Source organism: Pleuronectes platessa, chromosome 9 (assembly GCF_947347685.1).
Source record: "Pleuronectes platessa chromosome 9, fPlePla1.1, whole genome shotgun sequence".
In the NCBI taxonomy this organism is placed as follows: domain Eukaryota; kingdom Metazoa; phylum Chordata; class Actinopteri; order Pleuronectiformes; family Pleuronectidae; genus Pleuronectes; species Pleuronectes platessa.
The window spans coordinates 5,260,872-5,332,960 of record NC_070634.1 but is presented as its reverse complement, the minus strand read 5'-3'; the positions used below and the strand labels follow the sequence as shown (position 1 = coordinate 5,332,960).

At 40.6% G+C, this 72,089-nt stretch overlaps 3 protein-coding genes across 5 annotated transcripts; 2 read left to right on the top strand and 1 right to left on the bottom strand.

Moving 5' to 3' along the window:
• Positions 1-32,243: 32,243 nt before the first annotated feature.
• LOC128447792 (kynurenine--oxoglutarate transaminase 3) lies at positions 32,244-39,480 on the bottom strand. Of its 2 annotated transcripts, none has more exons than XM_053430135.1 (14): positions 39,346-39,480; positions 38,260-38,347; positions 37,818-37,879; positions 36,552-36,696; positions 35,812-35,961; positions 35,620-35,706; positions 35,359-35,481; positions 35,135-35,255; positions 34,358-34,434; positions 34,176-34,265; positions 33,907-34,093; positions 32,950-33,023; positions 32,772-32,858; positions 32,244-32,643 (listed from the first exon to the last, which is right to left on the bottom strand). In XM_053430135.1, exons 2-14 carry the CDS (start codon positions 38,344-38,346, stop codon positions 32,587-32,589), a joined length of 1,347 nt encoding a protein of 448 aa, XP_053286110.1. In that variant the 5' UTR covers position 38,347; positions 39,346-39,480; the 3' UTR covers positions 32,244-32,586. The 2 variants fall into 2 exon arrangements, with proteins under 2 accessions (XP_053286110.1, XP_053286111.1); XM_053430136.1 differs by having other exon boundaries at positions 39,294-39,436.
• Positions 39,481-42,642: 3,162 nt separating this feature from the next.
• lrrc8c (leucine rich repeat containing 8 VRAC subunit C) lies at positions 42,643-54,280 on the top strand. The gene is made up of 3 exons (XM_053430756.1): positions 42,643-42,798; positions 47,387-47,529; positions 51,050-54,280. The coding sequence occupies exons 2-3, from the start codon at positions 47,392-47,394 to the stop codon at positions 53,297-53,299; spliced, it is 2,388 nt and encodes a 795-aa protein (XP_053286731.1). The 5' UTR covers positions 42,643-42,798; positions 47,387-47,391; the 3' UTR covers positions 53,300-54,280.
• lrrc8db (leucine rich repeat containing 8 VRAC subunit Db) lies at positions 51,113-63,616 on the top strand. 2 transcript variants are annotated; one of them, XM_053430754.1, is made up of 2 exons: positions 51,113-51,252; positions 58,541-63,616. In XM_053430754.1, the coding sequence occupies exons 1-2, from the start codon at positions 51,234-51,236 to the stop codon at positions 61,096-61,098; spliced, it is 2,577 nt and encodes an 858-aa protein (XP_053286729.1). In that variant the 5' UTR covers positions 51,113-51,233; the 3' UTR covers positions 61,099-63,616. The 2 variants fall into 2 exon arrangements, with proteins under 2 accessions (XP_053286729.1, XP_053286730.1); XM_053430755.1 differs by lacking the exon at positions 51,113-51,252 and adding an exon at positions 56,367-56,456.
• The last annotated feature ends 8,473 nt before the right edge of the window (positions 63,617-72,089 follow it).

The window sequence follows — 72,089 nt, the reverse complement described above, 5'->3', positions numbered from 1 at the left end:
GTCCTCTGGAAACACTTCCGTTGTGTTTTCTCCTCTACTTGGTGCGCGTTTGTCTATTTGCTGCGCGTTTCTCTATTTGCAGCGCGTTTGTCTATTTGCAGGGCGTTTGTCTATTTGCTGTGCGTTTTTGTAATGTGTTGTGAAATTGATGACGATGTTTTCTTACTTTGCTTGTGTTTTGTCAACTTGCATGTGTTTTCTTAAATTGCTGTTCGTTGAGCTCTCAGGGCCACCGTACTGTACACCTAATCCAGGTATAATTTCAAATGTAAACTCCCAATTCTTGAAACTTCAAAGAAAGAAAGCAAAGATAGCTTAAGTTGGACCAGACATACAATAAATACACAAAAGGTTTTGTCAGGATATGACACAAAATATTAAGTGAAAAATCTAATATAGATTAACATTACAAAAGGAAACAACACAATCACAGTCCAAACCTGTTGCTGGTGATATCAGTTCAGAAGCATGTCTGGCTAGGACTAGAAATATAAAAATACTGAATACTTTAACTGTTTAACTAACGTTCTACTGTCTTCTGGATCATACACTGAAAGCTGTATTCAATGATTTCCTATGAAATCTGCTCATCTAATCGATACACTGCATAAGTTTATTTTGCTTTTTGTATTCATACACAGAAGCAAACACATTTATTTAAATCATTAGCACAGAATATGTATTTCAGTGCTGGTTTAGACTTATATTCAAAGTTAAGATATTTTGCTGGCTAGTTTTACCTGCATGTGTTCTGCAACGGGTGTAGGTGGCATTAAATCTCTCAGAATACATTTTTCAAATGGCTGTGAATAAAATGACCATGAGAACATCTGAAATAATGGACATTTTCATCCACTACCGACATAATAGGTTAGAATGTTAATATAGGAGAAGAAGAGGATGGACTGAGATTACATACTTAAAATAATTAAAGAACAAACCATAACAACCTAGTGGAAAACTTTAAAGGTACAACATGTAAATTAAGTCTCTAGGAGTCTCTTAATCAAAACAACAGAAGACACAGTAAAATGACGTGGGATCATAGTTGTGTGGTCAATAGCCTGACGTGACTCAGGTGTATATAATGGTAATAAGATGAAGTATTAAAGTTTTTTGACGTTACATAGATCCGGGTTACCAAAGATAAGCAACCAACATTCAGCCAATCACATTACACTGCCTTTGTCACGTCGAGCTGATGCTTGAAATTACAGGAAGCGGTCCATGAAACAATTGTATTGCTACATATTAAATATTTAAAGGAACTAAGGCACACGGTTATGTTTTTTCTTTCACTTCGATTTGTTGCTATTCCGTTTTTTATTGATACACAAAATATACCTCTTCACCCAAAAGTCTTCCAGTTGATAACCCTCACAGTTGATGGATTTATTTTTCATTTCAGATCATTTCATATTTCCTAATGACAGGTATTGATTAAACCCATTTTCGCTGCTGTGCTGACGTCCAAAGGATTCAGATCATAACAGTAAAAATGATAAAATAAGAGCTTCTTCCATTTGAATTATAAATCAGTACACTGATTTACACGGTGGTACACTACTTTCTATCTGAGCCAGGATGAAACCCATTTATAAACACACATTTCACCTCTCTTCACAATAAGAGATAACATAATGTACTTATAACAGTAAGCTCCTCTGTATACCCACTCAGTGACCTGAACAGACAGTCATTGGGTCCACTTGTTTTTTTGTAAACTGAGACTCATAAAAGCCTGTGTCATTTGACCTATGCTATAGAGATCAAACTGTTTAAGTGGCTGAGGAAGCAGAAAATGGATAGGACTGGGGTATTGGTCTATGTCTTGGCAAAGATTCCTAGGTAACTGGAAACATCTTTCTTCTCAAATCCTTCAAGTAGTATATTTCCATTTCTTAAGCTAAGGCTGGGCAGTGAAACAATATCAATGATTATCAATAGCAACATAACAAAGATCCAATATCTTTATAATGTTTATGCATTGTACAAGCACAGTGAGGAGGTATAACACATCATTTATTCTGTCTCGGATTAGTAAAATTTTGACATATTTTTTTCAAAAATTCGTTGTAAACCCTTTGATTGGTAGACTGTATTTCCTCAGTCAAAAGTAACTGATCTATTCTGAGGAAAAAAACTTTCTTTAAATCCCCATATTTAGCATTAACTTGAAATAGACATTTAAACTCGTGCAGAAATACAAATATATTTATACATTTATACAGTGTACATAAATTTCTTTTGTTACTGCTTGTAAATAGCAGGAGTTAGTGTCACCCCATGTTGTGTGTCTTTGAGTTGGAGAAGCAATTTAAAGCAGTTTGTTTTCAGTGATTTACATTTTCACAACATCAAATTTATATTCCTTGGATTCATAAACAGCACAGCAGCCTGTAATAGCCGAGCTCGCTCCTTCATTCTTTCAAGGGTCATTAAGTGACCTTTCAGCCGCTGCTTCTCACTGTTCCAGTGTTTGGACTCAGAAGAACTGTTTGGACCCAGAAGCAGACATTTAGGGACACATGGAGGGGCTCGGATTGTTGCACTAGTAGAGGTCTTTCATATTTGTGAAGGTCATGTCTGAAATAGGCCGTCCTTTAGTCCTTTGTTTAAATATTTGTTGAATGTCAAGGTGAGAAGAGATTAGTGTTTCTGTGGGTGGGTGATTAAAATCCCTCTAATAAAAATAAAAGACCTTTCAGAGGGGAGCTTTACCCAAGCCCTCTCATTTGGATTTATATTGTATTTGATATTTCGATATTTTAAATTACCTACTTTTATTTTCTGACAACCTGGACAGAGTGTGGCCATCACTTTCTCATGTATGCTAATACTATATAACCTGTACTATAGATTTGTGTATGTATGTATTTAATCCCTTTTTTTTATTTGGGTGTGGTTTTCATATGATCGATATCTATAGTTTTTGTTTTACCATTTCATTTATGTATTTTTGTATTTATGTTGTGTGCAATAAAATAAACTAAACAAAACACATCATTTGAGGTAAATATAAGGGAAACCCACGAGCATTGCAGGGACTTTAGTAGAAGCCTGGTTTGACCATGTCTAGTATCACCACAGTGAATATCATTACTCTATTATTTACATAGAGAGTCACCCCCCACCCCACCCACTCTTAAATCTTACATCTGATCTTGAAACATGCACACACATCTTACAAAGTTCATGACTGTCTGCGTGTCTGAAAATTCGCTGGAGTCCATTTGAAAACCAGATGATCAGAGGCGTCTGTGCCAGCTGGCAGTTTGTTACATTCTGTGAAGAATCAAATATTCTCTTGCCACTTCGAAACTGCTGATGTCCTATTGATGTTGTGAAATTAGGTTCAATATTTCCTTGAAAGTTGCAATTCAAACAAGCACAGATCAAACTGTATAATTTAAAAGACGGGGTCAGTCAGTCAGTCACTGGCAAGTCACAACGATTCTCTTTCAAATGGAAGAGGTGGGGGTGCCATTTAAAATTACACACAGCATTCATTTTAAAAAGACACACTTGCTTGATTGGTAACCATTATGCAAAGCCCCAGAGATGACAGGGCCCCCTTGATCAAAAGAGGAGTGAAATTACAACAATCCTTCTGGGCTGTGCCTGTGTCCATGTAGGTATCATAATGTAGAATGCGTGTTTTAGTCTCAAGGTCTTTGCTCACCAAGTCCATATTTTCCATATGAGTCCGCTTAACCCATGATCCAATAAATGGTAAATGGTTTTGTATTTATATAGAGCTTTTCTAGTATTGATGACCACTCAAAGAGCTTTACAGTACAGTTTTACATTCACCAATTCACACACACATTCATACAGTGCATCTAATCGCAGCACTTTGTTAATCTATGGGGGGCCATTCAGGGTTCAGCATCTTGCCCAAGGACACTTCGGCATGCAGATGGGTCAGACTGGGGATCGAACCGCCGCCCTTCAGGTTAGAGGAGGACCACTCTACCCCTCAGCCACAGCCGGCAATAAAAATTGCTAGGCACAGAAATCTTGCACACAAATGAGGATGTATGTTCTATTTGTTCCAAAAATTCAAACAAGATAAAATGGAGTCGAGCAGTGGGGATACTTTTATTGTCCTCTCCCTCGTTGAAAGATTCCAAAAGAAATCATTGAGTCTTTTCAATCCTGAGATGCAATCAGGGACAAGGAGAATTTCATGTTCTGACCAAGGAGCTGTTAAATTATGCTAGTCGCAAGTCTATAGCTTCTTTCAGACATGCACTGAACTCCGGATAGTCTCCTGAAATTTTTGGGAAGGTCTGCATGTAAGACTACAAATGTTCAAATGAGAACCTACGGATTTTATCAAGAATTTCTCGGGCCAGCCGGCTTGTAAGTTAAAGCTCTGGAGAATGTCTGAATGAGCCAATGTAAGATCACAGCAGGAGATCCTCTGCAGGCTTGACCACGAGGAAGTGGGTGTGATGACAACATTTTGCGGAGGAAAGAAAGAGACGGAAAATCAAAAACAAATAGAAAACCCAATGAGAATACATATATGTCAGGATGAGAAAGCGGGGCCGCACAGATAGAAGACACTGACAAAGATGTCAAGAGAGCTTTTAGTGATAAGGACCGATGGCGGTGTCGATGTGCTGTCAACAAAAACATGTGATTTCCACAGCCCAATTCGACATCACGTCCCGCCTCTGCTTGCTGCAACACCCCTCGCCTGAACACTCCTGAGATTTCTGTGTTGTTGTGAACATGACTGAGAATTCTCCGGAGGAAATGTCTTAAAACGTCTTGTTTCAGGATTTGAGCTTAACATGCAACCAGCATCACATGATCCACCTCATCCTGAACAGTAACAGCCGGTATTGTGTCTAGGGTAGGTACGTCACAGTAGGGGAGAGCGGGGTAATGTGGGACATTTTTTATGTTTGCTCCCCTCTAGGCGAGCTCAAATGATATATCAGTCAAATTTACACATTTCCCATTAATTCAGGACGTTTTCTAGCAATGGAAATGATCAGAATGTCTTCAGGACAAAGGGCAGTGAAAATATGATTGTTTTAACCCTTAGATGCACGAGTGACAGGACCCTACACTCTTCCATAAGTGGGTCAAAAATGACCCATATTCGAATCAATGGGTTTTTATGCCATTTTCGTCATTTTGGTTAAGTATAATCACTTGTATAATATTTAGTATTACATTTAGGACCACACAATAATGATTTCATGTTTGAAATATCTTTATTTTTCACTTTTTAACATTTTTGATTAAGAAAATTACCCAGAACAGCAATAGAAAAATGTGAACATCCATTGTGTGTGTGTGTTCGTGTGTGTGTGTGCGTGTGTGTGTGTGTTACTGTCCAGTCATTGAAAGTTCCTCTCTCTTTTCCCTGTTTTGCCTTCTTGTCTCATCACTGTATGCAGTTCAGACAAACTACCTGTTTCTGGCTGTGATCATTACACACTGGTACATTGCATTTCCCACACCTATTGTTGACTTTGCGATCTTTGTTACTTGGGCAGATCTGACACCTCTTTCTCTTTGGTTTGCCCTGTCTGCTTCTTTCCTGTGGCTGGGTTGTGGCACCTTTCCATTGCCTCAATAATCGTGGTTTGCAGTTGGGGGCAGCCTTCCAGTCCACTCATCATGTGTGGTGTGACAAGCTCCTTTGACAGCTCTTTGAGGAAGAGCATGCACTGTAGAAACTTGCACCTACCCCTGAATGGCACAAGCGCAAGGTACGGCGAATGTCTTCAAATCTTCCAACAGCCATAGTGGCCTTGTACATGGGATTATGTAGAGGACTCCCAAACAGCTCACGGACTGATACATCCCAGTTCTTCTCACTTCCTGCAAGCAGGGTCAATCCAATGAAGGCCATGAATTAATCTTTGGTGAAATTTTTCCACTCTTTTCCTCTAGCTGTTGCTACTCTCCGTCCTTCCAAGTTTGTGCACTTCAACACCTCTTGTATTATATCATCAGTGATAAAGAGCTCCCATGCATCTTTTGGTGAGACAGTGGTGCTAAGCCCTTGTGCAGGCCCTGACCGACTTCTGAGGATATTGTGGCTCTGTGTTCTGCCCTGGGTGGGAGGTAACTCGCTCCAGTAAGACCCCTTCCAACTCATTCTGTTGGACATGATTTGGACACTTTCTTCTTCAGAGGACACAGAAGAGGACTCTTCTGAGTCAGATTTATCCTGTTCAGTTGGATTTCCAGGTGGACGACTGCCACTGCCACCTGGACAATAGTCTGGGTCCTCATCATCAGAAATGTCAGACTCGGAGTCCAACCCCATTACTGCCTCTCCATCATACAGCATCTGTCGGACCATTTCAGCTGTGTATCTAGCAGCCATGACACCTTGGATGAGGAAACATAAGAGTAATGTTTTCAATAGATCAATATGTAGCTATATAAATAAATACCCTCAAACACACACACACACACACACACTACATATAGTAATGTTAGCTAACTAGGTTAGCTAGCTAGTGTTAGCTAGTTATAAAGTAGGCTAATTTGTTGATAAATAATAATAAAATACTCTTTCACACAACAATCATGAATGACACGCACACACACACACGCACACACACAATACATATAGTAATGTTAGCTATCTTAGTTAGCTAGTTATAAAGTAGGCTAATTTGTTGATAAATAATAATAACAACAGTCATGAAAGACACACACACAATATTATATGAAGATAATACTTACACGTATCCGCTCTTGCTGTGTAAAATAATCTTCTTGAGGGGTGAAACTTCTGATATAGTCTGTGTGGTCCACAGTTAATTTATTCCTGACAGCCAGAGTTGATAAGAATCAGTGGTTCCCATTGGATTCCATAGAAAATGCATGCGGGTCATTTTTGACCCACTTATGGAAGCTTGTAGCCTGGATGCCAGACGAACTTAGCCCCGCCCACAACAATTTGGTCGGGCAGTTCGGTCTGGAGTCGCTCCGTTGGGAAAAAATTATGCCGGACCGGGCCAATCAGATTGTCAGGGCGGGCTTTATACGATGATTGACAGATGATCAACGGTAACGTAATCAACCACGTCATCAAAGTGCCCTTGGGTTGAATTCGTTTTCAACAAACATGCCTGCCGCTGGCGAGCTGAGATGTGTAGATGCTGCCATTGAGTCTGTTTTAGAAGACATCGACAGCGCATTCATTTTGAAAGAGGAACACAGAACGTGGAGGCGACGCCAGAGCACCGCGCTAATCCCTATCGCCCCGGCGCTTGGCTGTTCACAACGGACACTGAAGCGACGCTGAACCGCCGGGCAGCGCTAATAATATCACCCGTTGATCCAGTAGATCGCTGCACGGCTTTGTGCCAGTCACACCGGAGGCTGAAGCACCACGCTGCGCCAAGGCTGCCTCGCGGTGCTTCAGCCTCCGGTGTGACCGGCACAAAGTTTTAACATGGGAGTGGATGGGAGCCAGCTGTTATTTAAGGCTTGGCGCTGCGCTGAAGCGTCCGGTGTGAACCCGGCGTTAGTAAATAACTCACAATGCGTTGCTTAGCATACGTCACATACTACGTTGCTCTGATTGGTTGTAGGTCTATCCAATTGAGCGAAGAAGAATTTTACTTCCTGGTCAGTTGAAACACGCCCCATAATCACAGCCCAATGGAGCGGTCTCAGACTCACATTCTGACTAGAATTGTGAGTCTGACAACATCAGGTTAACTTTCCACAGCACCAGCACCAACTTCTCCTTCATGGCAAGGGGGGGATGGGAGGGGCTTGAAAACATAATGGTCACATGACCACAAATGTGTTCCGTTGCCTAGATACAGGGGGTGTTTCACATCACCCGATGTCCCACATTACCCAAACACACACACCCAAGCTCAAACAACTCTATGGAGAGCCTTTAACAAATGGAAAAACTGCAGCAAATTAAACCTGTTACCAAATCTTTACTAGACTGACAAATGTTACGGAGTCTGTGTTTAAACATGACCGACACAGCGTGCAACACTTTCAGAGGTAAAATACGGACTCAGCTTGCAAAGACCTCGAGCCACGGATTCTAAATTTGACGTTAGGTCCCCAAGTCAACAACCAATCTGTGGTGTAGGCTGTATGTAATTTAGGCAGCGTCTACAGCATGATCAGTCTGTCAGTTCGACTTCTGTTGATAAAGTCTGACTTACATCACAACTACAGATCTCTCACTTGATGCCAGCAACGTGGATCGTGTTGTTTAGATTCTGTATGTTGTGTAGAGAAGCTTATTTTGCCCTTCATGTGGAGCCCCCCCAGAGGCACGAGCTGTGGGCTCCACCCCTCCATCCCCATGTGCCAACACGTCAATCAGCCGTAATTGCCATCCTGGAGGAACAATATCAGGCTGTGGAGCGCTAACCACACAGATTCATTGCAACACCTAATCTGCTAATGAGCTCAGCATGGCTATTTTCAGCATTGCCGCAGACATCATAGCCTTTTGCTGAGGAAGCCTGGCGTGGCTTCCAGTGACAGCAGAGGACAGTTGGCCTGTTGTACGAGGTACAAAGCAGACCCCGGTCTTCACGCTTCAGGACAGTACAGTCGCTCCAGATCCTGTTCAGAGGGATGTGTGTGATCCCAGCAAATCACACATGCTGCTTAATATTCTGATTCACACAGCCACTTTTTCATTCCCTCACATGCCGCATGGTGATATGATCAAGTATATCCAAGTAGTCTAGAACCGCAGATAAGTCTGTGCTCCATCGAGCTGGTAAAATCATCTGAGATCTCACTATCACATTGGATAAATAATGCATTAATCAACTGACCAAAAAGACACAAGTTTGTTTTCCAGCAGCTCTCTGGAGCACTAGGTTTTGCTGTTCAGGAACAAAAGCAACACAAACAATCCTTAATGGAACTGATACAAGAGGCTTTTTAATTATCTAACTCAATCAGCTAAAGACCAGTGGATCAATGAATCCCCATTACACTCCCCAGCTCTGTGCCCAGACAGCAGCCGTTTACATCAGTTCAAACAGCAAGGCATGATGCAGCTAAGTGACAGATTACAGGTTGTGGCTAATCTAATGCAGCCACAGCATTTGTACAGAGTACATCTTTAATTCAGACTGCGAGCTTATCTCATTGTGACCATGTCACTTAACTAATACAACCTCTCTGAAATATTTATTGGGCCTGTGCAGGAGATGTTACATTTCGAGGGCTTTGTGAGCAAAAACAACAATTTGTGGCTATGAATTACTTTAAGAGCAAAAAAAAAAACGTATTTTCATCAGATTTCCATGTGAATTAATAATAAAATAAGATACCACAAAGAAGTAAATGCCATATTACAGTAGGAATCTGCAAATCAAACCACTAAAAGGAGCATTAATCACAATTTGTGACTTTTCAAGGTTGCAAATAGAGTTGGTGACTAATCAGTTTGACTTTGATAAACATTTGCCAGCTGGCAAAATACCTGAATATACAGTGTGCTTTGACAGCAGTTACCAAATCCATAATCTGTCTTCACTTTCAGATTTGTCATGAGCGATGTATTAAACATTATAGTGACAGGGTTCTCCCTGTTAGGCAGCACTGACTGTCTCTTTCGCCAGTTAAAATAACAAACAGTACAGGTCAGATGGGCTGTTAGTCATGTGTGCTGATTCCTTAACGGCTAAAATGAATCTTTTATTTGTTTTCTTGTAAGCCGGTGTATTCCTGCACTCAGCCCAAGATTGGGAGTGAAACAAAGCACCATTCTGTAACACTCCTCTTCAACACGAGTGGGCCGAGCAGCTACATAGTTTAATTAAGAAAACTGGAGAAGGGGTCAACTTTAAATTGAGCAGATAAGTAGGCTTTTCAAAATGTCAGATCCAGGAACTATATTTCCTATTTTATGCTTCTTATCTCATTTTGACCTTTCCAGGATGAACCCCGCCTCTAACCCAATGTCAGCTGGGATTGGGTCCTGCTCCCTGGTGGATGCAATGAACTAATTTTCAGGTTGTAGTTAAAGCAGGTGCTTGGGAGGTGCCTCTTTCATTCCCTGTCTGTGCTCTGAAAGCTTGTCATTGCACTATGAAAGTTGGTTGAACAGGTCCAATCTACCGCCAAGTGATAGTCAGTATCAAGCCAAGCAAGTCTAAGATAAATGTCAAACCATAGATCAGTTAAAAATGCGATGTTAAGCATTTTTTTCAGTTCAGTTAGTGGGAGTATGCAGGGCTTGTGCAAGTAAAGACATTTATAGGCTTTGTTTTATATACATGAAAATCACTCAACTGCTCAGAGTCTGTGCAACATCAAATATCTCTTCTAGCTGCAGGGGGCACTGTGGCTCAGTTAAAAGTTACATAGTGTTGCTTTAAGTAATGTTAAATTAGGCTTTTCCTAAAAGTGTGTCCCACTTCAAAGCCAAAGGTGATTATGGATCGAAATTGAATCTTTAGTTTTAATTACTGAACGCTTCAGTTGCTTGCAAATGTTACAAGCTAAACTTAATTAGTTTGTGTTGAGGGACTTTGGATTCAGTTAGGTGGAATCAATATTGGATTCAGTTTCAATAGAAACCTCCAAGACCAGTTAAAAACCTATTGGAAATTATTTCAAAGTACTTAATTTGGCAATTGCAGCTTACTTAAACTGCCTCTATAAAGATATACAAAGGTACTGTTGGAGTTGTTCAAATTCTTCAGGTTAGATGCATCTGGATCAGACTTCCACTTTCCTCTATAGGAAGGTTTTTCCAGTGAAGGGTGTATCCCAGGTTTAACATTTCAGCTTGTCGATTTTGAGTGCAGAGTATTTTCATCTGAGGATTGCTTAGGCCCAACATGTCGATCATGTTTGGATTGCTGAGAATTCAATATTTCTCCGGGAAGTCATCATGATGGAGAACATTCATAACACGACACACGCTGGCATGCAAAAGCGTTTTCTCAAAGCCAAACGCTATGTTGTTAAAAGCCAGTGGATTTAAATGGTTGTGTGACAAAAATATTAAAATGAAAAGATAAAATCAGATCAGTGGACTGCTCGGACGGTTTTATGACAATGACAAAGCAGTGTGTGATGTTGCATGGGCATTGTTGGTCGTGTCCTCCCTCAGTGTCGGTGCAGAATTTGCTCCCCATTTGTCGACATCCACACAATTATTTTGGGTAGTGTCAATTGAATATCTGATTGGGGTTATGAATTCAGGGATTTAATTTCACTGCAACAATGCATCAATTGTTTCCAGTAAGAGATGCAGGGACGGTGTTGTTGTTCAGTAAACTGATCATACACAGAGTGTACTAATGCCTCTGTGGTGGAGTCCATTGATCTGCTGTCCCCATGCATAGTACTTTCCTAACGATATCTGAGATGCCACTGTTACAGAATCGGAGAGCAGCATTTCCCCAGCTCTCTGGAGCAATTTATTGTGGGAAGGTAATAATAAGTCTATATTTGAAAAAATGGGAGTGGATGAGCCTATGTCTGGATGTGGGCTCGCAGCCTGAAACCACAGCGGCTCATGGTGGCACTGGGAGTCATTTTCAATCTTAGTTTAGAGGGAAACATCGCTGACTGCAAGAGAGCGGTTTGACAGAGGAGCTACATTTGTGTCTTTTTCACAGCTTTTTATTCAGTCTGTTAGGTACTGTAGAAAGTTAATTGGGGTCAGGAGGCAGGTTAAATCTACCCTCCCCTGCATTATTCGTTTTTCAGAACAGTGCGCTTGGCTTCTCTCTGCCTGATATTTTAAATTATATATTTATAACAAATACAACACGTCACAGATCACACACAATGATAAAATATATGAATTACATCTGATGACGGTATAGCCTCACATGTATGAGATCATTTGTCTGACTGTCCCTCAAATCAATTACATAATGCATGACTTGCTGGGTTGGATGCACAAGGAGATGCTTCTTCAACCGTCACCTGTTTAAACAACACACTGGGAAGGCAATATCATAATTTGCTTTGTGATTTCACACCCCAATCACTATGTTTTTCAAATATAATTGAAATGATAAGAAACTAGAAATGACAATATAATACTGGTTGTACTATTTGTTGTATTATCTTTTTCCCCAAGATTCATTTATATGTTGTTTTGTTGATACAGTTAAAAAAAATGATATCATCTGACTTTGGTAGTGGCCAATGATAAAAATGACAATGCCAAGTGACATGCTGGGGAATTTCATTTGGTATTTGTTTAGCTGAAAGACTCTGGGAATCAGGGATTTGTCATGTAGTTGGAAATCTAATAAGCAACTAAAACCACTTTCAGCAAATGTATTTCCAGAGCCTGTTTTCTCTCCCAGGGGTGAAGTGTGTCAGTGGTGCAGCTGCAGCCACTGTATAGTAAACATAACACTGAAACAAACCACAGTGAAGTTTCTGGCCATCGATCTTCGGTCATTAGCTATGAGCTCATGGCGCCACTCAATGACCAGCAAGACTTTCAGAGTAATATAAGTACGCAACACCACTATTGATCCTCGTGTGCCCCTTTCTGTGTCAAGCCCTCTTAATAAGGGGGTGTCAAAAAAACAACCACAGTCAAGCCAGAAAAAGTTGTTTTACCAAACCTGACTTTTAGCACCACAATAATTAACCTATTATACGTTTACTACAACCCAGATTCAATAAAAAAAATATCATCCATTAACTTTGTTATCCTGACAAAACGATATTTTGTCCCAGAAAATATTGCAATAAATGATATTGTCATCTTTGAGAGAACATTTTAATACGTTGTATGTTATAGCATATAGTGAACCTAATTTAAAAAAAATATTCAGTTTGACATTTGAATTAGAATTTAAAATACTAAAATATCCTAAATGAATAAAACAAACCACACACAACCAAAACAATAAATAAATGGCTGTGTTAAAAAAAATTATCTTGAATAAATCTCAGATATTTGGCGCAGGATACATGTAACCAGCTCAGTAAACAGGACTTGGTTGAACTTTTACCTTTGTATTGTATTAGGTTAGTATGGGCTGTGTGTGTCTGTGTGTTTGTGTGTGTGTGTCAGATTTTATATGTGTTAACATATGTGTCTCATAAACACTGGAGTGAATCAAAGAAACACAAAGTAAACTTCAGAACTGTTCAGATAATCACCTGTGATCAGTGTTGATGTTTATTGTTAAAGTGTAAAGTGAGCCAGGTCAGCAGGAGTGTGCAGGAGTAAGCTCAGACAGAGACTCTGACATGGTAAAACCAAAGTGTTGCTTCTGCTCTGATCAGGAAGCAGCGGCGCTGATTGTTTAGCAGCCCTGTATTGTGGAAACCCTGTGTTCACACTTTCTGTTGCCACTGTTCGACATTAACTGCCCTCGCTCACCGCCTCTCATCTCTCATGTGTGAGTGAGTGAGGGCGGGGCCAGCCAGGTGTAAACTCCGCAGAGGACAAGAGATGAGGAAGCGACACAACTCGATCAAACACAGAGACACCAGATTAATGTTTGGCGCACCGGTGCGACCAAGGAACATTTTAGTCGCACTTCACATATTCTTGGTCGCACTCGGGAGGCCTGACAGGGCTGCTGAGGGTCAGTTAACGATTAAATGTTAATCATAAATAAATGTCAACCAAGTAGTTTTGTTACCAATACTGGGGCTGAAAACTTAAAAGGGCAAAAGCTAAAGATAATAGGGCTAGTCTAATGAAGAACTTTTGTCTTTTCATGCAGGTCAAACACCGGTCTACTGGACGGTGGCCGAAGTTGACACACTTGAAAAACACATATCGAGTGACCATTCTCTTACAATGGCCATACTGTATGTGTGCTGGTGTTGGAAACAGATTGTCTAATCTGCAGTTGATCACTTTGTTAGAGAAAATACTACAAAGGAGAAACAACAATGGTGAGAAAAGAGATTTTTTTTCTTGGGCCATTTCTTCTGAACTACCTAACAGTGAGTACTGCCAGGTGTAAAGTTGTGTTGATGCAGCCGAAGACACTTGATGAAAAGCAGATTATAAGGAATGAGAGAGATGATAGTAATTAAGGCCAACATTTTACCACCAAGAGATAAGAATGGGAAGATTAGAAAAAAATGTTTCCCCTGAAGAATTGAATTGTTGAGTAAGGCTGCAGTAAAACTTTTATGAAACCAATTGTTCATATGAATGTTAGCATTTGCTTTTATTTCTTGGGAAAAATGTAATATTTCATGTCATAGTTTGTTTTCAAAGGTTATGCCATATTTAGTTTATGTTTTCTTCATTGGAAAAAAAACATTGGCAAAAAGATCACAAAAAGAACGACAGACTCTAATAATCCATGATGAATACCAGTAGAAAATTATACGAGTGTAATTTAATTTGAAAAGAACTGCCGTTCTAAACCTATGCAATAAACATCAAGACAAACCAACTCTGAGCATCAGACTTTCCAGTTCAATTTTGCTTTCAGCGAAAAGATAATTGCATTATTTCCTGAATTCCTGAAATCTTCTATAGAAAAAAACACTCACATTCATTACACCAGACTTTGACATCACTTCAAGTTCTCATTTTACAAAAAAGTGAAACTGGAACGGAGTGCAGTTCAACCCCTGGGCTAATCGTGGGGCCTTTTATCTGTAGCAGGAAGAGTGTCTTTTGTCAGAAACAGCACCCTGAGTCTGGAGCAGGGTCTGGAGTGAGGGGGGGGGGGGGGGGGGGGGGTTCTGGGCATTGTCTCCTGACACTAATGGGTTTTGGTGTCATGTGTTTTTCACTCAACACTTGACACATGGAGCCGCTCTCCTTCAATCACTCCACTTTAATGTCCATTACGATGAGGTATGCCAAAGCAACAGGCTGACTTTTGGTCACTTAGATTGTCCAAAAAATGAGAGTCTATTTTAAAGACATCCCTCCTTTTAAAGCTATCAGCCTTTCTTTGCCTCCCCGCACACCAAGTTGTCTTGGTAACACACAACCTTCGCCGTATCTGGTTTGTGTGCGACACCGTTTCAAGTGTGTAAAAGTCAATGTTTTTGTCTGGCCATGTATGCAAGTAACAAAAAACGACTGGTTGTAATTCTCTGTTCGAGGCCCTGGACTGTCTAATGAACCCCTGCATTCCAATGAGGGTGGGACGGGAGGCTTCACAGGATTTGGGGCAATAAAATATGTATTCCATCCAAAGGAGGAAAAAGAAATGTATTCTCCTGACTTACAACTTCCCTTTGTCCTCACCTGGCACTATTTAAATTATTGCTCCATCCAATTAGAGTAGGACACTCCATACCTCCTAATCCATTAGGCAATTAATATGGGAACTTAAAACATTGCTGCAGATTTTTGCCGCGCTGTCGTCGTAGTTCTGCGAGACAGAGAGCACTCGGGGGCAGTCCCTGAAACTTGAGTAGATGATTAAGTGCATTTCTGCTCTCGAGAAGAGATTATGTCTTGCGCCAGTGCCCGAGTCAGAGGATGGAGGATGGCTGTGGAACTTGGCAATTGTCGAGGTACATTGAGATAATGATGTACCTGTCCTCAACAATAACGCTAATCATATCTCACCTCTAGGGTATCGCTTTAAGGTCAGAACAAATTCACTACCATACATTAAGTCCTTGTATTGTTTTAATGAAGGTGCACAGACTCCTGCCGATGCGGATTGCACTTACACCTCAAATACCCTGTGTGTCTGAATGCCTCCGATTCTTAATTCGCTTCTCACTTAACAGAGGAAAAAATCCACTGGAACACTGTTCACCTCTGAGCTCCAAACATTATGAGTAAGAAGATTGTGACACATAAGACTGCAGGCTCATTTTTAATGAATGTGAAACCTGGCCCGAGTTTACACTGGACCGCAGTCTGGTGCCCTAAAATGATAGCCATGCAACACCTTTCCACTCTGCACACTCATGAGGGCAGCGGCAGTGCTCCAAATGTACGGGGCCGCTGAAACGAGCATCTGTGTAGACGCCAGCGCCTGATGGGAGTTTCTCATAGAGGCAGCCACAGAGATATATTTATGTTTCTCCCCCCATTACCAGAGCTTTAAATAATAAAGTAAAATAAATAGCATCCATTAAACTGATCACATTGTACTAACTCAAATTGTGTTTATTATGCTAATGGTACATGAAATTAAGAAAAAGACCTTGATGCCAGTGGATTTAATTAATGGGCTTTGCGAAAGGCACCGAGACATAATTCATTTCTGAGTAAGTAAGTCTCATTTGCAGTTCCATGGGTCCTCATGCCACTGATTGCCTGAGTTATTCTTGCAGATGTGCTGCTCACAGCATGTCCCTCCATTAGAAATGAACACCTCATTATATAAACTACCTAATTAAACATAATACAGCGCCACATTGACTCATTAATGCGTAGCCCTCTTTCGTCTGAAGGAAAGAATGCGAGGGGGGGAAAGGGAGAGTGAGGCAGAGATAACGCAAATGAGAGATAGAGGAGGAAGAAAAGGGGCTGTGAGCCGTACGGGCCAGTCCACTGTTCTCCCACCGCACTAAAAGGACCTGCACCTTTTCACAGATTCAAGTCATTGTTGCAAACACAAGAAAAACTGTGATTACATTGTGGGTGTGACACAATAGCTGGAGAGTTTTTTTTACTCTCTATTTATAGTGTCTAATATTTTGTGTTAAAAATATAACACCAAAAAGCCAAGCAGGACAGTGCACCGAAGTCCGTGATGAGCTGAAACAAAATCAAACAAATGCATGTTGAGTAACAGGAAGATCAATGAGTGAAATGGAGGCCACCCCCCTCTGTGGCTCAATCACCCCCAAACCCTAAAGCAAACACTGCCGGGATAAGCCTCAATAATTCAACACTAATTAAAAAGACACCAGGATATACAACCACTTTGAGAGCTGCAGAGGCGTCAGTCACTGACATGCCCACACAGTGCTCCATTCATCGCTTTGCTTGTGTGTGTGGGTGTTAGAAATTATGTGTGTTTTGCAACTTCAAGGCATTTTTGCGAAGGGATGACATCATGCCTGGTGTTCATTTCTTCATGAAGTTTCGTCTGGTTGCAGGGTCAAGTTTGGATTTAAGATTAGACACGTTGAGGTTTGGGATGTAGTGTTGGCGGCTTTAACGTGAGAGTTAGAGGCTGGGAACTGCTCCGGTTGGCGAGGGTCCTCACACACAGCAGATGTGTGTGTCAGTGCACGTTCCTGAGTGTGAGTTAGCAGTGGGGTCCACAGACGTGTCAATGCGAAAATAAAACAATTGACTCAGGGTCGACTCAGGAGCATCATCTGGAGCTCTAAGTCATATCTCACAGTCTATATGAGCAGATGGAGTTATATTACAGTCTCTATGACAACGGAGTAAACTCAATTCAAGACTGTGAAATGTTGATAAAAGCTCAGAAAAAAAGCTAATAAGTGGCAGTGAGACTTAAAAACATGACATATTTCAACTTTGATTGTCTCTCAGAGTTGAAAATAGAAGGAGAAATATGCCACATTTTTTCCAATGTTTTCCTATAAATAAAGACTAACACATATGGGTTGGGAAATTTGGGTTACAACTTGAGGAGGTTAATGAGTAGCACTGTCATAGGTTATATATTTATTCTGATCATATCAATTAAAATTAATTTACTAAAATCGTTTTTTACACATAAAGAGTTTTGAACAAATACATCTCAGCATCGTTATACCAGAGAAAATCTACTTCTCTGTCCATAGAGTAATATGTCCTGATACCATCTTTAAACAGATTAAAAACCATTGTGTCATCCTGTGATTCCAAGCTCTTATATAATATTGAAAAATAGTTGTCAAATCATATAAACTTTGTTTTTGACTTTACATCTGATTATTGTAATCGTAGCTCAACTTCAGTCTCTGAACATATAATTTACTTCGGACGCTTCTCTTCCTCCACTCTGCCCTTTCTTTCTCTGTCAGACAACCAAGTCAACCATTGGTATGTCCAACAAGTGTTAATCTATATACCCCAGGTTGACCTAACAGCACTGCTAACCCCAGATAGCATTGGGAAACTGTATCACACCTTAATTGCTTTCAGACGTACACTGAGCTCTCGATAATCTCCTGGCATATTCCGGAGGGGGCTGTTTATGTAAGCGCAAATGTCCAGGTGAGATGCTGCACACTTTTTCGTAGTTTCTCCAGCCAGCCCCCTTGTAAGTACTCAGGATAATGTCTGAATTAGCTAAAGTAAGAACACAGCAGGAGATCGTCGGGAGGATTCACCACAAACGAGTTGTGTGTTGATGACGTTTTTGACACATAACAGACACAAAATGGAAAAAAACAAACAAACAGAATACAAATATCTTTAGCTGGGTCTAGATGCTAAAGTGGTGTCATAAACATGGTGATAAGGGCCGACGCCAGTGTCAATGTGCTGCAAAAACAAGTCAACTGCATAATTGATCCGTTACATCCTGGCTCTGCCTGCTGTGTGACCCCTCACCTGAACGCTCGGGAGATCTTTGTGTTGTTGTGAACGAGTCTGAGCGGAGACTGTCCTGCTGCATTGTTAATGTGGGAAAGACAAACTCCGGAGGATGTCCAGACCCAGGTGTTGCGTACATTTATAAACAGTCTTCCTCTCAGTGACGAGTAATCCACTAAACAACATTCGTTGTTACCTGAGGGAAATAGTGTAATTTAGCAATTTACTAATTTCTAAAACTAATCTGAAACACTGTTGTTAGATTACTAGCACATGAGGCCTCCAGGACAACTAGCGGTGATACTGAAACTAATCAGTATCAAAATGTAGATCTGAGAATAATGGCCAAAGAATGTGAGGGTCTCATTAAAAAGCCTGTGACGTAACTAATTTTGTGTTGCACACATAACCTACATTTACTACTATCCAGAGTTTAGGCGCAACAATTAGCGCACAACGCTAAGTTTTAGAGCTGGGTTTCAGGATGGCAAACAAAAAAAAGTGAATCTGGTGCCAGGTTTGAGGGATGTGCCACATTATTCTGGGGCAGTTCTGGGAAGAGTAGCATTTCTTTAGCTGCAAAGTAAAGGTTGATACAAGTACTGCACATGTAGCATACTTGTTTCAATGAAGTTTTACAAGGATCGCTGTCAGTCCGCTGCCATCCACATATGCTTTGGATCTGTAAACCTTGGTTCTTCTTTCTTTCTTCACAATGGTTATAATATTTTGACTGAAATACTCTCTCCCTCTCCATTTCAGTCAGCCTCTTTAACCTCTATCTCTTTATCCCAAAGGAATGTAATCACCTTCACCACCTTACTGGCTGATCCTGATGAAATGGACTCCACTGCAGTTTCATACCACTGGATTCAGGACGTTGTGAAGTTAAAGGAAATTAGGCCCCTCCAAGGCAGGGCCAGTGTATGTGTGCAGGTCAGGGGTCGCTTTCTCCGACATCATTTTCTTGATATTCCAAAACAACAATCGAAATGCAGAGGGACATAGTTAAGCAGTGTGAATGTTTTAATGAGTAGAGATCACATGCTTCTCAGTGCCATCATCATTATATGTTTTGGTTTTGTTGTGTTCTCTAATCTCCGTGTGTGTGTGTGTGTGTGTGTGTGTGTGTGTGTGTGTGTGTGTGTCTAGTCATACATGTCTGCATTCCTCTTTGGAGCATAATAAATGGCAGTCTTATTTGTAGAAGTAGTTGAGTGGTGAAAGCGTCGCCCATTCATAAACTTAGATGTTAATTCATAAAATAGTCAGTAGGACAGAGGTATATAAAGAACTGTGCCGTCATTTTCGCCTTGTCAGCAAACTCAGCATAGTGCTTCCATGTACAGTTACAGGCGGTGCACTGAAAAAACATTTTCCCCAGAGATATTTTACAAGTAGATTAAACAAATGTTTAAAACTGAGACAATTATGTATTCTCAGATCTCATTATATACAAATTAAGGATGTTTATCAATATATATTTTTCCTGTTTGTGGTGTGTTTCTTATAATATATATATTATATATATATTTTTTAAATATGATCAATTGAAATCAAGTAATCCTGAATCTGTCAGGCTCTACTACTAATTAGATGATAAATAAAAAAAATAAGGTGCAATGTTCAGATTGTTCACCCTTGCTTAAATTATACTCAGTTATAAAAACGTATAATTAAATGGGGAGTAAAAAACCCATTCCTTTTCAGATTTGCTGTGAAAAAGTAATTTATATATATACATCATAAGTTATTTCGGTCTGGAATTTTCATTTAAAAAGTAATGTGTGTGAATTTGTCTTTCATCCATACTGCACCCTCCCTGATGGTAAGGAGTGGATTAAAGCCTTGGCATGAAACAAGTGTTCTATTAAGAATTTACCTTTTTAATTATGCTCCACATATGTCACAGTGTTATGGGGCCTCTATGCCCTGGGGTGGTTTTCAAGACATATAACACAACAACTCATCCCTGGACCATAAACTCTATATTAAAAGTTCCTGTATTGTTACAAAGAGAATTCACAACAACTGCAAACGCAGATAATTAGTCTGCGATTGCCAGAAATTAGGCCATTATGAAAACTACAGCCACCCCTGCTGACAACTTCACTCTATAATTAACCGTTAATAATGTTGCGTCTATGCAAAAACTCTGTAGCAACTAGATGTGCAGCATCCGGAGCCCAAGGAACAGTGCACGGACACAAACACAGATACGAAGGTGGAGACAAATACATTCGCGTACATTTACCTTAATCCATTATCATCCCAGATCAACGGAGACAACAAACCAAACAAGTGCATCAGAGGTAATCATCACACCTAACAGTCACAGCCATTTAAAGCAAATCTGTCAAAATATACATCAAAGCTCTCAAGAGTCTCAACGCAACAAGAGCATCGAAACGTTCTCAAATCAAACTCTCAGTACAATCCACTTCTCCTCAGTGGATCCATATGATCAGTGTACACAGTAACTCCACAGGCAGACATTCATACATTCTTTACTTTAGTGCCAACATTGCCAACGATGGCTATTGTTAAGCGTGTTCGTTTATCCTAAATATGAGAAGATGAGCCAAACTCGGTTTGTTCAATCAAGTATTTATTTAGAAAGCAATGAAAGGTAACAATCAGCAAAGCAATGGGCATCCAACAAGTCGCATCAGAACACGAGACCCATCAGAACGCATCAAACAGCCAGCGCCTGTCTATTTTATAACAGTAGATCTTGGCTCTTCCTCCTCGAAAGTGCGCAGGCGTAGCCTCTCCTTCTTGGCTTTGGAATAAGGAAGTGACAAGTCTCAAAATGTTCATCTCTTGACCAGCCTTGACACAGCTGATGGCATGTGGGCCAACGGTGTTGACAATTGGAGAGAAGATTATTGTGTTCTTGCTATATCAAAACAATATTCTGTTTGTACAGACATTCAAAACAATTTAACCAAAACAACGAAACAGCATTGTGACGCAGACACATTCTAATTTTCAAGATTAAACACTTGGAAGGAAAGGGTTATTATTAATCATTTGCGTGAAGGCCTTATCTGGCTCAAACTACTTCTATCTTTATTCATTTAGAGTTGAGTTAGACACAGACTATAGCTAAAATATTGAAATCCTAACACTATCCAAGCTTCTAAAAACACAAACTCTTTATGGACAATGTTTGTTGTTGTTCATCTTGTTGTTAATCCCAGATCTCAACTATGAATCTGATCGTCCGAGACAGATTTTTTTCACACAAGCAGACTTGTTTTTTCATTTACCTTCATTCTGACCACTGTCTCCATTTGGAAGCTGTAAAACCACAAGGTATTTCATCCGAATAATGTCATGATCTGAATAGAGTTCATACACAGTCTGGTTTTGTGTGGGTGGAGTGTGATGAGCTTTACTTTTCACAAGCAGTGGAACCTCCCCTCGACACTGTCTGATCTCATAATTAGATTATATCTTCCAAAATAAAACTTGTACCAATACAGGACAAGATAGGGACATTCACCATCATGTCCTATATTCTGAAATGATACTCAGGATGCAAAACTTAAATGATTGCCTCGTGGTTGTTTGCCTCCACCAACCTGTTAACTTCCAGGAAATAAGGACACAATCTCCACTTCTTACTTAAGGTATTAAATAAAGGCTAGAAATGTTTTTTCCAGAACATTATGATGTCAGTGAGATTGACCTTTGACCTTTTGGATTATGGAGCTATTGCCAAAAATGTGTTTTGATGTCGGAAGGATCTCGACCTTTGACCGAAAGAATCTAATCAGTTCATCCTTGAGTCCAAGTGAACCTCTAAGCCGGGTCTGAAAAAATTCCTTCAAGCTTTTAAAAAGATTGCATTCACAATGGGACGGGCTGAGAATAGCTGGTACAGACGCATTAGAAAAGCCCTAACTCGTATGTTCATTTCTCACACCTTGTTTAATACTGTAAATGAGTCTGTAAAGGCCATTTGAGAAAAGGTATCCCTGTGTTTTCCATTCAGTTTCGCTCTCTGTGGTCAAATTAATCCTGAACAACGATAATCTGAAGAAAAAGAGCTGCAACAGTAAATCAGTAAATGGAAAATCTGCCAGTCAAGCTGAAATGATGTTATTAAACTGCACGCTGTGAGTGGCTGAGTAACCTTCAGATACCAACTGTGAGTGAGATGATTTATTTTAGAGGAGAAAAGGTAAACAAATCAAACTGAAATAGATTGAGATTTAATTAGAGATCATGACATAAAAGTTAAATATTCTGGATAATGAGATTTATGCTTGGTGTTTAAATTACAGATGGTAGATTGTATCTTTTTATCTGCTCTTTTATTGGGTGTGTTTACGCTCTCTGCATAGTGCTGTGAATGTTGCGGGGAGGGCCTCTGGTCATTGCATGCCAGCCTTTTCAATGTAATGCAAGACCTTCCTGAAACTCTTGAAAGCTGACAGTGCTTGACGTGAGCTGTGTTAATTACAGTAATGGCACGCATTCTCATTAAGTCATTGTTTACGTATCCCGGGGCCTTATGGAGCCTGAGTGGTGCTCCGGTCTGCTCCAGCACCGCCGCCTCGCTGGCCTGTGTGGCTATGGCCTCGTTAACACAGACAGCTGTTCCTCCCAGCCACCGCCGTGGCCGACATGACGAGTGGCGCCGGACACGCTGCCGAACACACCCACCGAGCGACTGTCAGGCACAGAAGTATCCCAAAAGGCAGGCAAATGTCAATGAGTAATCAGTGAGAAAGTGCTCCTCGGGTGATGTTTTTCAGGCCCAGCCCCCCCAACCCCCTGGTAGAACCAGCCACTCACCTTCACCAGACTGAGCGTGAGGCTGTCTCATGACCTCGTCCGATCCCTTTAAATTGGTGCCGTCAAAGGTGCAGGTGGTGTATAATTCCACCAGTGACCTGTGGTGGACACCATAAGCAGTGATACAGGAATCCTGTAAGACTCCTCTGTTAGGCCAAGCAGCCGAAAGCAGGAGGAAGATGAAGCAATGACGCTATTACAAATACATTTGTCACATATCTTTCCATTAAATACATAAAGTTATGGAATTTCCAGAAATCATTTTAGTTGGTTTAGAGGAGATGATGATTGAAGTACAGACAGAGGTGAGCACTTACCTTTTGAGATGTGTTAGAGATGAACTAAAAATCACTGTCATGTTAAAAATTGGTTATTTATAGAGGTGGGATGTAAGGAAGTACAATTCATTTGTAACTGTACTTAATTACTCTGTAATGTATTTGCGCTTCATTTAAGTATATTTAGTGTTGGTACTTTTAACTTTTACTCCACTACATATATCATCCTTTCAACAGCAAACAATATTTTTTACAAAGCACTGTGTTATATACTTTTCGTATATTTAAAAGTAATTAATAACGTTATAATATAGGTAAGTAAATCAGACCAGCCTCCTTCAATGAGAGCAAAGCAGCAGCAGCAGCACTGATGAAGAAACACCTGAAAGAGTCCCAGTTCCTCTACAATGTGGAGTGCCCAACGCCGGGAGGGCCCCCTCCAAACGGAGCCAACCGATATCAACCAACATTACACATAGTCACTCAGGGTGTTTACATTGGTTAATGGAATGTGACGTTTGTCCTGTACATAAAAAAACCACAGCCTCGCACTGAAAACGTTATAATATGAGCGGGGGACGTTTTTGTCAACATTCAGAAATGGGACCAGGGAGTAACGAACGTTCCCCGTTACTCTCACGCAGACTGTTTACATGCTTGTTTTGGCGCCCTGGGTAGTTTTCCTGAAGCGCTTGTCTTCGCATTTCCATTATATTTTCATTTGCTAATAAAATAAGATATTCAGTTGGATTTAAAGCATTTAATCCGCACCGGTCGTCATCTTGATTCGCTTCGTTTGTTCGTAAAGCGTCCGGACATTTTCGTCTGCCCCTTCTTTTTTAGGGGATCCTGAATACACGGCGGTTAATGGGTGTTTGAAGAATGGCCACTACCACTACATCACATAGAGAAATGGGGCAACACTACCCCTTCTAGCCAAGTGGTAGGACCAAGGGGCGAATTGAGACATGGCCATAATGATGTGGTTGAGGGAATAGGCGACACTCTGCAAGTACTTTGAGTATATCTAATAGTAAATACTCGCTTTTACTGAAGTAGAAACGCTAATATGGTGATATCACTTTTACTTGGGTTCGTTTTGGTGACTTTATTAGTACTTTTACAATGAGTACTTCCTCTACCACAGGTTATCAGCAATATACAGATATCTTACAAAAGATCAAAATGAAGTTGAAATTGATTTGGTTATAATAGAACCTCATATTTAATTTATGTTACTGTCCCTCAGGTCCAGTCAGATTCTCCAGTTTGGTTTCAACCAATCCCACTAATCATAAATGCATTTAAAAGGTGTTAAGGATTTTTGTTATTTTTGCAGATATTTTTTAATGTTTTGCTTTATAAATATTTCTTTGTTGGCTCTGGGACACATGGCTCTGAAGGTGTCATTGTTGGTCAGTTTTAACCACTTTGTCCATGAGGTGCAGTCAAAAGCAGAGACATGAGGAATTAAAAAAAAAAAAAAATCAAGCAGCATGATCGGGTCAGTTTATCTACACGTGACCTAAAAAATAATCAAGCATTATCAAATTAGCTTTCCAAAAATGTTATTGCAAAATTTCAATTTCTAACATATCACGTCAGAGTAAAGGTGCCAGCGATGGCTTCAAGAAACAGGGATTGAAATGTCTAATAAGGAAACAGTGTGTTTCCTCTGAACGTGGGAACTATCAAAGCTTTAATTTCCCTATCATCACTGGGATCTAATACCAATCTGTATCCTCTATTCAGACCGTCTGTGTTGCTGCCAGACAAAGCCTTTGAGAAGCCAATTCCTGGGAATTAAAGAAAAGAGATTAAAATGTCATTAGGTGCTACATAATTGAATGTCAATTTTGTATAAACTTGAATTCAATCCCTGGTCGTTAAACTGGATGTGGTCTACCTTTTTCCAATCATAGTTTTTGAGCGTGCAGATGAGAGTGAGGTGCTATAACTTCAGAATCATTAAACTGAGGAGAGTTTGTTTGGCCTCGGCGCCGCCAGCCTGCTTTGATTCTGGCTCAGAGTGGAGCGATGAGCAGCTGGAGGAGAGATCCAATTGAAACAAAGCTTCGGAAAAATGGAAGGGAAACGTGAGCGTAATAATATTTAATAATTAAATTCTCACAAACAATGGCAACGCGAATGAAGTAATCTGCAAAAGTGTGCGACATCATTTGCATAATTGACACAGTCCCCCCCCCTTCTCCCTCCTGTAAATGAATGATGAAGACAATAAAAGATGTTGCAAAAATTGGGAACAATAACAGCAAAATTTCATCAAGGCCCCCGTGCTCTGATTAATCTGCGCTTGCAAATCAGTGCAGGGGTAAGAGAGAGCGGGTGAAGGGAAGCAGGGGCGGGAGAGTGGGGGGGGGGGGTGTGAGATTGGGGGGGGGGGGGGGGGAGGCAGGTGATTAACAACAGCAGGGATTGCCACCGTGGACAACGTGCCCCGCTTTGCCGCGGCTCGAGGGGCACCAGACGAGCACCCCTTCCACGCAGCTGCTGCAGGCGCTGGCTCGCTGGATCATCCCCTCAAAGCCTGAGTGAGTGCAATCATTTGTGTTGTCATTAACCCCTCGTGCACCGTCTCCATGCCTCAGCACCTTTCGCCCGCCGGCCACACAAGAAAGCCCCCAACTCAGACGCTTTAAAAAAACAAATTCCATGACAAGACAAAGCAGCTGATACACATTGCGTAGATCAGTTCATGTGACGTTCCTGAATGTTTCTCATCTTTCTCTGCTAATTATTTGCTATCTGAGAACGCTGCCATTTTTAATTATTCAGTCTGAAGGAACCGTGCTAAATGGAAACATAGCACAATGGCGGGCCCATTTCACATTCAGGATTTCTAATTAACGGTTTCTCTTTTACACACATATCTCTCTGATCATTTAGATAACAACTTTCATCATCATCTTTTGATGTTTACAAAATACAAAAACCAGGCGGCAGCGTGGAGATTTATGCCGCATAGTCGGCTCCTAATAACATTTGCATTTATTAGTCAATTAACTTGATTAAATTCATATTCCGTGTCTGATTCAACTTTGCTTGCGAGCTTAGTGAATTAAATAGGAGCAGGGGCAAAAATGACGCAACAGGGGGACGGAGGAGGGGGGGGAAAGCTGCTATGTCAGGTTTCATTATGCTGTAAACAACACAGGACAACAGGAATTACACATTACAACAACGCAAGCCATGTGGAGCAGGTCTGTCATAGGAGAGGGGGCCTTCTACTACTTTTTGCTGCATTTTGGGGTTGTTGTTTCTTTTAATAGTAACTCACATGGTGTGTCTGTGATCATCAGTGACCGTCCTCTGCAGAGGACATGTGGCACAAGCCCTTCTGAGCACATTAGTAAAAACATATGATGTTTTTGCCGCATTCCTCCCCATGTTATCTCCCCCGGATTTCTGTATTCCCACAAGCAAGGGCGATCTTGTAAATTCCACGCAATTAGTGGCCTTAACAGATCCGGAGACATCCATTTGATTTTAACCTCCTCTGTCCAATTAACAAAATGTAGGTTGGAAAATAAATGGCAGACGCCTAAGCAAATTAATTATGTGTCCACCAAGCTGTTAGCCCGCGTGCACAGAGCAGGGGCTGGCAATACGGGCTGGGCACACACTGCCATATGGCCTGTGTGAGAGCGGACATTGTTGGAGGGTGGGGGTGGCACTGGTAGACCCCTTAAATTCTCACAGATATTTATGTCATTGTCATAATAGATATATAGCATATGCTGTAAAATGCTGTGGAATTAGACTAATATAAAACTCAGAGGATTAGGACATTATTTGATCCATCTGTGATCCCTTGGGCCATTTATACATTCTACTGTAAATTTAATGGCACTGTGACATGGTTTACAACAGATATTTGTATTTAAATGCTGCTTTTAAAATATTTTTGTTTTCCTGAACTTTGCAAAGTACTTTTCTCTCCCAGTCAAGTCAGAAATATTAAAGGGACACATTACTCATCTGGAGGACAACACGTCTTCTGCAGTCCTGGATGAGGCTTACCAAATTTAGAAAAAATGACCCCGGTGATGTCATCGGGGTTATCTAAGCTTGGGTCTGAGTCTGGGTTTAACGCCTATGTGCTTGTGCAGCACGTTCCGGCTGCGTCGGGGATCTCCTGTGTCCTGTTGTTCATTCAGGGAGCGTGTCTGCAACAGAGTTGTTTTGCGTGGGGTCCCTGGCACGACTACTGTAGTTCCTTCAATAAAAGTGGGGCTATGCACTCAATAAATACCAGGACTCTACATTATGAAGCCGTTTATTTTCCGGTTCCTGCAATAACAATCCAAACCTGGTTAAAACAATGGAATGGATTTTAGTCAATGGAAACGCAAGAGTGCTTTTCTTTTGAAACAGGTACAGGTATAAATAAGTGTTGCAAACATTTATGACATATTTGACAGAGACCAACTTTTTAGAAGAGCAGTTCAGATTCATAAGAAGTCCGTTCACTGAAATGAAGAGCAAGACGTTCTGTGACGCACACGAGCCGCTCATGCATCCAGAGTGGCCCGGGCGTAAGGTGCGAATCTGAAAGGCAACCAGGATCCAAAGAGGGTCCAGGTGAGAGACCATTCTGTAAACAGAAATGCAGCTGAACAAGTTGCAATAAGGGATATGCATATTTGGAACCTGACCCATAGACCAAAAGTCAAGATATCTCTGCCTCCGTTGATGATTATCTAGCATTTCAACTACAGTTAATACTGCTCCCATAAAAAAACTGATCATATCAAGTGTTTTATACAGTTGAAGCAGAAAGCTGCTGTATATAAAGTTCAGGATGAGGTGTCAAATGCTCGGTTAAGGCGGGCCTGTAACAACACCAAACCTCCCTCTGCACAAACCAAAGTTTGGTTTGAAAGCAGGAAGAAGGACAAACTGCTGTTTCTACAGAATATGATCAACGTCGCCACCTAGAGGCAACACAAAGCAACACCAACATCTGCTCTATTTTAAGGGCAACAATAACCTAATTCCTCCTCCATAGCAGGATCGTGACATTAGATTATTGGCACTATAATCACAATTAACATAAATTATGAAGGTATTATTCGCAGAAACATCTAATCCACAGGGATCTGTTGACTGCACATGAAATATGTGGACTACAGCTGCCTACAGGATAATAATGCTCTTCAGATATTTAACTGCAGATCCTGTGTACCCAGCATCACTTCTCACACTACATTACAACTAGGCGGCATTATACATTTATGGAGCTGGATATTCCTACACATGAAAAATTCAGCCAACATGGCACTCAGTGTTAATGCAGGACACTTCTATGTATAGGAGAACCCGAGCAAAAGCATCTACATGGTAATTTGAGGCAGCAAAAAATATCCTATGGTGAGAAATGAACACACGAGCAGAATAGGCACATACTATACATGCAAAAGATAAGAAAGCAGAGGCGACATATTCTGAAGTGAGTTGCTCCTCAAAGGCATTTATTGAAAATACTATTAATGAACATGATCTGTGCCATCGGCTGCAAAGGTTGAAACAGGCCCAGGTCAGTGTTTGAATGCACTTTAAGGTAAATCACAGTGAACCACATCCACAAGTTATTAGAAGAAGCCTTGTAGTTCTCTGGATGGACAGGGTACCACTGACTGGAGGATGAGGTTACTCAACGAGCTCCCTGCTGACGCTCTATAACCATGAGGCCGTGGACTCAAAGGAAGGAGAGACTAAGGACTCAATTGCAGAAATGTATATGTAAAGGTAATTGATCTTGCAGACAGGTGTGATTTCTCCTGCATAAACCTGGCCTCTGGTTTCCATGACATCATCGGCCTGCATGAATTCAAAGGTTCACCCAGTCATGGTGTGTAGATGTTAATCTAGGGTTTGGAGAGAGGGGGGTGAACATCAACGCCCCTCCTCACCTTTCCCTTTTCTTCCAGCAGCACAGCAAAATTTCAGTAGCTTGGAACGTTAACTATTAACTCTGAGGCTACAATTAAAAGCATTTCATCAGATAGTGTTTCCTATACCAGATGAAGTGCAGGCGTATATACCCGACCGAATGTGGCAGCTTGAAACACCTTCAGGTCGTATGTTTATTGTGCCAGAGCACACAAAGACCTGCCTCATGTATGGCTTCCTATCATCTGTTGATGGGACAATAAGGTTGTATGGACTGGCTATAGAGATCTGAATAATGCTCCAACTCTTTTATGTAAAGAAGCTGCCTCTGTCGTCATATCTTCATCAAGACAACATTTACAGCTCATATTTATATCTCAGTCACACAAAACAATCCTCACAAGTATTTTTATAATGAATGTGTACGAATTTCATGCTACTTTCATTTGTTGCACCAGAGTCTTAGGATATGATGCATCATATTATTAACTAGAAGGGCACTTAGAGAATGCATACAAAAGGCCCAACTGTCTAAATTTTTTTCATCAAGATCCATGAATTATTCTCTGAGAAATCCACTAAATTGTTAAATTTAGATAAAATTAATTGTTAAACACGTCTTTTCACGTTTCCTGGTCATCCTTTATGTAGTTTCTGCGTAATCCAGATGACGGAGCATCACAGACAAAACCATAACCTCCTCAGTGGAGGTAATAATAAAAGGCATGTATATGTGCGGCTTCTTAATATACTGGATACTACATGTTTGTGGTTTGGATATGGTCTAAATTAGAAGTCTCTGCATGTATTTTGATGTACTGTTTAATTTATTCTTTGGCAGTGGGACAAGCCCAATAAAGAGCAATCCTTTAAAAAATGTTTCACTAAGTTCCGAGTCCCTAAAATCCTGGCACATTCCTTCTCTGTAACATCCCAGCATGTCCCAGCACTGACGGCACAGACTGGCAACAAGTACAGGTACAGTTCATCTATATAATCTACTACGTATAAACTGACAAGTAATAATATCAAGTAATAAAATGTGAATCAAAAACTTTTAGCATCATTTTCATTTTTCTGTGTCAAAGCATCTCTTTGTTCTCTCTCTGTTAAAGTTATCATTCCTGATGTGTCAGTATTTCCACCCGATTGAGGCATCAAGTTTGAGTACAATGTCCTATGCAGTATAGCCTTTACAAATCATTGAAGTAGATTTAACACAAAATGAGTTGGCTTTGGTTTTTACTGCTGCATCACTGTAGAAAAATGGAAACGCGATATACTACAACACTGAAAGAAATGGGCCGTCTGATGTACTTTGTCTCCCTCAAGTGGCCAAAAGGATGAACTAAGATCATTGCTCACAGTGCAGAGTGTGTGGATTTGATGACAAACAGAACACATGGACCTTTTTTTTTTTACAGCAGACATACTGTAAAGACACATCAGGAAAACAGAAGGGTAACTCAATACGTTATTTATGGCTGCATTCCATTCAGGTGAGTCAGGCCATGCTGGTTCAATGAGGGGGCCCTTAAATCCTGTGGAGCCATCGTCACTGTTATTAAATACATATGTGCTTTTCCAAAATTGGTTTGAAATGTATGCTGCAAAAAAACTTAAGTAAATAAGTGTGAAGGGGTCGTTTTAAAAAATATAAAAATAAGGCCACAGATGCCAAATTCAAACAGCAACTACATATACTTGAAAAGTTGACTTTATTTTGTGGAAAATGCAGTGTTTAGTTTTTATCAAAAATGCATAAAAATAAGCTTTAATTTTATTATAAATGGCAAATGTTCTATTCACAAATATAAATTTTACAATGAAAAACCCTGCTTTGGTGTTTTTTTTTAAGGATATGGAGCAATGTCTGAAATTACTTTCTTTGCTACCGAAAAGGCTGTCAAAACAGTTAATGTCTTTATGTTTTATAATATTTTAATTAATGTAGTTTTCCCCCTTGCCTTTTTAATTTACTGTACTGCTCTATTTGTATACCTCCACCTGTATACTTATACATATGTTCCATTGCTAATAAAGTTATACAAAGAAAACTGCAAAGGAGGAAGTGATTCTGAGTGCCATGACAAAGATCAGCACCTATGAATGTTTGTAAGGGTCCTGAGGAGGGTGCAGCACCCCTACTGTGAGGAGGCCGTATCTGCAAGGGAAAACTGTTTATTTAACAGTTTTTTAAAGAAAATAATTTTCTTGAAGAACATTTAAAGGGTAACATAGTAGTAAACCTACTTTTTTTCTTTGTACAAAACTTTTTTGTAATTATTTAGAAAATTCAATGTATTTTCTGTGATTGAAAAACGTAGAAGATGACTCTTGTGAAATTGTTTTGCGCAAACTGACAGATTTTAGAGGAGATGACAGTGGGTAAGACGTGTCTCAAAAAAGAAACTGTGATTTCTCTAATTAGCCTAAAGCCAATTTTACAGTCTACAATGTTCTATAACTGATATAGAATATTGTTGCCTTTAATGCGACAGTATTATACAAACTCTCTCCCTCTGAAGAAGAAAATGTAAAGAGGCAATTTATTAGGGGGACCAGTCGTAGCCCGTTGTTGACCAGTAGTTTACAAGATCAAAATATCATTCAGCAATATCGTCCAGTACCATTTGTGAACCAATGCAGTACTAAGCTGACTAAACCAGTTCTAGGGTAAGGACTTCACTTTGACATACATTTAATTGGTGAGTCAAGCATCTAGCCGGTCCTGATTACAGGATTAAATTACATCAGAGGCCCAACGAAAACCTAACCATCAGCACATATTAGGTAACACTGCGTGAGAAAGGAACGGGTGGAGTGTGAGAAAAAAGCAGCAATGATTTTGACAACAAACTGAGTGCATTTATTGTGTGCACAGATTCTAACAGACTCTAAGCACAACAAACATCAAAGTTTGCCAAAGAGAAATTCCACCAAATGCTGGTCAAAACAGCTCGTAAAGGCTGCAAGTCGACACATCAAAACCACTAATTAAAACAATAAAATGTCCAGTGTCTGTTGCAGAATGCACTCGAAAGTGTGGACACACCACTATTAACATTTCGCTAAAAACAGTTCAACAGTTTCCTGTGTATGTGCAATGTTGACGTCAAAGCCAGAGCCTTCAGTTTGAGCGCAGGGTTGGTCCTCCTCCGACCCCTGAAGTCCAGACACGGCAGCCCACTAAACCTTAGTCCAGTTCTTCAGGATCTTCTCTGCTGCATCCAGAGTGCTGTCTTTCTGTTGATTGAAAGACAAGTGGATGTTATAATGCTTTTTCACTACAGAAAAGAGGAAAGTGGACGACTAGATGATTTTGGATGCTGTGTCTTTTTGGTTTGTAACCATTATACAGTCTTTGTATTTACCTTAATGAAGCAAAGGCGAATATATTTCTCAAACTGCTTCTTTGACTCATCCCCGACAAACGCTGTTACTGGAATGGCGGCCAGTTTCTATCGATAAAAAATGTTTTATTAAGAAAAGCAATAAAATAATAAAACATAATGTGAATGATGTATATTATAGGGAGCAAAGTGAAATTACCTTTTCTTTAATCATCCACTGAACAAACTTGTAGTCATAGGCCTCATCATCACCCATATGTGACAGGTCCTGATCTACAATGAACACAGAACAGAAATGAATAGTCAGCAGTAAGGTTGGAGTTCAGAGTCGTTCTGCTGATACAGTGACCGTGACATTTTCCTCTCCTCCTTCTATAAAAGCTTAAAAAGACATTTCAAGTGGTAAATTATTCAAATTACAATACAAATGTTGACAAAATACATTTTCTTGTGTCTCCGTGTTTTTTGTCCGGAGTAAGGCCTTCGGCAAAAGTTGAGTTTTAACCAGTGGGAAGGTCCATCAGTGAGTTACACTGTAAACAATACTATCCATTACAGCATGGCTGGTATTGTTTTCAGCTTGTGAGTCTGTATGCGTGCGTCGTCATGGCAATGATGTGGTCCTGGAGACACACACAACTAACAAGTATGTTGCTGAGAGCAAAATCAAGGCAGAGCTTGAAGATGGGTGTGGTTCAACACATGACTAGTTAGTACTCATGTAATAATGCTATTATGTTCATTAACCTGTTGATGGATGTCTGGCAGGTGTGATGCCTGTGCCAGATGGTCTCTACAGACACCTTTTTAGTAATTCAACAATTTTGTAAATGAACTGACAGTAAACATCTTAAATGATGCAAGTTTAGATGCAAATAAACTTTTGGATTCATAACTATAGACCGTCTTTTTTTGCATAAACTGACCTATGTTGTTGGACAGGTCTGGTTACAGTCCCATCACTATAACAACTTTGAGATGCCATTTCTCGCCCACTGTGATTTAACACTTCTCTTGAACATAATTTGATAATCAGCTCTTCAAATCACTTCTGTGAAGCCCATAACTTCAACTTGAAAAGTGAAAACTAGAATGTATTACATTGGAATGAGCAACCAAGTGGTAAATGTTGTCATTTAAATGTAGAGTAACTCACTGAGAGATGTGACGTCCACTACCATGAAGTAACCTCCCTCTGGAACGACAGGGGTCATGCCGGCCTCCAGAAGGATAGCAGCCAGGCGGTCCCTCTTTCCTTCAAGTTCTTCTGCCAGTGAGCTGAAGTAGCACTCCGGCTGACCCATCAGCTCACAGTTCAGAAGCATACCTTGTGCCACAGCCTCCTGTAGAGTAGCAAACAGGCTTCAATATAACAGTGGGTTTGATTTGTCTTTGCCTTTCCTTGAAGGAACATTGCAGACTTGCCTGTAAAGGTGTCGGACAGGTGTAGAGAGTATTCTGCATGATGGTCTGAAGGTGCTTTATCAAGTGCTCGGGTCCTATAGACCAACCAAGCTGCAAGACAAAAAGTTCAACTTCATTCCCTAGCATGTGCAAGACCTGATTGTTGACTGTTTAACGCAGTGTTTAGAATCCAGATCTCTCACCTTCCAGCCAGTGACACTGAATGTTTTCCCTGCACTGCTGACAGTAATTGTTCGATCCCACATTCCAGGCAGGGTCGCTAAAGAGAAAGACGGCAACATTAACAGGCGATTCAATTTTATGTACAGCAATTATCTTGTTCTGTTATAATCCACGTCGATACTAACACGCCCCAAAAAGTATATCATGCTACTGCACATGTACAATGGGCATGTGGGTGCCAGTGTAAACAGGAAGAATTTGGTTTCGAGTTGCAGAACTGTCACAGATTGCCTGCATTATAGCTCGTCTTCTATGCATGTAAGCACCTGTTTCATTGTAAAAACGCGGAATTTAACTGCACAACAGCTGCTAGCAAAGATTACATGGGTCAGCAGATCTTCCTCCGCAAGATCAAGTGATAGAAACCAGCTATGGCTACGTTTTGACCAAAATAGAGTGTATACATCATCATTTCCAAATGTCTCAGTTTCTGCCTGAAGTAACAAATGTCTTTTGCCCCGACATTTTCACACTAAAATGTTGCAAACAGCATTTCCAAAGATGAGTAGTGTAGACGCCGGGCATTTAGGGTAGTGTTTTTAGATTAAAACGTAATAATGTGGATGTAACCTCATAACTAGCTCAGCAGAAAGTGTCATCAAGCAGCGTTGCAGAGGACGCAACTCCCTGTAACTGAGCTTAAAGAATGGAGGTGCCTCTATTGCACAGGGTGGGACAAACCCAATTGGCTCTCCTATAGTTTTTTGTTTAAAAAGTCTGTTGAGCTGAAAACGTACCAATTTTAATGTGCTGGTGGCCCCTGTAGACGAGCCACTCATAAACCTCATCGCTGAAGCACAGAGTGTCATGCTTGATACAAAGGTCTGCGATCATCTGCAGCTCATCTCTGGCGAAAACCTGCAAGAAAAGAACAACCCTGGAGTTTCCTGTCATGGGAATACATCAAGTTTCAAGTTTACATTCCTAAAACTCAATGAGGTGACTGATATGGTGCACTTACCTTCCCTATAGGATTGTTGGGATTATTGATGATGATGGCCTTTGTCTTAGAGTTGAATTTACTGGAAAGCTCATCTGGGTCAAGAACCCAGTCAGCACTTGTAATGTCCTTCTTCTTTCCGGACTTCAAAAAAATGGCAGGACATGTTTCGTGTCATGACTTTCAAAAGGTACCACCTTCACAGGCCAGCGTGTTAAAGTGGTAAAGTAGGCACATATGAAACATGTATGCTTAACAGAAGTGGTTTTGGATTAAACTTACAAGGCGTAACGGTATCATCACAGGCTTTGCCCCGGCCATTCGTACCATTGGTACATAGCAATCGAAAAATGGTTCTATTATGATGACCTACAAAATGAAACATTACACAAAAGTTATGGCAAATACAGAGAGCATGATTATGAACATTTGAATACAAACACCATTGCTTGAGAAGGAGGAAAGTCTTTTTGCCTCGTCTCCCTCATCCACCAGTCCTTGCATGGTGCTGAATAAGGAACCATAACCTCCGACTGTGACCAGGATTTCTTTAAATGGGTCAATCTGACGTCCATAGACCTTCCCGTAAACCTGAGAAAGGGCCTTCACCAGAGATGGATGACCCTTTTAAATAAACAGAAGATGTAAATCAGTAAATGAAAAAAATAATATGCAGTAGACAGGGGATTTCTGGAATACTGCATCTTTTGAGTCTTAAGGGTTATTTATGCCATCTTTACGTACGAGAAGAGATATGTCCGTTTCAACACTGTTACCGCCACTGCCTAAATACTTCAAACAATACATCCACTAGAGGGCAGCTGAGCACGGCGAGCTACTGACAACAACAAACATAGTGAAAGTGGACGAGGTTGTGCGGTTTAAGTCTCTCCTCAAAAATTTCAACAATTGCTGACATTTTTTGCTTGTGTTTTAACGTCCTCCCCCTAAACTTACGGCTAGGCTGTACACTACAGTTTGTGGTGGTACTGCTCTGTTTCCACTGTTTTGTCCGTATCCATCAGCTTTCAGAAGCAAAAATATGGCCGAGAATTACTCAGGGCAGAAGGTTCCTTATACATATCTTACCTTGAGCATAAAGTTACCTTAATACAATCTTGGTCTCTATCTGTACGATATAAATTATATAATTTGCATCAAAATCAAATTTGTTTTTTGTTATCATGTTCAATGGCATCAGTCAATGATCTTACAAAGCCTCTGGTGTACTGGTTCATCTGGTCCACCGATGCAGCCTGAGCTAGCGCCTCCTTGACATAAGACGGGGGAGGGATGTCTGGGTAGCCTTGGCCCAGGTTAACAATCGATGGGTCTGCTGCCACTGAGGTAAATGCCACCCTGAAAATACAAAGAAATAAACAAAGCCTTTTAAGAACCGATTCACAAAAACTCTAATCTGACCGTAGTAAACCAACATAACAACAGGGAACTGACTTGACCAATGGTTTTACTGTTGTGTTCGCATAAGCTGCACTGTTAGGTGTCTATGCCTCTTAACTTGACTAAGGAGTTTTACTTTTGACATTTTGTATCACATATGTTGTGTTTGTGTCTCCTAATCTAATTCTCATATTTGGTTTTACTTAAACTAGATGCATTGTAAGTCGCCCTGTGGAGAGAAAAATAAATGATTGTTGTTATTATTATGAAAACCCTATGACGCTTTCCTCTCTCACCCACACCGGTTGCAATGGTGTGATATCAACTTTTTCTTCTGTGTTACCATAGTATTATTCTTTGTAATGTGTATGTGTGTTTTCTGCTTTAAGTTTGTAAGGTGTAACGTTGTTTTGTTTTTTTTCCCATTAAGCACTTTGTGACCCGTCTGTGAAAAGTGAAATACAAATAAACTTGACTTATTTACTTAACCTCAACTTATTTTATCTTATTTCTTTTTAAGATTGTATTTATTTTATTTATTTTAATTTATTTAATTTATTTTATTTTATTTATTTTATTTATTTTATTTATTTTATTTATTTTATTTATTTATTCTTTTGCTCTCTTTTTTCTCCTAGCTCGGCTGGTTTTACAATGTCCTCTCTGATTTTAAATTTATTTATTTTCGAATGTCTCTGTGTTGTATTAAATGTCCCTGTACAGCGCCTTGAATCTACTTCTGTGTAACAAATATGCTTTATAAATAAAACTGCTTTGACAGCTGTTACAGACAAGGTCAAAAACCAAATGTACTTCAAACTTAAACAAGCTGCGTCAGTCACCATTTCATCCACCCGTCTAAGCACAGACTTCTTGTATAAAGATTAAAGAGAATGGGTTAATCAAGTTCCCTACAACCTTTTTTGCAGTTTGTACAAGACAGCTAATCTTATATTTAACTGTACCAGAATGCTAAGAAGCCTGCAGGCTCACAAGTATTATAAACTGTTGAAGTATGCATCAGAACTCCTTATCTACAGTGTCATACACACAGATACATTTTTCATTCTGTCACTTACCAGACATTTTTGTCCAGTCCCTCAATTCTCTTTGCATGAGTGTGCCGTGATGTCATGATACACTGCAAGACAATGCAAAAATACATTAAATCAAATTAGTTACATTTTGTGTAACTAAATGCGTAGATAACCTCCACAGCTGCCAAGAGCCAAGTGCAAGTGAATTACAGGATACACTTACCCAGCAAAAGGTTTGCTAGTTAAATAGACATCAACCCTTCAAGGTTTGTGATGTGCATTAACACTCCATTGTTAAATGTGGTGTCAAAGTATCAACCTAATCTATTATCAAGTAATTCTTCAACACTGCGGACACTGCACTGGTGTTGGTAGAAGTGTGCCTTGTTGAACCCAAGCACTGATTGTAACAGGGTTATATAAAAAAGACAGACTGTTAGTTTAATACCAAAAATCATTGAGCAGAGAAGTGAGTTGAGCCTACCTGTGAAGTACAAAGCCGTCTGTAGATGATATTTGCAGAATGACGTGCAAACCGGGAGCAGTTCAGGACCTGCCGTGCAACGTTCATGCTGCACACGAAGAGAAAGATGAAAAAATGCTGTTAAACGTTAACCTCATCCTGCATTTTCTGTTAACTTCTGTCTGGCTGTTTGAACATATACACGCAGTGACACTGTAGTTTCTCTCTCCAAGTAACAACTCAGTAACAACACAGTAACAACACTCTGACCCTCTGTCCAGATCACAAACTGCTCCAAAAGGTCTAGAAATAGTTTACACTCATTCAACATTTTCAAGTATATAATGAAAAGTATGAGACTTCATTCAAACAATAGGAATAACAAAAATGTGGATGGAGGCATTTGGTCAGTTTGAACAAACACACATAGCACTAATAAACAATTAGTAAATCTGGCAATACGATGCTGTCGATAAAAAGGAAAGAGTTTAAAAAACGGTCAGACAGAAATTGCCTTAATGCAAAACAAATAATCTTGTCTTCTAAAATAGTGTATCTATGGCTGCACTTTTTAAACCTTGTCTGTTATAGTCTGGTCAAATTCCAGATATATGGGTCCTGTACTGGTTTGTCTCCTAATATTCACTGTAAAACTCAAAATTGTTTATAGCGAGGGTCAGGGGGGGGTAACACTACCCTTAAAGGACAGAAGGTGGAGCACGTGTGCGTGAGCAGAGTCATGGGTCAGCTATAACTTCATGACCTTATAATAATATTATTGTGCGTTGGTTGATAAAGAACCAGGGGACAGAGTCAGGGGACGTGTTCAGGTCATGACACCTGCGTGTTGTTCGTAGACAGAGCACTAGTGTGAGCTACTGACCCTCACTGTTATACGCAGTCTGTGACCCGCACACACTGCTGGGGACATCGTTAGCTACCGCTACCTAGCAGCCAACTGGGACACCATGAATCAGGCTGTCCCTATGGGCTGTCCCTTTAGCTTGGATGCTATGAGGTACAGAGAGGTTAGCTGCTCTGACAGAAACACGTACCATGTAGTTACAGAGGAGTCACAGCGTCACCAGCTCAGTCAGCGCTACTTACGTGTCTCCACTCTCCACGGCGAGTCTCCTCTTTATATACACACTCTATGGTCTCCTCTCAGAATCAAGTCCAGGGAGGAGGAGCAGGAGGAGGTGCTGCTGCCTTCAATGTCGTCGGAAATGTACCATGTCAACATGTACTTAAGGCCCGAGCACCGATGGTGAGAGGCCCTATTTGTTTGTTTGTTTTCTGTGATACTCAGCCTCAGGTAGTTTGCCTCATCGTAAATCTAATCTTTGTGTGACGTTTGACTATAATCATGTTATTGCACTTTTTAAGATGAGATTTGTAACGTTGAATTCTCTATAAACCCAATGATTATGTGTGGTGCATTTCACATCCGTACGTGAGAAATGGCAAATAGCTCAGACAGCACTAACCCAATGATGATGAGGAGGAGAAGGAACCATCATGGAAGGACAAGAACAGGCCCTAAGCACAAGATCCATAGAGGCCAGGGTCTACCCCAGCAGACAGGACCCAAAGTGCAGGCTGTGCAAACATGCACCGGAAACAGTCCAGCACAAAGTAGCAGGGTGTAAGATACAGGATGAGACAGCCTACACTGAAAAGTAGGAAACAGTTTCCCCCTTTTTCTTAGCTATGTATCATATTTTTTTTACATAATGTATGTGTGTACTGTTATGTTTTTTTCAGTCTAAAATTGTGTATTTTTATTCAGCTGTCCCTTTAGTTGACCATTTTCTGTGTCCAGTACATATCTGCAATGTTTGTATATATTCAAGTTTGTACATAAAGTTGTTGCCTGATCTCCTCCATGTCCTACGTACAGTGCCTTGCATAAGTATTCACCCCCCTTGGACTTTTTCCCATTATGTACCGTTACTAACTGGAATTCAAATAGACTTAAATAAACTTTTTCCCATTTGATCAACAAAACATGCATAGTACTTTGGAGGTGCAAAATAAATTTTATTGTGACACAAACAATAATGAGAACAAAAAAGTTGACATCTGTTGGGTGCATAAGTATTCACCCCCCTGTGTCAATACTTGGTAGAACCCCCTTTCGCTGCAATTACAGCTGCAAGTCTTTTGGGGTATGTCTCTACCAGCTTTGCACATCTAGAGATGGAAAGGTTTGTCCATTCTTCTTGGCAAAAAAGATGAAGCTCAGTCAGATTGGATGGAGACCGTCTGTGAACCGCAATCTTCAAGTCTTGCCATAGATTCTCTGTTGGATTGAGGTCTGGGCTTTGACTGGGCCATTTTAAGACATTAACATTCCTTAATCCAAACCATTCCTTTGTAGCTCTGGCTGTATGTTTAGGGTCATTGTCCTGCTGGAAGATGAACCTCCGCCCCAGTCTCAAGTCTTTTGCAGACTGCATCAGATTTTCTTCAAGGATTTCCCTGTATTTGGCTCCATCCATCTTTCCCTCTATTCTGACCAGTTTCCCTGTACCTGCTGAAGAGAAGCATCCCCACAGCATGATGCTACCACCACCATGTTTCACTGTTGGGATGGTGTGCTCAGGGTGATGGGCAGTGTTGGGTTTTCGCCACACATAGCGTTTTGCATTGAGGCCAAAAAGTTCAATTTTGGTCTCATCTGACCAGAGCACCTTCTTCCACATGTTTGCTGTGTCTCCCACATGGCTTCTGGCAAACTCCAAACGGGATTTTGTATGGATCCCTTTCAACAATGGCTTTCTTCTTGCCACTCTTCCATAAAGGCCAGATTTGTGGAGTAGACGACTAATAGTTGTCCTGTGGACAGATTCTCCCACCTCAGCTGTGGATCTCTGCAACTCCTCCAGAGTAACCATGGGCCTCCTGGTTGCTTCTCTGATTAATTTTCTCCTTGTCCGACTCTTCAGTTTGGGTGGACGGCCTCCTCTTGGTAGGTTTGCGGTTGTGCCATATTCTTTCCATTTTCTTATGATGGATTTTATGGTGCTCAGAGAGATGTTCAAAGCTCTGGATATTTTTTTATAACCTAACCCTGCTTCATATTTCTCCACAACTTTATCCCTGACCTGTTTGGTGAGCTCCTTGGTCTTCATGATGCTGTTTGTTCAGTAATGATCTCCAACAAACTCTGAGTCCGTCACAGAACAGGTGTATTTATACTGAGATTAAATTGCAGACAGGTGGACCCTATTTACTAATTATGTGACTTGCAAATGTGACTTGTGAATGCAATTGGTCGCACCAGATCTTTGTTAGGGGTTTCACAGTAAAGGGGGTGAATACATATGCACTCAACACTTTTCAGATTTTTATTTGTAAATAATTGTGAAATCCATGTAATATTTCCCCCCACTTCCAAATGATGCACTATTGTGTGTTGGTCCATTACATAAACTCACGATGAAATAAATTTTAATCTGTGGTTATACCATGACAAAATGTAGAAAAGTCCAAGGGGGTGAATACTTATGCAAGGCACTGTATATGGTCCTACGTATATGGTATACGTAGGATCTGGACTATGTTGCTCATCATGTGTTGTGTAAGTTCTAAAATGTACTGTTTTTTTAGGTGATGTGGTGAGATTTTACAGATGGAAACATTTTATTTCATTAATGTAATACAAAAGTTGTTTGTACAACGGCAAGTAGAGGACATCTTCAAATTCCAGTCTTTGTAACAGTTGTTATTGTTTTTATCATTATTGTGTGGCAACACCAAAAAGCTGTAAAAACAGACACTGCTGAAAACAGATTTAAAGCCTGCCTGCAGAGGGCGACAAAAGTGCATGAATCAGTAATTCCCAAAGTATTATCAGTTTTATTATTATTATTGTGAGAATACCTAACTCAGAAATCATACAATTTAGTGACGACCAAAGCCTCTTTATGTGTGCTTAATTCTACCTTGCAGCTGGTCTGTTACTCTCCCAAGGATCAATCAAAATCTTGTTTTTGTGTTACCAGCTACCACCAACTAATCACTACACCATCATTTATTGGTTAATATTTTTTATTTCTAATCCAAAATTGTAAAATAATTGTTGTGGATTGAAATGTACAAGTACCTCAGCATTTGAGTGTAGAATACTTCAATAAATAGTTACATTCCATCACTGGTGAAAATCTAGTAATATTACATTTAATAATTTGTGAAAGGTGAATTTTGATAGGCTTGGACCATTTTGATCAGGACACTTATAGGTAGAATTTTAAGTAAAGGAGTTGCTCTCGTGCATTCTCGCATTGTTGTACTAGTAATAGTACCCAGGGGAAAGATGTGAGCACTTCTTCCAGCAGTGTTTGGCCCAGACATCCTCTCAGGGTGAGTGTGTGTCCTCAACAGTCCACGCCCCTGGAGCTGACAGCGGCTCCATGCCTGCTCCGTGTGGCCGTGGCCGGGGATACAGGAAGGCTGGCGGACAGAGAGGGAGGGGGCCGGCGCACATCATGATCCCAAAGAGCACCGCATGAGAGACGACCACTCGGATCCTCAAGTCCGGACCTCATCGAAGAGAAGGTAAATCTCTAATATAACCATCGGCTTCACCAACAGAGAGCGCGAAATACTGTGGGTGGGGGGCGTCTAAACAACTAGTTCCCACTCAGATCACCGTTAGTTTACCTGCTGTGGTGTGCGTGTGCGTGTGTGTGTGTGTTTGGCTGCGAATACGTGTTAGTTTGCGCACATGAGCACAGTGCGCCACTTCATTTATCCTCAGTGTTTAAGGTCGAACGACTTATTGATGGTTTCACGGCTGATCTGACGGTGTTAGCACTTTTCATTCTGGAGCGTCTCCACCTCCGTAAAGTCTGCTAAAGTCTGCCTCATCAAAAACACCCAACATGTTTTTCAGTCTGCAATGCGGGTGCTGTGTCTGCCCCCCCCCCCCCCTATCCTTGAGGAGAGAGGACTTTTTGTTTTGCCTAGGGCGCTGGGTGTGTTCCAAACATGTCTGTTTTTAGGATAACTGTGATTCAGGCACATTTCCTGTCAGGAAGGGACGAGGATATGGCCTGGTCAGCCCAAGTCAATGGCTGACTCATCCAGGGGAAGACAGGATTTTTCCTATGCACCTACTACAAAATGTGGGCCTCAGATAAACCCCCTTTGCTCTGTGACATTCAGTTAATTTGCTTATGAATACACTATTATTAAACATTTAGGAAAGGCTTGTGACCAAACTTCAAAGATTTCAATGCTGCCAAGTAAATGGGTTTAATCTTTTTTAAGCCCAAGTTCTAATCATTTGCTGAAAGTTGACTTTAACCTTTAAGGGTTAGCTGAATCACAGTTGATTGTGTTTCAGCTTGAGTGAAAACTGTAAACATGATGGCCGCCTCCGTAGAGAGGATCCTGATCCCGCTGTAAATACCAAGGACTCATCTTAGGGGAAAGACAACAACAATTGAACAGAAAGCCTGCACTAAAATGTATAAGTGTGTATGATTTGAAAGAAGTGGACACTTGAGTGGCAGGAAAGGGTGGGATTTAGGATACCATTGAGTTTTTAGATGGGAAAAGCAGGATCCAGTTGTTAAAAGGACAGGACATTCAACTGATGATTTGTTTCTTTAGTTCCCCTCATTAATAGAATGCAATAAGGGTTTTGTTGCCCACAGCACTGATCAATTGCATCTGAGAAAAAGTACTTTTTGTAATCAGTATCAGTGAAGTTCTCAGAAAGCAATACCACAGTTCAAGAATACTGTGAAAGTAAAAGTCCTACATCCAAATATACTTCAAGTATCAAGTATCACTGTGCTATAGTACAGTGTGTTGTGCTGAAAGGTTTTTATTACCAGTAACACATACATGGCATTGTACTGGTAGATTATTGAGGCCAGTTTAAAGTAGTTTATGTTGAATTGCCTTATCTACTGATCTTATTAGTAAGAAGTTCAAATCCCCTTACCCACAGAGCAACACCATCTCTTTGAAGTTTTCCTAAATGGCAATGGGGATGTTTATGGTTTTGAAATTGTTCTTAGAAAAATGGTCCACAGTGTAAACACTTCTGGGAACTTCCACATACGGGCTGATCCTTCAAAGTAAGTAAAGACAATAGTTGTCAAATATATTCAATGGACTATTCAAACCTTTTTATACTTTATGAAGTAGAACAAAATATAATCAGAAATACTCAGTTACAGTTCAGATGCCTCAAAGTTCTTTCTTTCTTATTAATTTATTTGTCTGGGATAGTACATATTATTGACATTTCTGAAAATGAGGCTTATTTTCATCTGTAGTCGGCAGGCGATAAAAGTGCATATGTTAAGAGTAAAAGCATCTAAAATACAGAAGAATATTAAAGTAGTGAGAACTATGGTGACACAAACAGAGCCTGCCTTACATAGAAGTAAGAGCAACAGCTTTTACAATAAACAAAAGGAAAAATATGATAACAATAAACAAATAGCATGACATCACAATATCATTATATATTTATATATATATTCTGAATCTGATTTATTATAAACCATGCTCTATGTGGAGGAGAAGGAACGATAGTTGGCAGTTTCTTTTGTGTTGCCGTTAATTTTTCCAATTCTGTGAGGCTCTGACAGAGAAGGAGATTTGTCTTGTCTAGTTGTTGCTCTAATAGTTAGGCTTGTTTTTAACGTTTTTTAGGTACAGAGTTGCGGGGGAGCCATATTTAAATGCTGTAGCTACTGTACACGATCAAATGTATTTTTTATCACTGTAAAACACAGAGTTTTTTCACTGGGACTGTTTCTTCTGTTGAAAACTATTCACAGTGAAGTCTGAGAAGGACACAGCGTAACTGGGATATTGTTTTTGGATACTGCTGTGTAGTTCAAACAAAATTCCACGAGATGGATATCTCAAACCTTGGGACACTTTATCCACACGGCTATTTACAAATGGAGAGAGAAAAAGGTCCTTTTTTGTAAAGTTTGGCTGAACTATCATTTTAAAGTCAACCATTAGTGGACGGATGAGCGTAAACATCCTCTGCATTGCTTCTCTCCGTCCTTCCTGAAGGGATGACACTGAGCTGTGAGAACCAATAAAAACATGTGAAAAACCTAATTGAACTATCAAAACATTGACTTGTCCAGAAGCCCCAACGCTTCTAGCAACTAAAGTTTGAGTGTGGATACATTTAGCTATTGGCAGCACATGCTTCTCCGGCACTGTGGAACTGCTGAGGATAACACACTGTATATGTGGACCTAGCACAGTGTAGATCATTCATCATACCTGCTCGGATGGACTGTATGATTCTGTACAAACCTCACAAGTGCGCAGAGAAAAATCTTCACCAGCTAGGTCGTTTCATTCTGAATGACACTGCAGTCAACCTACTGGCAGGCAGATACTGAAACAAGATATCTGCAGCTGGAGCACGCACCCTACTGAAGGTGAGCACAGACAGTGTGAGCATGAAGCAGCATCAGGATCACACTGCTCTCTACTGCTGTTGCTGTTAACAGTGACAGGGTTTTAATAGTTTAGTTTATTCAATTACCAGGTGTGAGGCCACTTTAAAAACATGTAGGCTTCTCGGACTATGAAGAATGAAAGTCCAAATGCTCCAAACACTTGTCACAAGCTCACCAAGTGCATACATAATTACATTAGTAATGTGCATTTCCACTAGAAAGGGTATTATCGGGTTAAGGAAACTTTCTGTTTTTACTAGTGTCCACTTTCCTCTGAGCTAATACCAAAGAGGACAAGGTGAAAAAGTAGAGAGTTGACAGCTCCTCTGGAGAGGGAGGATGGAGAGCAGCAGCTCTGTGACGCTTGTAGCTAAGTGCTAACATTATCATGCTAATACATTCCTAATTGTAATGCTAACATGCTGATGTTTCACATGTGAAATGTTCACCATGTTCGCCATGGTCATTTAGACTGAGGCCGATGAGATGTCATTAGTTTTTCCACATGGCCATCTCCTCTCTTCTTTTCATTATGAGTCCTCCAAATTAATCATCCATATAGATTGTTTGTCTCTATTCTCAGATGTTGTCATGGTAACAACAACCCTACCATTGGTAAAAAATAATGAGCACTCAGTTAGGGTTATGGAACGGACATGGTTTGGATCTGTCGTGGCACAGAAGCTACTAAGTAGAAACAGATCTTAGGATGAAATGGGCACTTCATTACAGTTAGAGGACCATTCAACATCATTGTTATGGTAATAACACTGTTAACACACCTACGGTTATGGACTGGTCATGGACAAAAGACGATGTTTCAAGCGGGAAATTAACAGTTGAGTGAGTGGGCGTGTTAATGACGTTTCCAGCATGTGATGGATGCAAAAATAAAACTAAAACTAAATACAAATATCTCAGGATGAAAAATAGGTGCCATACACGTAGAAGACACTTGATCACTGCAGTGGAATTAACAGGTTACAGAGATTTCTGAGATTTTTCTGTCGTTGTGAAGGCATGAGAGAGGAGAATCTCCTGCTGCGTTGATCATATGTGAAAGGTAAACTTTGGAGAAAGTCTGAGCCCAATTGTCTGGACAAATCTCCGGAGTTCATGTCTGAAAAAGGCTTAAATGAATGATGTGAAACAACTAATGGACCTCACAATATAGCTTAACATTTTCAATTAAATCTTGCTCTGGGGAAATGTGGGTTGTGAGTCACAATTAATACAGTGTTTCACAATGAAAGCAAACCCATGCTGCACTGTCCTAGTAGTGTAGGGTTAGGCTTAGGCTCAGGTAGCAAAGTGATGTTTAAAGCTTTCTCGATTCTAAACCTTTCTGCTAATATAGTTGATTGAATGTTCACAAACATGCTGATGCTGAGAAGCTTTGTTTGCCATTTCCATTTTGTCTTAATTTAGCATAGCATGATAACCTAGTTAGCCCAAAGTAGAACTGAGGGTGATTTGGGTTTGTGAAGGTATTACATAAACTGAAGTAAATTACGTACTGAACAAACTCAAGTGTGAGCCATTGATGGCACTTGATAAAAAATGAAGGGTTTGTCAAATTAAGCAATTTTTCCTCAGGGGGACATGACTGAAGGCTAAAAATACCCCCCCCCCCCCTCCCCCCTGCCATTGTACTGAATGAAGGTCATGTGGTCTAATTTTATCTCCTTTTGTAACAGGCATCATGATTCCGGTGATGGAATTCCGGCAGTTCTCTGAACAGCAGCCAGCGTTCAGAGTCCTGAAGCCTTGGTGGGATGTGTTCACTGACTACCTGTCTGTAATCATGCTCATGATTGGTGTGTTTGGATGCACCCTTCAGGTCAGTAACAGCGCCTCCCACAATGTTTTTACTGCAGCGAATAGGCTCAGATTAGGATCAGAATTACTTTGAGTTTGTAAAGTGACACAAATTAGATATAACACAAATTAGATTGTGGTTGTAAATCAAAACTCATCCTATCCAATAGTTGTAGTGTTGACATGGGAAATTGTGCAACTCGTTGTGGGTGTGTTTGCTTTATGTATTTGAGAGTCCCGAATGCATCTACTTTAAACGGGTTCATGCAGTCCAGCCTCCATGGCTTCCTGTCGCTGTGCTTTAAGAAAAATGTCGACATCTTCCTTGAGCTGGTCAACATGTATCTGCAATATCAAGGATCTCACGTTTGTTATGGCGCTAGAAAAAAAGAAGATATTTGCTTCTCTGTTTCTTTTCCCCCTGTATTCTATGGGATGAGCACCAACAGCATAAGTAACATTAAGTGCGCAACAATAAGTAAGGTTGGGAAAATTTGACACAAAAAAGCATCTTCAAAACACAACAAATCTGAGAGGAGAATAATCCAAAGCAGACATTTCATGTTAGCACAGAAGCAGTTTTGGCGTTAGAAGAATATCTGAAACTGGAATCTAAACACAAGCGGGTATATTTGAGTGCAAGCACATGGTTTTGAGTGAGAGCATTATAAATTCTGCATATGAAATTAATAAATCCTGCTCTCAAACTGAAAGACCATGCTCTGGAATAAAGAAAGCCATAGGTTTTGCATGGCAAATTAAATGTTTACCATTATTTTATATAGCATCATCAAATATATACCCACCAGCATCACAGAAGAGGGTTTCTACCATCTGCAAAATCTACATATGACAGTGGCCTTGCATCACGTCACCACTAATAGAATTTGTTCACAGATTATATTCACACAGTCAATATAAATATCTACACGCGTTTACACTTGAATATCTCATGCAAATTTATTTTACAGTTTACGTTATTTATGTAAATCAGTTACAAGTTCAAAACCCTACTCAAGCGAATACTCTACCCTCATGTATCGCTTTTAAAATGGCTTGTGCTGCTTGTGTTTCCATTTTAGAAATGTAACTTCTTCGTAAGTGAAGGAGAAATGTGCTGCAGCTAATGCGCGCTACTGTAACATGGGCCTGAACCACAACATGTTTATGTGATAAGTTCCCCGACAATTTTATTCATTAAATCTAGAGCACTTGAATCCACCAGAGCAAGCTCCATGATGGAACATTGCTGCGCTGCGTTCTGCACTGGCACTAGCTCAAAACCCCTAATACATTTCTTTTACAACCTGGACTGTTCAGCAAAGGAAGCATTCAGCCCATCAGGGGTTTACCAGTGGAAACATTCATCCACCCAGTCCCCTTCAGTAAACACAAGATTCCTAAATCATGTGGCCATGCGCTTGACTTCTCTCTCTGTGTGGAATAGGAATGTTTTGTGGCCAGTGGGAGGCTTTTTAGTGTAAATGCTGTAAATTATATCAGCTTATTTTTAGAAAAACAGGATATTTGTCAGGGAAAGAGCTGCCACTGTCTCTCGCCCTGTTTGTAACAATGTTAAGACGTGATCTGATAGATAGTAATTGACTGGGCATTTCATTCTGAGGCAACCTTTACTTTATAAGTGAGAGTATTATCAACATGTCATGTTGTGTAATTACTTCATTGCCTGAAACAATAATCCCTGCATTCAGAATTAATAGGGAGAAGTGATTTGTAAATGCAGATCAGCTCCTCATTGATCCCCACAGACCTTGCAGCACGACTGCATTGCAGTAATTACAGTTGTTATTTTGTATTTACTCGATCAGAAATGTACAGATCATGTTACATTATAGTAGGTCGAGCTCAGTATCTGGCAGCTAAACAGGGTGCACAAAATGCTTGTCACTACTTAATGTAAGGGCCAATTTCCTGTTATTAGCTTTGCAGACTCAAACCTGTGTCACCTCAAAAAGTGTTTACAGTACATATAAACAGTCGAGTGAGTCACTTGTTGTTCACTGAGGTCAACCTGGGGAATCATGCAATCTGTAAACCAGGTAACTCAAAGCCAGGATAAATCAGAAACTGGTTTATATGCACTGTAATAAGGTATGGAGTGTAAAAACTCTGGATAGTATGGACACAAGGTGGGAATGTAAAGCCCCTCTTCCACTAGTCAACAAACCCACTGACATGCAATAACATCTGACTTCTATCTGCAGTGGGAATGGATACAATCAGCATTTTCTCCAGGATCAAATAACTCTGCAATAACTTACAGGTGTTGTAAATGTGTGTGTTGTCTTTACATCTTGGGATCTACGCAAACCAGGCGATTTTTTTCTGTGAGTTCAAAGAAGAGGTAAAAACTAAACATCAAGGCAGATGGGAACCTCCTGTGTTGTGATGTGATACTTTGGGGTCTGTGACGCCTCAGCTTGATTAAATGGACTGTAATTACAGGGCACGTTCCTAGTCTTAACCACTCAAAGCATTTTACAATAAAAACACATTCACCCTCTGGCACTCAGATACTTACATGGTTTCAATATGCAGCACTTTTCTATCATACAAACACTCAATATGCTTATACATAATTTTTTTGAGAGTGGGGTGTAGTGGGTGCATAAGAAAAAGAGGGGAGGGGGGACATTTTGGGGTTTCATTAAAACGCCAACATTTGAGACGGTAAAAAGAAGAACACTGAAGAACATGTTGGATTTGATTTTACATAAAACTACAAAAATAAACAAAGAATAGGAAAGAGGTGAGGGTGTGTGTGTGTGTGTGTCTCCCACAGTCTCAACATCCAGAGTTCAATCTGTATATCTACAAAGTCCGGTTCAGTCTCCCCCACTAGGCCAACACAGTTCAGCTCAATCCAGTTCTAACCACGAAAAACAGATGCAACAAAAATCATAATCCACCAGATAATTTCCTCCTGACCACGACTGTAGAGATGAGGCATCAGCTCCCGAGCGCCGACAACACTCAGACTTTACAAATAACTTTTGCGAAGTTAAATTAGTCAATCCTCTCAAACCTCCACACTCATTGCTCTGAAGAAACTAGTCACTTATGTGTCGGTTCAGATTAAGCTGGGTTGTGATCCTGGATTGGAGTGTGAATGGACATACACGCAAACATTGCAACAGACAGCCACTGCAGCTGTTGGGCAGGGAGACGTGGCGCGGTTCCGTCTTAGCATAGGTTTCTGTTTTGGTTGGAGGGTCGTTACAGCCCTACCATACACTGATTGTACATTAAGGACAATTTGGGGTTCAGGTTTTTTCCCCAGGACACTTTGCCATGCAAGCATAGAGAAGCAGGGGATAGAATTACCTTACATTGCAACACCACTCCTGGACACAAAAAGTGTGTCTAGGTGTGGTGGGGGGAAACTTTTTTCTAATGGTAAGTGACAACTGGAAGCAAGGCTGAGTGGCTGTGCTGAGGTGTGACATAAACCCTGGTTGTTGCTTCTCAGTGTCTGAATGTTTCTTTGAAGTCATTTTAATTTTCTTTACATTTTATTTCAGGTAATGCAAGACAAAATCATATGCCTTCCTCAGAGAATACCATCGCCATCGGATAACACAAGTGGAGTGGAACCGAAGTCACTGGTGCACCTGCAACCCAACATTTCCGCTATACCCAGAGAAATGAAAGGCCTGAAAACTGATCTGGATCTTCAGCAGTACAGTTTCATCAATCAGATGTGTTATGAGAAGGCTCTTCACTGGTACGCCAAGTATTTTCCCTATTTGGTTCTCATACACACTGTTGTGTTCATGGTGTGTAGTAACTTCTGGTTCAAATTCCCTGGCTCGAGCTCAAAAATAGAACATTTCATCTCCATGCTCGGCAAGTGCTTTGATTCTCCGTGGACCACGCGAGCTTTGTCTGAGGTGTCCGGGGAAAATACTGAAGAGAAGGAAAGTAAAAAGACTGGTACTTCTAGGTCCACCATCACTGTGTGTCCTGGAGAAGGAGATTTGGAGAAGACACAGTCCCTCCGTTCTATCCCAGAAAAGATTGTTGTCGAAAAGCCGTCTGCAAGTGTTCTTGATAAAAAAGAGGGTGAACAAGCTAAGGCTCTTTTTGAAAAGGTAAAGAAGTTCCGTCTGCACGTTGAAGAGGGAGACATCCTTTACCTTATGTATGTTCGTCAGACAGTGGTCAAGGTGTTCAAATTCCTCTTAATCATTGCCTATAATAGTTCTCTGGTGAATAAAGTGCGGAACAGAGTACGTTGTGAAGTTGAGATCCAGGACATGACAGGCTATAAAGAGTTTGAATGTAATCACACTATGGCTCATCTGTTTTCGAAGCTTTCCTACTGTTACCTGTGTTTAGTGGCTGTCTATGGATTAACAAGCCTGTACACCTCCTACTGGCTGTTTTACCGCTCGCTGAAAGAATACTCCTTTGAGTATGTGCGCCAGGAAACAGGCATCAATGACATCCCCGATGTGAAGAACGACTTTGCTTTCATGCTCCATATGATTGATCAGTATGACCCACTGTACTCTAAAAGATTTGCAGTTTTTTTATCTGAGGTCAGTGAGAACAAACTGAAACAGCTCAACCTTAACCACGAATGGACTGCAGAGAAACTGCGTCAGAGACTCCAGACTAACACCAACAACAGACTGGAACTTCAGCTGTTCATGCTCCCTGGGTTACCCGACACTGTCTTTGAGTTGACAGAGCTGCAGTCACTTAAGCTTGAGATCATCAACAATGTCGCCATACCTGCCTCTATCTCTCAGCTGGAGGACTTACAGGAGCTGTCTCTTTACCAATGCTGTTTAAAGTTGCACACAACAGCTACCTCCTTCCTCAAAGAAAACCTAAAAGTGCTCCGTGTGAAGTTCGATGATAACAGGGAACTTCCACACTGGATGTATTGCCTGCGCAACTTAGAGGAGCTCTCTCTCACTGGATCCCTCAGCCCCGATGCCTCGAAGAATATAGTTCTTGAGTCGCTGCGGGAGATGAAGTGTTTGAAAACTCTTTCCCTTAAAAGTAATTTGACCAAGATTCCTCAGTCAATAGTGGATGTTTCCAGCCATCTGCAGCGACTTTACTTACACAATGATGGCACAAAGCTCGTAATGCTCAACAACCTGAAAAAGATGACCAATCTGATTGAGCTGGAGCTAGTACGTTGTGATCTGGAACGCATCCCGCACGCAGTCTTCAGCCTCACCAGTCTGCAAGAGCTCGATCTGAAAGAGAATAACATTCGCTCGATAGAGGAGATCATCAGTTTCCAGCATCTGAGGAAACTCACTTGCCTTAAACTTTGGTACAATGGCATCATGTATATCCCTGAGCATATCAAAAAGCTTGGCAGCCTAGAGCGCCTCTACTTCAGCTACAACAAGATCGAGATATTGCCATCGCACTTGTTCTTGTGCAACAAGTTGCGGTACCTGGACCTGTCCAACAATGACATCCGATTCATCCCTCCAGAAATCGGAGTCCTTCAGAGTCTACAGTATTTCTCAGTCACGTATAACAAACTCGAAAATCTACCAGATGAGCTCTTCTTTTGCAAAAAGCTCAAAACGCTAAAGCTAGGAAGGAACATGCTTTCTATACTCTCGCCAAAAATTTCCTACCTAGCACTACTGACATATCTGGATCTCAAAGGCAACCACTTTGAGCACCTGCCACAAGAGCTTGGTTACTGCCGCGCTTTGAAGCGCAGTGGCCTTATAGTGGAGGAGACAGTGTTTGAAACTCTGCCTTCAGATATCAGGGACCAGATGAAGGCTGAGTGAGATGCCTAATTGTAGCCACAGTGCCTGCTGTTGGATCGGTCTACCAACTCAGAACCCTTATGTTCTGTTAACTTATAACCATACAATAGGGGGGCATGTTCTGGTATTAAGTTTGAACACATTGCCTTCTTATACACATACTTTTTTTTATATTTTGGGAAATAGTCTTTCTCTCTTATAAGATTGATATCAATCTCATATTTGTATGTTAAACATTATGCTACAACCAGCAGCTGATTCGCTTTGCACAAACACCAGAAAGCAGAAGGAAATCCAGCCTGGCTCATTCCAAGGGTAAAAAAAATACATCTGCAGCTCCTCTGAGGCTCAGCAGACTTTTTGTTTAGGCACGAAAACCAAACCAAAACAAAGAAAGGCTAGGTTTTATTGGGACTTACATTAATAATTATATTGATTTTCTGGATTCCCTTAATCAGTGAGTTTTGAGGTGCTGTGGATTATTTTCGCCTTTGTTCTACAACAACTGTCTACTAGCTGTAGCTTCGTATTTAGCATACAAGCTTGAAACCGTATCAATCTATTCATCAAAATCTTGGCAAGAAAGCAAAGAATATTACCCAAAATGTCCTTAAAAAACACATTTCTTGTCATTGCCTCATTAAACCTGTGCATTACTGAATGTAAATCCAAACAGAAGACCTCACTTAAGGTTCGGGGGGTGGCCTTATGCTCCATTCTGTTTATTTTGTATTGCCTTAATGATAACTTTTACTTTCTTCATGAGCAGCAGGGCAAATGCAAAAAACAAAAGATGATCTTTAATAAGAACATGTAACAACTTGTCTAATCGATTATGTGTTAAAGAGAGAGGCCATTTTAAAGTGTATTAAACTTAAAGGCCTATGTCATACTAGTATCTTTCTTCAGTTCATGACATGTGCACAAGGAAACGTTCCCTATTAAACGTGTATTTTTATAAAGAGTATTGTATGCTGTTTATAAATAAAATTTGATATACTTGTGGATGTCAGTTCTTATGTTGGAACTTATGAAATCATATATAAGCATGAAATCCTCTATGGAAATAAAAAAAAGGAAGGATAACATTTATTTAATCAGAGTAATGACATAAACTTGATATCAGAAATAGTTCTACTGCACTTCATCTAACATATTTCCGGTTTTGTTGTGGAATATCACCTGCTGGCTGGTGAAGATTTAAGTGAAGAAGATGTTGTCAACAAGCTATATGGTTAAAATAAATGTAAAGTTTGTTTTAGAAACATTATGGATGTATTCTTTTCTCCAAGATGTAAAAGATTGTGAATGCAGTTGGATCATTCCTAATGACATTATATTTTAATTCTCGAAGTACAAGGATTTTGCTTTAATGCAGGTATTAGCGCAACATTTTTTTCATTTGCTAATTAAAGCAATATTATGTAACTATAATAGGAAACTTGTGGGTATTAAGCCACTTAATAGGGTTTGAAGTCACCACTCCCTACCATAGCTAGTACTAACTATGATGTGTTTAGAAGAACACAGAGCTGTATACATCTAGTGGTCGGCAGCAGTGGGCCCCTCTCCTTGCTTTGACATTCTCAGATTAATGAGAGGGAACTCCCTGTGAGTTTGGGTCACAGGAGCCCTTAACGACACCAGTCCACTTTCAAGATATGTTTTGGAACATATTATAAAGAAAACAGTGTCGGATGGTGACTAAATGTATTGGTGGGGGGGGGGGTCGCAGTTTTTTGGGGGGGCGGGGGTTAAACATACGGAAGCCAGACTCAACAAAGGCAACACAACACACAATATGACAGTCCTGTAGCCTTCATCGAAATCGTAGCTTCATTGTGACTGTGGCAACTTTCATGCATTTTTCAGAGAGATGTTTAAGCTTTTGCAAAACAGCAAACAGGTGAATCAGTAAAAGACATTACTTACACCACATCCAGTAACTTCTGCTTCTCATAAGAAGAGCGGGAGAAGCACCAGGTGTAAACTCATCCTCATCACTTGCTGCAGAATCTGTAAATAGCGTAGGTCTGGACCAAAGCGCTCTTATCCTCCTTTTTTCTTGTTGAGTTTTTTTGTTAAGAAATGACTGGATTATATTTACCGGTCAAATCGCAGTGGACATAACTCAGTGTCGTTGGATGTATATAAGATGGCGTTGAGGTTCGATCAAACTCATTCGATTTTAAAAATGTAAATCAATCCCTATTGGCTGTAAATAAAAGTTGGAGTGCTTGGGGTGCAGAGATCTGTGTCCCATGGAAAATCAGCAAGAACCAATTAAAGAACAGCCTCCAGTCCAGTGGTTGCCATACGTATAATGGCCCCCATTCACATCCATTTTGCCGGCGCCCAGTAAGTATTATATATTAAGACAGTAATGGAAAACAACTTATATTTTATTCTCACAGGCACTTATTGTCTACCAGGAGCATTGTACAAGTAAAATATTGTTATATAATTCAAATATTTGTAACATTCTTATACAGGCTTTTTTGTCCCAAGATATTGGGACAAAAATATAGGCTTCACCTCATATTAACCAGCTGCCACTGAAAGAAAATAAAATGCCTAAATGGCTCTACTCTAAAAACACTGAAAGGAAGATTTTTGCACGGTTGATTAAATTCCTTCAACATTTTCCCCTCGCTTGCTGCTGCCACTATTGAAAAATAATTTGTCGCCTTATCGTGGGATAGGGGGGGGTCCACTTTTGCTTCGAGGAGCCTTCGAATTGGGAAAGTCTAGTAGCGCTGCTGTGGCGCAATCGAAGGATGCGGCCCATTGCACTTTTGCGACGGTCCCTAACTCCAGTGGGTCATTGTCCCATCTGTGAAGGGTCTTCTCCGCTGTTTATTGTGTCCATCAAGCTACCGGTGTGAGAAGGAAACATCCCACTGCTCCTGCACTCTAACATCCGAGCTGGGGTCACGGTGAGGAAGAGGCTGTGTGAGGAAGAGGATCATCTCCAGCAGCCGGCCCAGGACCCGACCATCTGAAGCGGAGCGGGGGTAGTCGGCTAAGCTGCTTACAGCCCGGCCAGCAGCAGCAGCAGGCCTTCGGTGCCAGGGATGCGAGGAATGGACGGCGTCACCAGCGCAGAGAAACAGGCGTGTGAGAGGAGGCTTTGTTCGGCACCGCTGTCATCGCCATAAATGGACCAGCTCACCTGAAGGTGCGTGACCGTGCGTGGGAGTGCGGGTCCTCGTGGGGAGTATTCAAACAGCCTCCGACGGTGAGTTACAAACGTTAGGTTCTGGATCGTGATCAACAGTCGGTGCACTGCTTCACTGCGACCTGAACGCACCGTGATTTCATTTCACACAAGCCAGATTTCAGTGTTGCGTTAAATGCTCCACGGACATCAGGGCCACCTCCTGCTTTGTGTGTGTGTGTGTGTGGACCAGTCTGTGGTGTGGATGCGTCTGGCTGCTGGAGCCGGTCTCAGCCTGCTCTCTCTGCAGCCACATTAACAACAGTGACCTCCATGCTGTTAGCTCACGCTCACACACAATGGTGGCTTAACGCGTGTGTGCTACAAGCAGTAGGTCCATTTAGCATTGGGATAAATGATATAAGCATTATGATGGTGTGTCTGTGGTTAAACAGGTTATACTGTGTGAAGAGAAAATTATGCTGTACAGAAAAATCATAACAAGAAGTGTTAAGAATGTCCCAGACTCCATTTAGGTGCAGTGTGAGTATTTGTGTTGCACATAACGTGCACTGTCTGCACAGACAACTCTTGTACTCATGTGTGTCCCCGGTTCAAGGCCAGCCTCCTCTCTAAATCCATAACAATCACACAACGCTGTCCTTTCCCGCGCCTCCTCCGTGCCAGGGAAATGTGGCCTTGCCCGAAATTAGATGACACAACCAGTGAATTCTTTCCAGTGACCTCTATCCCAAAATCAAATACGCACTGATTCCTTGGTCACCTAGCCAGGACATAGAACTCCTCTCTGTTTTGCTATGTACAAAGTCACAACATCAACATGGTAAATGTCACACATCTCTCAAAGTGGTGTTTTCCAGAAACGTCATACTGACTCACTTCAGACTACAACGTACAGAGCCATTCACTTTCTGAGTCGTCTCGTTGCTTTATCAGTTTATTGAACGTATAAACTGGACTGATGTACAAGCTGCTGCAGGTATGATGTAAATAATGAATTATTATCAAACATATACTCTGTGGGCACTTCATCACTGGCTGCTGATAATCATTTACAAAAATATATTATTGTTTGGGAGTTCAGCTTAGATAAACTCTCTACCCTGCATAAACATGTCATTATTTTAATGAGTTCACACGTGACGAAAATAACTTGTTCATGCTCCTGGTCACAGCTAAAAACATAGGATAATTCACAATAAAATATTACTTTTGACAAAAGGACCAGTTTAATCAAGCTTGCATACGAAATTGAGAGATCCATCATTTCGGAATATCAACCTTAAAAAACCTGTACTGTACTGAATAAAGGGAATTTACAGCTGCCTGTGCCAAAGCTGACAGTATGTGTGAGAGTAGTGTGACTAAAAGCCCCTTAACCACTGGTAAAAAAAAAACAATAACACCAACCTACATCTTGCTTCTTTCTGAAATGGGAAGGGATCCAATCAGCGTTCACTCCCGAGTCACATGACTCTGCAGTAGACTCAGGTTTTAATCAGCTCCACCTCTGATCGGCTGTGATGGAAAGTAGGCACCTGGGTATAAGCTGTGTCCGAAATCCCTCACTAATCACTATATTGTGCATTTGCCATTTTGTAGTGGTGTCTGAATGTTTATTGAAGTTTTGTATTCCCTATAAAGTGCACTAATTGTTTCCCACAATGCATTGTGAAAAGAAGTGCAGGGGAAAGAGGAGCAGGTACAGCCCGACCTGTCTTATAAATTAAAAGAGAATCAGAGCAGAGCAGCAGAGCACAAAGTGCAGGAAAAAGGTTTATTTCTATATTTGAAGATGATCATTCATTATGTTTTTTTCCCCTTTAATTATTAATACTAAGTATAAAATAAACGTCTAAAATTTACTGTGCGATTTTCCACCGGCCGACGTTGTTGTTGTACACCATTATCCTGCAACAATGATGACATTACTCTGGTACCATTAGTAGAAAGTGTTTTTATCTTTCCCTGATGAGCTCACTATATAGATGTCAATATACATAATTATGAATGCTGAAAGAATTTAATAGGTTTATGAAATAACAAAGATAAATCTTTCTGTTGATTCCTTTTTTCTGTTGCAGGAATGTTCACCCTCACAGAAGTAGCCGCCCTGAACGACATCCAGCCAACTTATCGAATCCTGAAACCATGGTGGGATGTCTTCATGGATTATCTCGGCATTGTCATGCTGATGTTGGCCATATTTTCAGGAACCATGCAGTTAACCAAAGACCAAGTGGTCTGTCTTCCCATCATGGAACCATCTCCGGAGGAGGCTGGGGGCTTCTTGGGCCCCCAACCACCAGAGACAGCTGATGGTTTCTGGAACAAAGAAAGTGCCATTGGGGAGCAAGCTGCTCCCCTAATGGCTAAAAGGCCTCCTGATAGCATTGCACCTACAATTCCCTCGGCACAGCCATCTCCATTTGGGCAGCCCAAACCTACAGGTGTCAGAACCAAGCTGGATTTTCAGCAGTATGTTTTCGTAAACCAGATGTGCTACCATGTTGCCCTTCCTTGGTATTCCAAGTATTTCCCCTACCTCGCTCTAATCCACACTATTGTTTTAATGGTCAGCAGCAACTTCTGGTTCAAGTACCCAAAGACAAGCTCCAAAATAGAACATTTTGTGTCCATCCTTGGAAAATGTTTTGAATCACCATGGACTACTAAAGCCCTGTCCGAGACCGCTTGTGAGGACTCGGAGGAGAACAAGCAAAGACTGGCTGATGCGTCCTGCCTCCTTAAACATATGTCCACAAGCAGCGAGGAGGGGAGTCCAAACCAGACTGCCCCAGTGCTCACTAAATCTGGGGTCACGTTCTCGGCTGAAAAGCTTGTGAGTGAAGTTCCCTCTATGACCATTCTGGACAAGAAAGATGGGGAGCAAGCAAAGGCCTTGTTTGAAAAAGTTCGGAAATTCCGTGCCCATGTGGAAGACAGTGACTTGATTTACAGGCTGTATGCCATTCAGACAGTCATCAAAACAGTCAAATTCATTTTGATCCTTTGCTACACAATGACATTTGTTGCCTCTATAGATTTTGACCATGTGTGTGAGCCTGAGATAAAGCATTTGACTGGATACACTAAATTCCATTGTACACATAACATGGCTTTCATGTTGAAGAAGCTACTTGTCAGCTATATTGCTCTCATATGTGTTTATGGCGTTATTTGCATATATACATTGTTTTGGCTTTTTCGTCGGCCACTAAAGGAGTATTCCTTTGAAAAAGTCAGAGAGGAGAGCAGCTTCAGTGACATTCCTGATGTTAAAAATGACTTTGCTTTCCTCCTCCACATGGTCGATCAGTATGATCAGCTGTACTCAAAGCGTTTTGGAGTTTTTCTCTCAGAAGTGAGTGAAAACAAACTTCGAGAGATCAGCCTGAACCACGAGTGGACCTATGAAAAGTTGCGACAGCATGTAACACGCAATGCTCAAGATAAGCTGGAACTTCATCTTTTTATGCTTTCTGGAGTTCCGGACGCTGTGTTCGATCACACCGATTTGGAAATCCTTAAACTAGAACTAATCCCAGAGGCCAGGATAACTGCTAAGATCTCACAAATGGTAAACCTCCAGGAGTTGCAATTCTATCACTGTCCAGCCAAAGTTGAGCAGACTGCTTTCATTTTTCTTCGTGATCACCTACGGTGCCTTCATGTCAAATTCACAGATGTCGCTGAGATTCCTAGCTGGGTATACTTATTAAAAAGCTTAAGGGAACTATACCTGATTGGTAACCTGAACTCTGAAAACAATAAAATGATTGGACTCGAGTCTCTCCGAGACCTCAGGCACCTAAAGATCCTGCATCTCAAAAGCAACCTAACAAAGGTTCCCACAAACATAACCGACCTGTCCCCACATCTTATCAAGTTGGTCATTCATAATGACGGTACAAAGCTTTTAGTCCTGAATAGTTTGAAGAAAATGATGAATCTCGCAGAATTGGAGCTTCATAATTGTGAGCTGGAGCGAATCCCCCATGCCATCTTCAGTTTGAACAACCTTCAGGAGCTTGATCTCAAATCCAACAATATTCGTACCATCGAGGAGGTCATCAGCTTTCAGCACCTGAAGAGACTAACGTGCCTCAAACTTTGGCACAATAAGATCATCAACATTCCCCTGTCAATCAGCCACGTCAAAAACCTTGAGTCACTCTATCTCTCGCACAACAAGCTCGAGTCTCTACCCTCTTCATTATTCACCCTTCTGAAGTTGAGGTACCTAGACGTTAGCCATAACTCCATAGTGGTGATACCGCTGGAGGTTGGCTTTCTGCAGAACCTCCAACATTTTGCCATTAACAACAACAGAGTCGAGGTCGTCCCAAAGCAACTGTTCAAGTGCAACAAGCTGAGGACCTTATGTATCAGCCACAACTGCATCTCATTCATTCCGGAGAAAATTGGCCAACTTTCACAGCTGGCACATCTGGAAATGAAGGGAAACTGCCTGGATCGTCTGCCCGTCCAGCTCGGCCAGTGCTGCCTCCTCCGCAGGAGCTGTCTGATGCTGGAGGATCACCTCTTCGACTCTCTCCCCATGGAGGTCAAAGAGAGCATCAATCAGGATTCCAGTGTTTCTTTTACAAATGGGTGCAAGTGTCTAAGTGATGGGCGGTAGTGACATTCTACCTGGGATCATATGTTGTACCATTTCATCTTAGTCTTTTAGGTCCTGCATTGAGAAGCACTAGTTCAAGGTACAGTGTTGTAGGCAATACTTGCTTTGCCTATGCTTCATGATGTTTTAGGAGCATACACATGAACACACCACAGCATATACAAAGTCAATACCACTGGAGATATTTTAGATAAACAGTAGACATTATCACAACTTGTATCACCTCTTTGTTTTTATTTATATAGTTCTCAGTCAGTGTGGTTGTACAAAAGTAGTTAAATCACTCAGTTTATATTTTTTTAAACCTTTGTTTGCAATATGTCTACAGGGAAATGTTTATAGTTTCCCCTTTTTGAAGTACAATTTTATTAGGTTTTCTTCAAACTAACTGGGTTGTCTAATGTGCTTGAGCTCAGCTTAAAGGTTTGGTTCACTCAAATTACAAAAAGTAGCAATGCAGGTAACTTGCTGCCAAGATTTTGTCCATTTTGATTTGATTACATTTGGTCCCCCCAAGTATTGGGCCTCGGTGCTCCCAACAATAAAATATTACATTTGACAACTATAAACAGCTGCATTTCTTTTCAGGAACAATGGTCCCATTACAACCTCATTGCAGTGTTTATGACAGCTGCCTTACATGCAGAAATATTAATATTAGTGAGGTCTGTGAATTATCCACAGCTCCCTAGATATTGTTCAAGAAATTCAGTGTTGTCAGCACCTCAAACATGAATGTATTCACATTCATTCTCTTGGAGTAGAGACAGAAATCTTAGAGACTGATATCTCACATCTTAGACAAGCAAATCAAACCTACTTTCATGAGAATATTTTCCTCATTTGGGCGAACAGATCCTTTAGAGAACACTCAACCTCTTTAACAGTATCCTTGGGACCCACTAAAATATATTATGCCAGTAGTTTCCATCTGGTCTAGCTTCAGGGCCCAAGACAGACATCCGGTCTGACATCAACCAACTTTACAATGAATCTGTAAACATTATTTCCACCCATGCACTCTGCATCTTCATGTTGTGAAGGGGCATAGCTCACCACACTGCCACCCTTTGGTGTTATATCACAAAAAAGTAACCAAAATAACTTAAGTGCAGCTGCGTAAAGCCCAAATATTTAAGTAAAAATAAAAAGAAGCTTTGTACATTAACATTAAAACCATTTCAGAAGCAGTTACCAGCGATTGGGCAGTATTAAGCTGACTGGAAACTACAGCATAACATAAACAGGCCTGACAAAAAGAAAAGATTGATACAACAGCTGCAGTGCAATAGATTTTAACCCCAAAACTTCTACATTTCAACTTGTATGATTACAGCCACATGCATTCCAGTTTGAATACACTTGTAATGTCTTTATTTTTATACAATTAATTTGACAAACAGAGTAAATTGGAGTTCTGTTTCTTGTTCACAGGCCAACTCACAATGATGCATTTTATATTTTTTATTTTCGCGCCCATGTTTTACTATGTTTGATTCTTGTAAACAATATTTATGTATTTTTTGTGTTCTTTGTATGTAATCATGACCTCATTGTCTTGTATCTGTCTTTACACAGCCGTTTGTAAACCTGGTTTTAACATTTTCTATACAAATACTGGTTTTATTATACAACTATTACCATTAAAAGTTAGAAATGAAGCAAAAATTGCACTATAATTGTTTTTGTAACATAAAAACATAATTATGAAATATTCAGTATACTTATAAAGTTGAGCCTCGATGCCTGGAACACCTGGCAGATTTATTTATTATCAAAGAAAGTGCAGGCAAAAAAGTTCTCCTTACTTAACATGAAAACAGTAAACATGCTGCCGGACATCCCAAACTCTTAAGGGATCACGTCACAACGTTTGGTTGTGAAACCTCATTCATTTAACTGAGGTTTATAAACATTGTGACCAATACTATCTATGCACTACACTCACTGAAGTGTTTCATTAGTGGAGAATTATGTGGCGAACCATAATAACCAGATGTAGTTATTTTTTCTATGCTTTGTTACTATCAAAACTATAAATTTGAAATAATCAACTACAGAACAAAAATTTACCATATAGTATTTTGAAAGTTAGCATTAAATTCTCAGTCAGGTGCAGCTTTGCCAACACTTTTGTCCCTCTACCCCACAGCTATTTGTATCACAATAGTCTCTATGTGAAAATGACATGAAGCGTTTTAGAACTTGGATATAGCATGACCTGGATGACTGAGATTCTCCACAGACATATGACATGACGCAGTGTAACACACAGTGCTCCTATACCTAACTGTCTCCTGTTCATCCAGTTCATACTTATGAATGACTCATCATTTCAGGGGTACATTCTGTAAGTGTAGGATGACTGGACCATCACAACTGTGTTGTATTTCACTTAATATAATAAAACCCCTCTCTCTTGCTGATCGTGTGTGTGCGACAGAGGGAGAGCTGTGAGCATATAGGAATTGTGGGAAATCAAAACATTTCAATGGAATAAATATGAGTTATGAATAAATGCTGGTTCTGTAATCTTGATTGAAATTTGTCGTGACAGCTGCCACAAGAAATATTCAGTTTATTTAATTAATTGTAAATGACCTAACCCTTACTATACCATCACTTATCTTTTCTACCCTTACCTACGAAACAAGATCCAAAACATGTCACGTGTAGAACATGAGGCTGGAGAACGTACGCTTTGCTGATAGACAGTGAGCTTACATTTCAAGAACATCCTAAATATTCCTCAATACATTTGTTCCAATAATTGCTACTCAAAATTCTGAACTCAAAAATTACAGTATTGCTCATTATCATATGAATTCTGTCGTTGCAACAAACTGGATTTGCACTGTCAGGATGTCCCTGTGCTCTCTTTCTCCAGACCTCTCATTTGTCTGTATATGAGGTCAAAACTGAACATTTGCTATGTGACAGTATTAATTCCGTATGAGTCAATAGTTAGGTGTATATACCAGCAGCTGGTTGAAGTACTGAAAACAGCTGATAAATGACCCTCAGCACCAAACCACACTACTGTTATTCAATATACATGTAATGAAACTTCCCAAACATGATAAAACACGAGGGGAGGTTGTGGATGATGCAGGTGTCTGAAAGTCAAACTGCAAACATTTGTTGGATAATGTTGCCCTCTGCTGGAATTAATAGTGACTACACATTATAACAACTCTGGGCATTATCTTTACTCCTTTCTTTACTACTGCATGCTGAACAATACGAAATTAAATCTATTGTTTTGGATGCAAGCTACCATATCGTTTTCCAATGTTTATAAGACACTTATTCTTATCAACCCGCTAATTTAACGTGTTTAATACAAGTTTGGACTTAAAATGTTAGAGCTTAATTATATTAGATATTAATTGTATCCAACATCAGAATATATATATGTGTTGAGATGCAGGGAAATTTAGGTTTAATATTCAGTTACAGACAAACACATTCACAGTCATTAAATACATTTTAAGTCTCCCATTCATCTGACCTGCATATCGTCCACAGTGTCTCTAATATCCTAATTATCATTAGAAAATGATAGTTGAGGGAAAATATCTGAGATTATAAATATTTCCCCAAAAATAATATTCAGGATATGGATGGATACATTTATGACGAAGGAGAAAAAAAAAACATTTCAAATCAGACTGCAATGCTGCGCTTGCATCAAAAAGCTGTCTTTTCAGCTATATATGCTTCTGTCATTATCATTTATTAATTGTTAATTATGCAACAGATAAAATAGGGAGGCTCCAAGGTCCAAGAATATTTTTTACAAATCAGGATTAACTACTGAAAAAGTCAGTTACATTTATATTTATTATATATATATATATTAAATAAGTAGTTTCACAATTAAAAAATATAGCAAACAATGATGAATCTCCAGGCAGATAAACAATGAATTATATGTCTTTGATAATGCACCATTAGCTTCTATAACATATACGACATTGTAATTATACTGTATATAGGTGTATGGTTTAATAAGTTTGGACACAGTTGTCCAAACATATAAGACTAAGTTATGAAAAATTTGGAACACTGACTTTATTTTTTACATGTGTGCAATCATACAGTTATATTATACAGTTTCATTGACCATTTAAACTGAAATAATACCTAAAATGCACATGAAATAGTAACTATTTACTATTTACTTATTTGTGAAATTATCATTATTTATTAAGTTAAGTTTGCTTATAATTATATTTTTATATATCTATTTATATACTTCTTCTAAATATTTAATAGTCCTTCATTATTCTGGAGGTAAATTCCAGCCTCTCTTTATGAATCTATTTAATCATATTTACCTTTTTAAGCTTTATCATACTGATCTTGTAATATAGTTTCGTCCGTGACTATTTGTATTTCATGCATGTATTTCACCACCAGTGGGCGCTCTACTCTGTTCTTACTTGCAATTTTGTTGCCTTTTGTGTCCTGCTCAGTATTCACCCATTAACAAACATACTTTCTTTGCTGCCTTGTTTTCTGAATAACTCGCGTCATTGAACCAGACTAGTTTGTGACCATTGTGCCATTTGGCCCCACAGCGCTGCAGTGGGAGGGGTGAACACATGATGTGATATCTCTGGAGGAGCAGTGGAGGGAGGACTTGTGACCTTAAGCCGGACTGACACTGGGCTTGTTAGAAGTCTGCCATCAGGTGGACGAAGAAAACACACCGCCTACAGTCCAGCCTTCATTACTTCCTTGGGATCAAGCAATGGCCTTAGCACTCGTCACAAACACTTAGCGTGCACTTTCCCCCTCACCGGACCGCCCTGCCAGCCATGTTTGTACGAAGTGGTCATCACAGAAGCATCGGCCATCAACCCTTACTGCAACCTGAGGACAGCGCAAACATGATGTCAATTTAAGAGGTTGACTGGCTGTGTCTCAGTTTCGCAGAGCACACAGTTTGACACATCGGCCAAGGAGACACGTTATTGCTTTAACGACCTGCCGTACAATCTGTGCCTCCTATGCTACCTGGTCTGTCCTTGGCAGACAACATATTCGTCTACAAATGCAGGTGTTTATCGAGGAGAATAAGCAGTAAGTACCCAGTTAACACCCATGAGAAATTCATTGGAGTTTGCACTGTTGAGGCCAATTTAGCTCCTTTGTGGTGTTTCTGGTAACAAGACATAAGTATTTATTTGGTGTAAATGTGGCTGCGTGGGGAATGTTGTATCTGTATGTGGCACGCTGCTCCGCTGATGCCCCGAGGAAAGCAGCAGCTCTTCAGCGACAGCACTTTGTGAGCACTTGCACAGCTGATGAGCTGTAATTACTTTTTAATTATTTCTGTAGGGCATCGTTCTCTCCTGACGTGAACACCCACCCACCCACACACACACACACACACACACACACAAATTAAGACATTCCGCTTTCTGAAAACATTTGGTGATGAAACCCTCCTCAGTGAAGTCCACTAATTACTGCACAGCCTTGTGTCAGAGCCCACAGAAGGCCGCTTTGATGTCTCCGGCCCAGCATGATAATCAAGGGCACAGATCGCATGTGATTGGCTGTAATTGGGACAAGTTGTTTAAAAAAAGGGCACCACACGACTTTGACGACTGCTTTGCACAGCCACCGCTCCGAGACACTGTCCCCCACCCCCCACACACCCCCGCCACCCTCCTACCCTCCCCCATCCTGTGCCCACGGGTGAGGAAGCCTTGTCACTTATTAAGGGGGCTGTTGCCATGAAGTGACAGATGTCCTGATGTGATCTGTCTGCATCTTTGGCCTCCATCTGTCTTGTTAGTACACATAGTTAAGGATGGTGTGAGGACAGAGTTGTTCTCCTTTCATATATGTTAAATGCATTGGAAACTGTTTCTGGGAGCTGAAACGGGCTCCCCTGGCAATCCGTCGACAACAATCTCTCAGCTCGTCTCCTCCACCTCTTGTTTTTTTCAAGGTTTCGTCTGCCTCCACTTTCTGCAGGCCCTGATGTGCAAGGTTCAGTGCCACTGAACCATCTCTAAATCTCCATTTTTGCTCTGCTTTGCTCCCTGCTTGGCAGAGAAAGATTAGGGGCCTGGGTCCTGGGGTGCGTATCCCACCCTCTCTCTCTCTCCTCCTCACACCCTCCCTTTCCTCAGCCATCCTGGGAGATTCAGATCCTTTTAGCTTCTTCCTCAGGTAAAATTGCCAAGGACCTTGTGAGCCCTAGGTTCCCCTGGAGGTAAAATCTATAATAGAGTTTTGATTTGAGCAAGAGCAGCCTTGAAAATGGACTTCTTTAACTAGGTAGCTGCCTCGCAGAAGGTCAACAGTGCTCCAGGTGGACACAACATGCCACGACTGTGTTAGGAAAAGGCAGAACAAAGGTACAGTTTTACTCCAAAGAAGGTGACCTGTAGACAATTTTGTAAATAAAAAGAAAATGTCTTGCTCCTCAGCTCTTTTCAGACTGAGTTATTCAGCCATCACAATGTCATCATCAGCTTCGACATTAGAATACTTCTGTTGGCAGAATAAGCTCCTGTCTACTGTCATTAGTGTGATAGATTTCTGAGTTCATGTCTTAAAAATTACTATGTTTAACTGAAAATGAAGGATATTGTCAAATTATTATTATTATTATTATTATTATTATTATTATTATTATTATTATTTAGCTTCTTTAACTTAAAGATAGAGGGCACCAAAGCCTCAGTTTTGAAAATACTCTTATTGATATCAACACAGAGGATTTGAAGTGATTTTTAGTTTTTAATATTATTATACACTAGTGCCAAGGTCAGTGGAAGGAGTTGGGTTATAAAATATGTTGAAGGATGCAGTGAATGTAATGTATCATTATTATTATTATTATTATTGTTATTATTATTATTATTATTATTATTACTTGAGTTAGGATTAGTGGTGACTGTAATGTAATAATACTAATAATAGTAATAATAACAATAATTATTTTCCATATTATGACTAGCATTAACTTAACCATCATTAATGATTAGTACAAGCAGCAATTAACAGTAAGAATATAAATCGTGTGTTCAGTTTAATCATGTTTATATTTCTTAATTCTCAGTGCCTGATTTTGAAAAGGTGCCATTTATTAAGAGCCACAGTAACATACAGTGAGCTTCATCATAACAGCAGATGTTGCAGACTGCTGGAAGAGTGGCAGAGTTTGAGAATTAGAGATTTCACACAGATATGCTTCATTACCACTTTATTGATGTACCCTCTGCTGACTCTCAATTATTCATCAGCCACTCAAAAAAAACTGTTTGCTCTTCCTCAATTTATGCTCCGTATCAAAACAGAAATCACATCCCTGCCGCAGCTATAATCTTAGTTAATCAGCATCATTTAATGCACTTAGCAGCAGTGTTTCAAATTCAATTGGACCACTTGTGAAAAAGCAATCGGCGTCTGCCCTAGTTCTCATCGATGGTGGGTTTGTCAAAATGATGCAATTGGTCATTACCTCACATCAGACGCCTCAGAGACATAATTCTGCCTGACAGTTGGATTCTAGCTTTGACAGCCTCAAACTTGTTGAGTTTTCTCTAAATACTTGCCACTGCAATGAGTTAAACATCCCCCGGAGGCACCGCAGAGTTTTCCTTTTGAACAAACACCCGAGGGACGCCAAGCAGGGACTGCACGAGGAACTGGAGGTCTTATGGAGAGGGCTGTTTGGGTTTATCTAATGGTACAATGGGTAATTTCTTCTGCCACTGCAGAGGGAGGGGAAAAAAGAGGGATGAAAAGAGAGAAGGGAGTATGTTTAAGAGAGAATCTTTATCTGGGCTTAATTTCCCATGCTCTAGCAGAGTGGAGGCTTTTTTTGCTGTACAGATCTCTTTTGTCAGATCCTACCTACCCATGGAAGACCCAGGGGCACTCTAAGAACATACGCATCACCTAGATTTGCCTTCCAGCCCACTTCTCTCCAGCGATTGCACCCTCTCCCCGCTGGCTTCTTTGTGTAGAAGAGACGAGCGAGCATTTTGGAAATCAAATCTCAGTTTGTCAGAAGAAAAGTGGAGCAGACTTCAATTTGAATAGATTTATTTATACATAATTGTTCTGAGCACATACATGCATGTGTTCTGTGCTTTGCCGGGTTGTGATGCAAAATGGAGCTGAACGGGAGCCACAGTGAGAGATGCTCTGACTCTCCCTGCTGTCCAATCGAGAATCCCTACATATAATATATAGTCAATGTTAAATGGTCTGTATTTATATTGCACTAATTTAGTCTTGAAGACCACTGACAGCACTTTACAGCACCGTTTTTGTAATTCACATATTCACACAGAGTACACAGTACACTATCACACACTCACTCACTACCGGCTCAGGGGCAATTTGTGGTTCAGTATCTTACTCAAGGACACGTCGACATGTGGAATGGGGAGCACTAGGATCGAACCGCCGGCGTTCTGGTTATCTCCACCTCCTGAGCCATATATATATATGTGTATATCAATAAAATCTCCCACTTGTCAAGAATATTAAAGTTCATCTTCATGCTGTAATCGCTCAAGTCTCCCAACACCTTGAGAAAGCTAAGCCCTGGAACAGAGCGGGGCTGGTCTCTGAAGGCCGAACCACTTCGCAAGGGAGACTGCAAGCAGGTACAGGAGTCATCGTTGTCAAAAAGGAGTGCACAACACTGCTGGGACAAAGGAAGGTGCTGGTGAAAACACGAGGTGAGTGAAACAGGCTGAGGTGGAGATAGGAGGGGAGGGGGCTGGGGGGGGGGGGGGGGCTGGGGAGGTTGAGGAGAGTCCCAAAGCTCCCTGCCAGTGATGACCAGAGTGTCCATCAGCGAGGTCTCACGGGTGCCCACTGAAACAGCAGCGCTGGCAGAACTAAAAAACACCCACCCTGGGAAAGTGCTTTTTCTCCCGCCAGACGCCGAGTGATGGATTGGGCCGGCCAGTGCACACAATGCATTTGTGAGGAGGGAGAGAGAGAGAAGGGGGGGGGGGACACAGACAACCTCTGTCAGAAAAACAATTCCACTTTACTCCTAGAATGCACTAAAATATTTAAGGGTTCGATATTTATTTCATTATTGCACACATCGAATGTGAGAATGGACATAGACACAAATGGAAGCATACAACAAAAGGTTTAAAGTCAGGTCCTGCAGACTGCACTGAAGTGGTTCAGGTAAAGACAAAGAAATACCTTGATGTATATTTCATGAGGGGTACTTTATTTTTTAAAGGCAAAAATTGTAAATTAACTTCTATTAAACATTCGGAATGACAACAGAGGGCATTTGAAAGTTGGGATTAGGTTTCCAGCTCGGCCGCATTGAGCTTTATCTCTCTGAATGATGGAAACGCTTCTGCTGAGAGGTGCGCACAAACCACACCTGCCAACCTCAAGAGTCAACAGTATTGATTAAACCGCTGCATCCTCTCAAATCCATCCCCATTTCCTTTGAAGACGAAAATCATCCTTGATATCTGCCAACAGCTTACTTACTTAGGGATTTCTTCCTTTCCATCTAGGTTGTATTAATTAATGCATGTTTTTCTTAAATTAGCCCTCTGAGGAGCTATAACTCAAATTCCTGTATTTATGGAAGTAATAGGTTGGAAAAAAAATGCTAAACTGAAATAATTATGCAGTCCAACACTTTGCTTTGAGAATAAACTGCAAGAAACCTGATGAAATATGAATGTGCATTGGGTGCAAAGATAGTTAAATATTTACAATCCTGTGTTGGTCCACAACCCCAGTAAAGATGCTAGTCAACTGCAATAATTGCTTTACTGCAAAACTTTGCACTTGATTCATGGATTCACAGCGTGTTATACCAGAGGATCAAGAACTTTTTAAATAAATATACACTGATTTAACTAATTCAATTTTTGAAGCTGCTGGTAAAAAAGCTGTGAAATCCTGTATACATTCAATTTTTTCTACTTAATATAATCAGGCAGGTAGTTGCATCTGAAGCAGCAGCCCATCTTGCAGTTAGCAGAGGGCACGCTGCAGGAAGATGGCGAGGGAGCCCCCTGAGGGACTGATCTTATATCAGGAGACTGTATATGTCTACGCTAAAGAGGCTATTCAAACCCACCAATGCTTGAATTATTAAAGACACTGTATATTTTTCAAAGCCTTGATTTAGCTTTTTTAAGGGGCGGGATGCGTGCTGTGTTCGTAGTGGTGTGGCCAGGGGTCGGGGATTGTTGGGGGGCAGAGTGAGGAGAGTGTCTGGGGGGAGGGCTGTAGGCTATCAGAGGCCAGATTGTTTCTGCCTCCCCACCCTCCCATCGTCAGGAGCGCCTCCTCTGCTAAAATGGCCTTTTACTTTCTAAGCATGCTTTTACTGCCTTTGAAAGGTTATTTCTGTTGATGAAAAGGATACGCCACCTCAGTTAAAGCGAACTCCGGCTATTCACAAGGTTGTTTAATACTTTCCCCTCAGTTTGGCTTATAAATTTATCATCAGTAAAGTACACCAGTGGTCTAAAGCTTTCGTAGTACAGCCCTCAAGGTAAGTGGCTAAGGTTGAGTGAGTGAACGGGGGACATAAGAGAGATAGACGGGAAAACGTCGAGAGGGAAAGAGAGAAAACGGTTTAACAGTGGTTGATCTCACTCCAGAGTGGAGGAGTGTGTTCTCAAGGTTTTAAGACATTAAAAGTCCTAAACTGGCTTTATCGATGGCTCTCTTGATTCCTAGATACAGTACAGAGGCCTCACTTGTTAACAACTTGTATGTTAATGACTTGTATTAGAGCTGATCAATCTACTTTGGATGCAAGCATCTCCCATCGCTTTGAAGTGAACACATTGATTAGTGAGAATATAACAGAATTAAACAATCGGTCCTCCACAGTGCTGAGTGGAGCTGTCTGTTGTAGTAAGCCTCCTTTCTCTTCTATTAATAGATCTCAAAACAACATTGCTAGTAGAGCACAGATTACCATATTGACATTATATAAATACTTGTACAAGAAA

What these genes read in the sequence shown, in the direction of transcription:
- LOC128447792 (XM_053430135.1), bottom strand. Translation starts at nt 38,346, where the DNA reads ATGAACGTTGCACGGCAGGTCCTGAACTGCTCCCGGTTTGCACGTCAT. An exon ending in TCAGTGTCACTGGCTGGAAG is followed by an intron (nt 34,266 to 34,357) that starts GTGAGAGATCTG and finishes TTTGTCTTGCAG; the next exon opens with CTTGGTTGGTCTATAGGACC. An exon ending in TTCGCCTTTGCTTCATTAAG is followed by an intron (nt 32,644 to 32,771) that starts GTAAATACAAAG and finishes TTCAATCAACAG; the next exon opens with AAAGACAGCACTCTGGATGC.
- lrrc8c (XM_053430756.1), top strand. Translation starts at nt 47,392, where the DNA reads ATGATTCCGGTGATGGAATTCCGGCAGTTCTCTGAACAGCAGCCAGCG. An exon ending in TGTTTGGATGCACCCTTCAG is followed by an intron (nt 47,530 to 51,049) that starts GTCAGTAACAGC and finishes ATTTTATTTCAG; the next exon opens with GTAATGCAAGACAAAATCAT.